Raw genomic sequence first — 71,206 nt, forward strand, 5'->3', positions numbered from 1 at the left:
TATAGTATATGTAGATTTTTAATAGCTAGTATCTTTTTTACTCCTATTATACTCTATGTTTCAAGTAAAACTAGAACCCACAACCTTTTGGTTGAATACAATACACATTTGTTACTAGGCCAAGCTACGCCTATAAAATGGTTATTGATTTATTGATGAAATCTAATATAAAGATATTGATTTATTTCTTATTTCCAACCGCGTAGCGTGTTCTTCCGGAATCTCCTCGTCTATATATTTTATGCACAAAGTAACGTGTTTAAAGTATCATGATGCAAGAAAACTAAACGTTATATAATATATCATATCACATACTTTGTTATTATATCATACATTCTCTTTCTGGTCGTGGGTTTCAACTTTCAAATATTTTATGTGAAAGTAGCGTGTGGAAAATTTTCTCATCTGAGACTAGCTTTTTGTGGCTCTAGGACTAGGAAGTTTTTGTCACGAGATTAAAAAAATAAGAAAAATAGGCAAAAGTGCCGGCAACTGTTTTATGTATACGGGGCTAAGATTATTATTTCCAAGACACTAAATTATTTATTATACTAGAACAAAATGAACAAAGCGAAATCCTTTAATGCGTTTTTTCATTAAATAGTTTATACTTTAAAGTTTCGTACTTCTTACATTTACATATAAAAAAAATAATATTTACATATAATTATACAGGTAAAAGTTAGCGTACAAATGAAATTAATGTACTAATTGTGAGAATCAAATAGAGTCTTTATGTAACTACATCATAGAGTAATTAATTACTCTATGATGTAATTACATAATTACTCTACTTGTATATGTAATTACTCTATTTGATCATCACAATTAGCATGATAATTTTATTTGTATTTGATCCAAACTCTAATTATATAAATGTGTATGCTATATGTATAAAAAATCATTAAACTTATCAAAAAACTGCTGCCTTTTTTATTTCTTTGCTTCATACGATTCCCATGCTAAAATTGATTTACTTACTTTTCTTTTTACACAAACAGATAAGATCACATATATGTTTTGGTTGTTGCACTCTGGGATACAGACGAGCCCTCTTAGAGGAGACTCTAAATTTGTTTTAAATAACCCGAGCTAAACATGAATCCTCATCCACACACATCATGATTTCTCAATATGATTTTTATATACATTTTTGCAGGATTGACACGGCAATGACTCTAACTCTCTAAGTAGCAGAAAAATAAAATATTCTGAAAATTAGCAACTTCCGGTTTACCTTCTGGTAGCTAGTGAATTCCACTTTGCAATAGAAGAATGAATTTTTTTTTTCTCTGCCACGTAGGACTGGTTATATTTATAAATAACTATTAATCATTCTCTATGATCAGCAATGTCTATTCTTGTGTCTTTGCTGTTATGCACATTATTAATATTTATGAGTGGTGGTCTGGGCTTCAGCATAAACTCATGCATTGAGAAGGAGAGGCAAGCTCTACTCGATGTTAAAGCCAGCCTAACTGACCCAAATGGAATTCTAGATGATTGGGGGAGCCAAGACGAAAAAATGGATTGTTGCAAATGGACGGGCGTCATTTGTGACAGCTTCAGCGGTCATGTAATTGAACTTGATATTGATCCTACCAAGTATTTTTACAGTTTGAAAGGTATAATTAGTCCCTCGTTACAAGTGTTAAATCGGCTAAAACATCTTGATCTGAGTAATATTGATTTTCAATCCAGTCCTTTACCCAACTTTTTGGGTTCGTTGTCGAACTTAAAATATTTGGAAATTTCTAGTGCTAATCTGAGTGGTCCTATTCCTCATCAACTTGGCAATCTCTCCAACTTGCTTGATCTTGATCTTAGCAATAATTTTTTGTGTGGGTCTATTCCCTTTTCCTTAGAATATATGACATCTCTTACCTTTTTAAACCTCGCGCAAAATCAATTAGGAGGTGTCATTCCAATATCCTTTGGGAATTCTTCATCTTTAGAGCATCTGAATTTGTCACAAAACCAACTAGGAGGTGTCATTCCGAAAGCATTCGGGAACTGTTCATCTTTAGCTTTTCTGGATTTGTCACAAAACCAACTAGTTGGTGTCATCCCAAAATCAGTTGGGAAATGTTCATCTTTAACTTATCTGGATTTGTCACAAAACCTCCTTAGTGGGTCATTCCCCAGCTTTGTCGGATGTTCCTCCTTAAGTCACATGTACCTTGATGATAATTCTTTGAACGGAAGTATGCCTGATTTGACACGATGTACATCCTTAATTACCTTAGACCTTTCTACTAATTTGTTAAGCAGAACCATATCAAACAGTGTGCTCCAGCTTTCAAATCTGGAAAATCTCTTAGTTAGTCACAAATCTTTAAATGGAAGTCTACCTAACTTCATAGGATGTCCCTCCCTTTTGATTTTATTCATGTCTGGTAATAAGTTTTTTGGTAATTGAAGAGGTAGGTCCCAGCAGAGGTGGTTAGGACCCGCAAGACTTCCTTAAAAGGAGACGTCTGCGCAGTTGAACACGCAAGACTCCTTAAACGGACGTCTGCGCAGTTGAACCCGCAGACTTCACCATAGGGACGTCTGCGCCGCGACCTACCAAACCCGCAGGACCCACCACGCTCAGAGTTGTGACGACCTCACATGCGGTACGCAAGCTGGTCCCGCAGGAAATGCCTCCCTATGGTTTCCAAGTATCCGCCTGTTCCCGCAGGTGCGGATACCCGCCATTAGGGACTGGCCACCCGCGCAGCATGGCTACACGCATAAGGCTCAAACTCGTAATAATTCAGTAGTCACCTGAAGAAGGAATGAGCAAAGCCGGGAACATTCCCGCATAAAGGCGGGAGGGGGAAAACTCCCGCCTAAATGAGCCAGTCCGTATAATAATGGAGGATCTTTTGTGTGATACCTGACGAGGTATGGACAAAAGATCTGACCAACGATACGACAGCTCACTGACAACAGCATGGCAGACAACACGCCACAGCACTGTGACCAATAGCCGCCGCCTGCTCACCAACTCCTGCCATACCACGTGCCTAGCCTGTAGTTGGTGGAAAAGGAAAAGTGAACAGCACGCCTGGTCACTGTCAGCCGCTGCCTATCCACCAATTACCAGCAGAGCACGTGTGTAGGCCACAGTTGGCAGAGTAGTAGGCCGGCTAAACCTCCTTGAAAACTCACCTTCGGCTATAAAAGACATCAAATGGTATTATCATTTCATCATCTAATATCTTGTATAATTTACCTGATAACTGCTCTAGTATTCTTAATATACTTTTATATTCAAAGAGTAATATAGACTGATTCTCACGCCGGAGGGTGGTCACAAGGAGGAACCCCCCCCCCCCCTTTCTTAGTGACGAGCTCACGGTGTCTGTTTTGCAGGTTATCGGAAGAACCATCTTGCCGGAATTAACCCCTCGTGGGAAACGTCTATCTAACCATCAGGTTACTCGTAATCTGTCGGGGTTCGACTGGTGTTTCTTCATTGGCGCCATCCGTGCATAAAGCTAGAACTTTATTTTTCTCCAGTTTTTTCAAAATTTCTGGAAATATGGTTAAGGATACTCCGGTCCCAAAACCGAGTAACCAAGAGACTCCGGTAATTATGACCCCAGCTATAAGGGGGAATACCGAGTACACAAACTTTACGAACACTACCCCAGCTACCCAAGCCGGGGCAAGTGAAGTAAATAATCAGACACTGGGATTCACCGATACCCAGTTAGAAAATCAACAGACGAGGCTCCCCTGCCAAACACTCGATGAGGTTAAAGCGTGGGCCGAAGCACGTCAAAAAGAGTTCCAAGCTGAGTTGGATGAACGTTTACGTTCACTCCAACAAGTGGAAGAATTCGAATACGACGATGATTCGGAGGAATCCGAGGAAGACGCGAACCCTCGTCATAGGGCGAAAAGGAAGCGTAAAGAAACGGATTCCCAACCGAGAAGGCGTTTTGGAGAAGCATTCAGTCCAATAAACGTGGGCAACAGCCCACGGGACTTCTCCAAAACATTCACCCCAACTGCGGCAAGGGCGGGAACGTCCAAATTCGCAAGGGACATTGCGGAAGCAATCGCCCCAAGAAGTGCCAAACAAATGTCCAACATAGGCACGTACGATGGTATTTCTGACCCTGACGATCACTTGAACAGATTCATCGCGGGGGCGACCGTCAGTAACTGGACGGAACCCACGTGGTGTTATATGTTCCAAATGACGCTGGTCGGGGCAGCTAGAGCGTGGTTCGACCGTCTGCCGGTCCACCACATCTACGATTGGGCAGACTTCCAACAGAAGTTCAGCCAACACTTTAGTCAGCAAAGAAAGTACACTGAGGAGCAGTGGACAATCCTCAAGTGCGTCCGAGAAGAGGAAGAATCTTTGCCTGACTTCATCACTCGCTTCAACTCGAAGAAGCTAAGCCTGGGCAACGTTAGCGAAGATCTCGTTCGCGCCGCTTTCATCCAGGGCGCAAACGACCCGGAACTCATCTGCACCCTGACGGGCAAAGATGGCATGCCATCCACATGGGATGCCATCATGACCGCAGCTAAACGCTTTGCGGAAACCGAGAGGCAACTGGGTAGAGATCTTCCACAGAGCACGAACCTCTACACCCAGAAGACGAGGGAAAACAACGTCCTTACCGCCCGATTAAACAAAAAGCGGAAGCTGGGCATTTGGCAGTCAAGGGTAAACTTTGACACCCCGTCCGGTTTCCAACATCGGTTGGGTGGAAGAGATAACGTGAAACCGGAGAAGAACTCCAGGTGGACGCCACTCACAAAGAGTGTGACCGAGATATTCGCCACGGAGGAGCTCCCGTGGCCAAAGGCTCCGTTTATCCGGCATCGCCACAACGCTGATCAGAGAAAGTATTGTGATTTTCACAAAACCAAAGGCCACAACACTGAAGAATGCTTAGACGTAAAGGACTTGGTCGAAGCATTTGTCAAGGATGGGACACTCGCGCACCTTGTGGCGAAGTGAGCGTCGAGCAGGCTGATGCGTGAACCCCAGCTGGGAAACGCACGAATAAAAATCGCAGCTTCAACGGAGACTACATACTGCGTAAACAACGAGATCCCGAACAAGATACATGTCGGCTCGATGGTGCTCCCATCCAAGCCACGCCTAATGGGAGCTCAATTACACAGTTTGTATGTAGATCAATTCCAAATTTGTAAAGAAAAGGCCTAGAGCCACTTCTAATGGAAACGATTCTCCTTCAAATTGAAGCTGATGATTTTACATTTATATTTTATGAACTTTGCACATGGAGATGCCGGTATCCACCGCATCAAGTGAAGAATCGTTGCGCAGGGAAGGCGGCAAAACCCGCACAAACCCAAAAGCATCAAACCTTCACGCAGGTCAGTTAAAGGGGAAAGGTTCAGCCATCCCACTATGTGAAAGTGCCGGTATATCCGCATGAATCCTGGTAGAGGAAGCTGAACACTAACCTATTAACAACCACGCGTTGAACGGTCGATTCGAACACTAATGCCGGTAGTCATCGCATCAAGAAGAGTCATTGCGTGGGGAAGGCGGCAAAACCCGCATAAACCCAAAAAACGACAGAACCTTCACGCAGGTCAGTTAAAGGGGAAAGGTTCAGCCATCCCACTGTGAAAGTGCCGGTATATCCGCATGAATCCTGGTAGAGGAAGCTGAACACTAACCTATTAACAACCACGCGTTGAACGGTCGATTCGAACACTAATGCCGGTATTCACCGCATCAAGTGAAGAATCGTTGCGTGGGGAAGGCGGCAAAACCCGCATAAACCCAGAAAATGACAAGACCTTCACGCAGGACAGTTAAAGGGAAAGAGTTTAGCCATCCTACCAAGTGCAAGTGCCGGTCCTATCCGCACACTCACAAAGGGGGAAGCAAAACTTCAACCTACTGTCAACCACATTCAAGGTTAACTTATTCTAAACACTTGGGAAATCGCTAATTTAAACTAAATATGCAAGTCATATAAGGTTTATAAAGCAATGAACCCAAAGGAAATAACAGTCTTATCCACAAAAAGATTTGTATTTCACAAAAGATATATTACAAGAATGGCCGGGTAACTACCCGTCTACAAAACAAAATCTAGTCTATCCTAGCAGCGGGAAGGGATCTTCAGAATCAAGCTTCAGGACCACTTCCACTTGGACCCGCCCCATCAGTAGAGCGTGGCGGTTCAAGGAAAGCCTTGAGGATAGCAAGTCCATCATCAGCAGCAGCGACTTCCTTCACCTTCTCCACCACCGGATGCGGGAAGGCGGCATATTGGTTCACCGCTTGGTCATATGCAGCTTCGGTGTCCACATCGAACAAAGGGAAGTTGGAAGGCGGGACGCCTTTCTCAACGAACCCTAGACCAAGCAGGAAGCCGGCCTTTTCCCCATCCTCATGAGAAGCGTTGAGGGCTGCGCTCATGGCATCATCGTAAGTAGTCTCTGAGAAGACCCGATGCACAACCTACAAAGAAAATACAAGTGTCAAACACCTTTTCTATGTACAAAGGAAAGCGTGAAGACGTAAAGCTAAACATACCTGAGACAACGCTTCTCGAAGAAGCCATTCCTTGGCAACCAGAGCTTCTTGGAGGGCGGCTTGAGCTTGGGTGCGGGCGCGTTCGGCTTCGCTTCTGTTAAGGTTGGCAAGTAGCACTTCCTTTGCAGCAGCCTCTTCAACGCCCTTAAGCTTCCGCTCGGTGTTGTCAAGCACGCCCCTCTGGTCCAGGATCTCTTGGAGCTTCTTGGCATCTTCCATCGCCAAGGCATCATGAGCACGTTGGAGAGCCTCTAATTTGGCCTTGAGCTCCTCGTTCTCCACCCGTAAAGGCTCAGCAACGGCTTCAGCCTTGGTGGCCCTCTCGGTTGCGTTCCTCGCAGTCTCCTTAGCCAGCCGAAGCTGTTCGTTAACAGCTTGGGCAGCCTTGGAGCGGGCCTCGAGTCGCGCTTGAACCTCAACCTCGAGGGCCTTGAAGGCCTTCTCCTTCTCCGCAGTAGCTGCGGCCAACTGTTGGTTCTCCTCCCGAAGAGCCCGCGCTTGAGATACTTCCTTGGCGCGAGCTGCTTTCAACTTGTCGTTTTCACGACAAAGCAGCTCGACGCGCGGCTGCATCCGGGCCTGGAGAACCCGAAGCTCATTGGTTAGCCTACCCTCCTGGTAGCTAGCCATGGCTTCCCCCAACGCACCATGGGAAGCAGCGTGGCGAGCCCATTCCACGCACTCCACAGGGGTACGAAGGGTTGTTCCTCGGCGGATGTTCCATCGCGGAACATACACTTCATTGGAATCCGACACTACAAAAGAAACAAAGCAGTTAGGAAAAGATGAAGAAAAATATAAAGGCCAAAAGAACCCTACGCACCTGTAGGGTCGATCACAGGCCGATAGCCACCGAACCCATCGCCTGAACCTAAGGGAAATCCATCCAAAAGGTCGGGCAGATGGGAAGGTGACAAAGATTGGCGAGAAGCCCTGCGCGTACCTGATGGGCCGGCCGTCGTTGCCGGTGGCGGAGGCATAGTAGCGGCCGCCGTGGTCGCCGCCGCAGAATCCGCAGCAATCGTAACCGCCGGCTTGGTGAAAGATGCTGTAAAAATCGCACTTACCACCGGCGGTGACGTCATCTCAGCTGGAACAGTCGGCTCAAGGGAGCGAGCAACTGATCCAGCGGAAGCAGGCGCAGGCGCCTGGGTCGTCGCCTCAGGTAGGCTGACCGAGCCTACCGTCATCGGCGGAGGGGTACTCCTCTGCGCTCCACCCTGGAATGCGTCAACATCCACGCCTACACAAGAAGATAAGTGTTTCAATAAATTTATAAAGTGATAAATCTACAAAGATAAGGATGTTTGTACTTACGGGTTTTCTTGAGCCTGAACGTACGGACGGGCTGGGACGAGCCCGATGGAGCCGGTCTCTTGATGCCGGTCACCGTCGTCGTCGTTGGTTCTCCGGAGGTAACAGTCGTAGCCTCCGGAGCAGTGGTCTTCTCACCACCGGGGTTCCCCGCCACCTCTTCACTATCTGACTCGGTGTCAGATAGAAGCACCGGATCAGCTGTGGAGGCCACCTTCTCCTTCCCTTTCCCGCCGGCAGCCCTCTTCTTCCGCACCAACGGAGGACCATCTGCGGATTCCTCAGAAGAAGACAGGATGTCAGGAATTCCAGCAGCGGGTACAGCATTGAGGGGTTGAGGATAGAGTATCGCCTTACCTGGCCGCCGGTGGCTTAGGATCTCGTGGCCCAGCGGATAGACCTCCACAAACCGATCCGCCATTTGTTCCAGGATGGGCAACTCGTTCTCGTCTAGAGCACGAGTACCCACCCGCACGGGACCGTCAGCTTCCCGCGGGTACAGGAGCGACTCCAAATCGTTCCCCTCTGAAAGAAAAGAAACAGTTAGAAGACAAACTCATATCAGCAAGAAAGACAAGACATACCATAAGGAATAGAGTTCAAACCGTATTCGAGAAGGATGGGAAACCGAGACGCCTCCTTCCATACCCGGCTCATCCCCAGCATCACCATCCCGGACTCCGCAAACCGGTAAACCGGAGATTGGACCCGAGATATCTTCGCGAACCATTCCGCCTCCTGGTAGTTGGAAGCGTGAAGGCTCGGAAACGCTTGCCCCTTCTTAAACTTCATGGCAATGGGGATGGCGCGGGCAGAAATGTAGAAGAACTCCCGCTTCCATGATCGGAGACTGCGCTCGGTCGCGCAAATCTTCAAACCCTTGATCCGGGTTGTCAGGGTGTACCACCCCTGGATGCACCTCCAAGTATAGAAGGTCATCAGGCGGTCCACATAGGGCTCAATGCCCAGAATTCGGCACACCCACTCGAAGTGCCGAATCTTGGCAATCGCCATCGGATGCACCTCGGTCAGGTGCACACCGTGCCTCTCCAGGACACGGTACACAAACTTTGTCAATGGGAACCTAAGGTTCCCATAAACAAAGAATGCAGCATATACCCCGATCTTGCCGCTGGGGGCATCGTACACAGTCTGCTGGGGTTCAGGAAACTCAGGCTCAAGAGACTCAAGCATGAATTTCCTGACGACGTACTGGTACAGATCGACAGGTAGAGCACACTGGCACTCGCCAGCAGTACTCCTATCGTCGGCTACAGCTTCAGCATCATGGGAAGACATATTGCAGAGGAAGAAGAAACGATTTCGGAGGAATGCTCAACTAAATAAGGGAGTATTCACCAGAAATCGCCTTAGAGATGAAGAGAAGAAGTGAAGGTGTGAATTACAAAGGACCCTCTTCCCCTTTATATAGTGATCGCAATTAATGCGATGAATTTAATGCGAAGGAGAGAGAAATTGAAGGTGCAATGAAACCGTGACATGTGGCACCAGGCAAGCTGGCAACAGCTGTTGAAAGGACGAGTGCCATTAATTTTGCGGCCACGCGCTCGAGAAATCGCGCCCACGCGCCGTAAAAAGCGTCTGAAATGACCATATAATGTCACGTCACCATAACTTCCAGCACATCCTGACACAGTCAGAAAAAACCGTCGCACGACGACTGTTCTTATCCTTTCACCAACTCTTCAAATTTCAAAGATTCAAAAAGATTCGAAAAGTAAGCGGGAAAAATCCCTTACCCTGGCTATCCAGTTGACCGTAAGACGGCTGCGGGTACAGTGTTAAGGCAAAACCCTTCACATACCTAGCACCCGCAGGGAACAGAGGCCAAGAATACCCAACTATGAAGTCGGGTGCGGGTACAGTGTTAAGGCAAAACCCTTCACATACCTAGCACCCGCAGGGCACGGAAACCGGAAAAACCCAACTATGAAGCCGGGTGCGGGTACAGTGTTAAGGCAAAACCCTTCACATACCTAGCACCCGCAGGGAACGGAAACCGGAAAAACCCAACTATGAAGTCGGGTGCGGGTACAGTGTTAAGGCAAAACCCTTCACATACCTAGCACCCGTAGGGAACGGAAACCGGAAAAACCCAATTATGAAGCCGGGTGCGGGTACAGTGTTAAGGCAAAACCCTTCACATACCTAGCACCCGCAGGGAACGGAAACCGGAAAAAACCCGACTATAAAGCCGGGTGCGGGTACAGTGTTAAGGCAAAACCCTTCACATACCTAGCACCCACAGGGAAGTGAAGCCGAGAAAATCTTGGCATTCCACCCAACTACAAAACGGGCACAGGTACAGTGCTAAGGCAAAACCCTTCACATACCTAACACCCGTAAAAAGTCATACCTCGGCACTCAATTGTAAGTCGGGCGCGGGTACAGTGTTAAGGCAAAACCCTTCACATACCTAGCGCCCGCAGGGGATTAAACGCCATGAACACCTCGGCAACCATAAGTCAGGCGCGGGTACAGTGTCAAGGCAAAACCCTTCACGCACCTAGCCCTGCAGGGATTTAACGCCAGGGATACCTTGGGAGTAAAGTAACTAATAAGACGAAGTGCGGGTACAGCGTCAAGGCAAAACCCTTCGCATACCGAGCACTCCATGGGAATTGTAACCAAGAAGGATCTTCTGGGCCATGCTTGCAGAAACGGGATTAACATCCCCGCATAGCGGGAACGTCAAGAACTAGATTGTTTGAAACTTCAGGATGGAATTGGTGGTTATAACATGATTGATCACTATGTTCAAAACCACCAAGACCTCATGGAGAATCTACACAAAAGGTTCTAAACGCTCCTGACTTGCGGGGAGGTTACAGACCTATCCGCATCATCCCAGAGATCAAGCAGAACATTGGGAAATTCTGCGTGACATTGGGAAACCCGTGGGTAAGACTTCCCGCGGAAAACCCATAAAACTAAACCCTTTTCAAAAACCCCTAGCTTAAGTCCAAAAGTTCACCTCACTTTATTAAACATTCATGAGAAGAACATTGGACTGGGGGGGCTTGAAGAGGTAGGTCCCAGCAGAGGTGGTTAGGACCCGCAAGACTTCCTTAAAAGGAGACGTCTGCGCAGTTGAACACGCAAGACTCCTTAAACGGACGTCTGCGCAGTTGAACCCGCAGACTTCACCATAGGGACGTCTGCGCCGCGACCTACCAAACCCGCAGGACCCACCACGCTCAGAGTTGTGACGACCTCACATGCGGTACGCAAGCTGGTCCCGCAGGAAATGCCTCCCTATGGTTTCCAAGTATCCGCCTGTTCCCGCAGGTGCGGATACCCGCCATTAGGGACTGGCCACCCGCGCAGCATGGCTACACGCATAAGGCTCAAACTCGTAATAATTCAGTAGTCACCTGAAGAAGGAATGAGCAAAGCCGGGAACATTCCCGCATAAAGGCGGGAGGGGGAAAACTCCCGCCTAAATGAGCCAGTCCGTATTATAATGGAGGATCTTTTGTGTGATACCTGACGAGGTATGGACAAAAGATCTGACCAACGATACGACAGCTCACTGACAGCAGCATGGCAGACAACACGCCACAGCACTGTGACCAATAGCCGCCGCCTGCTCACCAACTCCTGCCATACCACGTGCCTAGCCTGTAGTTGGTGGAAAAGGAAAAGTGAACAGCACGCCTGGTCACTGTCAGCCGCTGCCTATCCACCAATTACCAGCAGAGCACGTGTGTAGGCCACAGTTGGCAGAGTAGTAAGCCGGCTAAACCTCCTTGAAAACTCACCTTCGGCTATAAAAGACATCAAATGGTATTATCATTTCATCATCTAATATCTTGTATAATTTACCTGATAACTGCTCTAGTATTCTTAATATACTTTTATATTCAAAGAGTAATATAGACTGATTCTCACGCCGGAGGGTGGTCACAAGGAGGAACCCCCCCCCCCTTTCTTAGTGACGAGCTCACGGTGTCTGTTTTGCAGGTTATCGGAAGAACCATCTTGCCGGAATTAACCCCTCGTGGGAAACGTCTATCTAACCCTCAGGTTACTCGTAATCTGTCGGGGTTCGACTGGTGTTTCTTCAGTAATGTACCAAATAACTTTCAAATCTTAGATTTCTTGATTTTTCATCCAACTGTCTTGAAGGTGTCATCTCTGAAGTTCATTTACTAAATCTAACCCAACTAGTGTATTTGGACTTGTCACTCAATTCTGTAGCATTAGACTTAAGATTCCATGGAAAAAACCCTTTCCAATTATCTATTATAAAACTGCAATCCTGCAAGCTGGGACCTAAATTCCCAATGTGGATTAAAACTCAAAAGAATATATGGCATCTCGATATGTCAAACGCTGGAATATCAGATGACATACCTGCGTGGTTTTTTGGTCTTTCAAGTGGGTTGAATTTTTGAACCTCTCTTCAAATGAAATAAAAGGTATCCTGCCAGACATGAGCAATACTGGGTCAAGCAGATCAAAGTATAATCAATGTCCCGGAATGGATTTGAGTTACAACCATTTTGAAGGACATGTACCGTTATTGCCTCCTAGATTGGCCGCATTAAACCTCGCTGGAAACAGGTTCTCCGGAACACTTTCTTTCTTGTGTGAGATTGAGAGTTTTATTTATATTTGTTTGCCTTCATGTTATAGTATGAGAAGAGACTCAAATAGTTTAATATTTCTTCGTAAGTACTGAACGCTTTGTTCTTCTGTATGACAACTGGCTGAAAATTATGTCTCTAATTTGCTTAAACTATTTGTAAAAATGAGTGTTAGAAAATGATAAAGGGCGATTGAGATACTCTAATATCGACTTCAGGTCATGTGTAATGGACGCTTTGAGAGGGGAGAAAAAGCCCCATAGCGCCCAGAACACCGCCCCCGGGACTCTATATATGAGGGCTTTTGGGGCTTTGGGCGTTTTGGTGAAAGCGCCAGGTGAGGGGAGAGCTTACCCAATCATGATTTTTTTCTTCATATTTATATTATTTATATTAAAAAAATAGAAAAAAAAAGTAAAAAGAAGTAATATTTGTGTAATGGTTGTGACTTTATACCACTACACCATTTTTCGCATAAAGCCCTTTTTTGACGTACGTCACGTGTCGCATAACGCTCTTAGGTGTGGTTTTACCACTACACATGGTCTTAGATTGATTATTAGAAAACGACTTGGCTTTGACTTAGCTAGCCAAATGTATTAAAGAGGGTTAGGTGATGGTCTAAGTCACTCATTAATTCATATGAAAACGTGAAGAAACCTAACTCATCCATTAGTTCATTTAATTGCCTAACAAGACTTGCATTAAGTTTATTTCTAAAAGTCAAATGATGTGAAGGCAACCAATAATTTGCTTTATTTTCGTCGCAGACTGTGCTATGTGTAAGATTGAGGTGTTAATTACTAGAAACAAAAGGAACGAGAGTGATGACCAAGAAAAATCATATTTGCATATTAGGGCTACAAACTACGTTCGACAGGACGACAACTTTCATTTGAAACAAAAGGAACAAATGGATTTTTTTAAGGTTTTGCTTAAAATTTTTAAATTAATTTAAATATGTATACAAATTAATTAACAAAAAAGCGCCGAGCTTGAGCTTGAATTTGTGAAAGACTCAAGCCGAGCTCGAGCTCATGTAAGTCAAAACGAGAAGACGTCAAGCCTAGTCAAGCTTGGGCTTGACTTATTGGCTCATTTACAACATCCCAAAATGATACCTAAACAGCTAAACTGAAGTCAGTATGAAAATAAACATATAATCAAAACCCAGTTTTTTCTCAAAAGCTAATATCAATCATATGGTTGTACATTACGCATTCCGTGTTGTATTCAAGGTTAAGATAATCTTTTTTAACAGTAGTCGATCGAAACATATCCTACCCAAAAATTAATAATGGGTGTTTAAAAAGAGTGACTTGTTTTAGAAATCATCGAGATCAAACTTTAATAAGTTGAAGCGATTGGGTTTTAACTCAAACATCATCAAGCTGAAGCGATTATCATATTCATTGGTGTGTAATTGTCCAAGTTTCTTTTACACCATCTCGTTTTAGTTCTTCACATGTTAACAAACCAGATTAGGCCGAAACCCAAAAAAGTTGCCCCAAAAGATGGTTAACTGAACATAACAAATGGCAAACTGCTTAAAATACCAAAACCAAACTGTTTACAAAATCCTATAACCAAAATTTACGGTCTTGGTTAGTTAGGACCAAAAACCGACCCATACCAACCCATGCGTACACTTGTTAAAATTGTTGTGCCTCTTATCAAATTATTTATCTTTTATCTAAGTTGTTACACTTCATTTGAAGTCCTATGTTACGGTGATTGTTTATCTTAAGAGAGGATGTCAAACACAAAACTTGGTCAGATCAATTAGTAGGTTGACTTAACAATTTTTATGTCTAGCTGTAGTTTGTTACATGTCTGTTATTTGTACGCTTTTATTGTTGTTTATTTTTAAATGCTAATAACTTTTTACTCTTATTATACTCGATGTCTCAAGTGACTAAGTGAGACTATAACCTACAACCTTTTGGTTGAATACAATACACATTTGTAACTATACTAAGCTACGTACGCTTGTAAATGGTTGTTGATTTAATGATGAAATCTAATATAAAGATAATGATTTATTTCTTATTTCCAACTGCGTACCGTGTTCTTCCAGAATCTCCTCGTCTAAATATTTTATGCAAAAGTAACGTGTTTAAAGTATCATGCTGCAAGAAAATTAAACGTTTGTCTTATAAATTATTATATATCATATCACATACTTTGTTAATATATCATATATTCTCTTTCTGGTAGTGGGTTTCAAATATTTTATGTGAAAATAGCGTGTGGAAAATTCACTACTACAAAAACATCAATAAGATGCGGTGATTTTGACCAAAAGGTGCAGTTTTAGGACCGCACCAAATAGCATCGAATCTTTAGATATAGGAATCGCACCTTTTAAAAAACCGCATCATCTAACATGTATAGTCATAGCCGCATCTTTTACATTCTAAACTGAATAACCAAACCGCATCTTTTAACATATGAACTAAACTGAATAACCAAACCGCATCTTTTAACCAAACCGCATCTTTTAGCTTAAATTCTTTTTTTTAATTAGATGGAAACAATATATATACAAAACCAAATGATATATATATATATATATATAGCTGCAAATCTTCAAATATACATCTACATACACATATATACAGTATTTTATAGATGCAAAACCAAATAATATATTTTTAAAAAAATGTTTCAAAATATCCAAAATTCATGTTTCAAAGCACCACAAATGCAATCCGCATACAAAAATCATGTTTCAAATATTCAATTCACAAACTCTAACTTTCATCCTTGCAACCCAAGAGACACTGACTTCAATCTTCATACTTGCAATGCAATCCGAATCCAAAGTCTTCATACTTGCCTAACAAAACATATCCAAAGTCTTCATATATGCATTTACACTAACACAATCATATATATTTTATACTACATGTGACACGTATATATACATATAACACCAGACCTAGGTGTTTATTCGATAAAACAAAATAACTAATCAGTTTAGCTTAAGGCAGTTTACGCATCAACCATCCAATGCAAGTTGGAACTTAACCCTATAGTTGCATGCATTTGTCCACCGGAAACTAAAGTCAAAAATGATAATAAAGTTACCTAAAATATAAATATTCAGTTCACGACAAAGGGCAATTTCGCCATTAAAAAACCAGTGCCGTTTAAAACCCGAACAACACAAGTCAAAAGTTAATCAAACTCAAACCCTACTGCATACTAATATTTAAGCGAGTTTGTACTTGACACGTTAAATATAAATGAACATAAAATAGTAGAATTTGGGATAACCTTAAGACGCTTTAGAGAGTTCATGCCCGGCCCTCAAACAATCAAACTCCAAACACCTTAGTAATCCAATGAGCCATTAATTCTACGACCATAAACTCGATGTTCTTATAAGAAGTAATCTCTTTTGTATTCCACAACTGAAATAAATAAACAAGTTATCTAAGTGTATACAGATAAATAGAAAAGTTAATATTTTAAATATGTAAAACACTTACCTTTTCAATAAAATCATGTTGAATGGTCTCAACAAACTCCCGCATATGTTTAATAACCATAAAACCACATTCTTATGCTTCTTTTTGTCGTTGCACTGCAATTATAGTTCACAATTAATTATTTTAAACACTTGAAAATTAATAAGTTGATAAAAGAGTAGAGAACATACATTCACCACTACCCAAGTAAATTTTCTCCCGAAAGCATTATCAATGAAACCCGATATGGTGTAACTCTGCTTACGTTTTCCCCTTTTTAAAGAATCAACAATAAAGGCGGTTGAGATGCCCGGTTCAAATACAATATAACAAGTAAATTAGTTTGAACAGTTCATGATATATATATATATATATATATATATGAAAACAAACACATATAGTTATTACCTAAAATCTGGGATATGGTCCTTGATTGTCCCCCATGCTCGGGTCCAATAACTCGAACTCGCGGGTCTTCCGTATTTTCAGAATAGCTCTCATCCGCTATCATACTTTTCTCCACTCGTTTCTAGAAAAAATATATGCTAAAACATTCGACTATAGTAATTACAAATCAAACTAAATTCATGTTTCATATAATTATATAACATAATCATTTACCAAAGTACCGGCCTTCTCAATTGCAACATCAACAAGTGAATACAAGTTGGTCTCTTTGTTTTTTTTGCGTGACCCATTATAAACAACTTTGAACGTTCGTTTAGTATTCCTTTAAGTATTGGGTAGCTTGATTCAAGTTGAGGCCATAAAGTTTTCATCTTCCTTCTCATACCACTCCATCCATCGCGTCCTACATGAAGGTTGTGTTTTTTCTTGCAATTGCTAGCTTTAGCTTTCTCTCTTGTTTCCTTCACACAATCAATAAACTGGTATTAACTCAAAAATAATACTACTAACAATAATAAATAACTCAAACAAACCTGATATTCCTCGCTTGTCCTTTGTTTATAGAACTCCTCTCAGTCCTCAATTTCAACAAATTTATATACTTTATAAGCTTCCTCTGTATCGGGCGTTGCGTTGTATATATAGTCTCTAGCAAGCCAATGTCTAAAGTTAGTGCCAAGTCTTGTAGCCCACCTCCTCATATATGCTTTCGGGGCATCGGTATCGATTATCCAATATTTCTAAAATTTAAATAACAGCAAGTTAAAAGTATTTATTAATTTATAGGTATTCTATATTTCTTAGAAGTTAAAATATAATTCGTACCTTTACTTCTTCTTGTTTGTTATGTTCTTATCCACCTAAACCAACATTGTTTTTATTGGTTCCTATTCTTAATTTTTATTTGATAACTACTTCCCGGAAGAACAAATTCTTATATATTGGGCGATGATGGACTAAGGTATGTTTATTAGGTATGATAAATAAATGGCATATTAACAAAATAGTAGTTTCTTATTAAATCTACCCGGATGAGTGCCCTATTTTATACATTTGATTAAAGTAAAAGAGAATAGACAAATTAAAAAAGATATTTACTTGAATACAGTAGAAGTTTTGATAATATTCAAGAGCAATATATGAACTTACTCTGTGATGTGTGTTGGAGGACGATCAACTACGGTGACGGAGGACGACGGGTGAAGGCTACAGGTGCGGAGGAAGGCTGGTGAAGTCGGAGGACAGCGGGTAAGGGCTGATGACGGCCGGTGAGTGCTGAGTACGGCCGGAGACGGTGAAGGACTGCTGGAGACGATGGAGGACGGCCGGAGATGGTGGAGGCTGGCTAGGGTTACTTGGCTCTAACTTCTATATTTTGGGTGTGTGATAATTATTTTAAGTTAAATGAAGTAATTATATTTTGGGTGGGAAAGTGAAATTTTTTTGGAGGGAATGGGTAAAAACTTTTGGGAGGGAAATAGGTAAAAAATAATTTATGGTGTAAACGAGCTTAGCTCGTCTGATATTACTGAAGCTTGAGCTTAGATCGTATGTATGAAACTTACGATTATGTATATAGAAAAGTATGTATTAAAGGTATGGAAGAAAGGGTACCAGACCCTAATAATATCCGAGAATGGAGGGCACCGGACCCTAATAATATCCGAGGATGGAGGGCACCGGACCCTAATAATATCCGAGGATGGAGGGCACCGGACCCTAATAATATCCGAGGATGGAGGGCACCGGACCCTAATAATATCCGAGGATGAAGGGCACCGGACCCTAATAATATCCGATGATGGAGGGCACCGGACCCTAATAATATCCGAGGTATGTAGGGCGAATGCTCGTTATAGCGTAAGGTTAGATATGTATGTGTATGAAAGATTGATGGACATGTTAAGTATGTAATGCGTACCTACGCGCAGGTGTATGTGTATGTAAAGTAAGTTATGTGATTAACTAGAACTCACTCAGCGTAGCTGACTTTTAGTATGCACGCAAGCAAATAGGTTGAGGCAGCTAGCATGATTGAAGACACATGACATTGAATCGAAGAGATTGGCATCTCGAAGAAATGTTGTGATGTTTTAAATGACTATGTTTTGTTTTAAATGACTATGAATGTTTTATAAGACAAGATTTGAAGGTTATGTAACATATTATGGTTGAAGTTTTAATGTTCTGCAAATGTTTTAATTAACTATGATTTAGAACTGTGTCTATGAGTAAATCCAACACCAAAGTAGGGCTACCGATAACGGGGCCTTACAAATCATAGGTGAAAAGTTAGTTTGCAAGTTAAATTAAAAACATAATATGGTTAAAGATAAGGGACCAAACTTGTAAGTTGAATAGATTGTGTTTAAAAGACATATTTACCCTTACTAACACATGTACCTCATGCTTTTAAGTGTTGTAAATTACTTAAAAATTGGTGTCTTAATTTACCCTTGTTTAGTGTATTATATATAGTATAGATTAATAAGTGACGGTTGAAAAGGCGAAACTTTCAAGGCTAGGGATTGTGGGGTTAAGTTATTCTATAAATGGGGAAAAATGAGAAAAATGTGAAGAATCTAGCCACACAAAACGATCCCTAAAAAAATTTAAAAAAAAATAAATAAATCATAACTCAAAATTTAATTAAAAAACCGAAAAAAGTAAGGACACAAAAATGTTTCTACCGTCTTTCTCGTTCTCATAAAAAAAATACCACAATGGTAAGTGAAAAAAGGTGTTGTGTCTTTTTGTTTATCATTGTGTTTTGTGTTTATTTTCGTCATTGATTGTGTATTTTTTCTTTAACATTGTGTTTTTTTTTCTTTATATTGTGTTATATTACTCAACATTGTGTTATATTTTGCGATATATTGTGTCTTTTTTTAGTTATAATTATGTATTTTGTTCATTTTCGTCATTGTGTCTTTGATCACACCATTGTGTCTTTACGTCAATTTTTTTTAATTTTTTTTAACGGGAATGATGGCGGAAACATTTTTGTTTTTTAATTTTGTTTGTTTTTTATTTGTATTTTGAGTTATGATATTTTTATTATTTTTTTTTAATTTATTTTAAGGGGGTTTTTTGTGTGGTCACAAATCCTTCTCCCACTTCTCATTTTTGTCACCCTTTGTATTTTAACTTTACGCAGGGATTGTGTATGGGACAGGTATAGGTAATTGCATTCTCATGTATGATTTACAAAACATTGCATGTATTGATCCTTATGTTCAAGATAAAGTTAATCATGTTAAATTGTTTGCCAAATATGGGATATATATGCTTTGGGTTTTGATTTTTCCATCGGATTCAAGATTTTCTGTCACCATATATAAAACAAAGGATTTTGAATTGTGTATGGGACAGGTATAGGTAATTGCATTCTCATGTATGATTTACAAAACATTGCATGTATTGATCCTTATGTTCAAGATAAAGTTAATCATGTTAAATTGTTTGCCAAATATGGGATATATATGCTTTGGGTTTTGATTTTTCCATCGGATTCAAGATTTTCTGTCACCATATATAAAACAAAGGATTTTGAACTTCCACACATGTGACATGTTCAAAATCAAAACTTATTAGTTATTATATTATTGTATATACTGTTTTATATATTAAAAAATATATAATAAGAATATGGTTTGGAGGAAATTGTCCTACAACGAGCCAGGTAGGGCAGAAGATGTGATCATGTGACTTTTGAGAACGTAAACTTGAGGGCTACTATTCTATAATGATCCTAGTCATTTCTCAACTTTCTTTGTTTTAGATATGGTGACAGAAAAACTTGAATATTGTGGAAAACTCGAAACCCAAAGCATCTCGAACATGCATGACACCGGCATATGAGGTTGATAAAAAATTAAGTTCATAGGTTAGATACATATATGATATTAGCACTACAAATAAAAAACTAATTTAAGTTTTAATGGCACTTTGTTTGCTTACAATACATTTTAGTGGCACTTAGTATTATTGTCACTAATTCAAGATTTTAGTGGCACTTTGTGTATGCCACTAAAAATCTAGTGCCACACGTTTTCAATGGCATTTAGCTCTTGTGCCACTAATTTAGGTTTTTAATGGCACTTTGCGTATATCATCTTGCTCATAACATATTATTAGTGGCACTTAGTTTTAGTGCCACTAATTTATGATTTTAGTGACACTTTGCGTATGCCACTAAAAATCTAGTGTCACACGTTTTCAATGGCATTGAACTTTTGTGTCACTAATTTTGGTTTTAATGGCACTTTGTATATGTCATCTTTTCTTATAACACATTTTTAGTGGTACTTAGTTTTAGTGCCACTAATTTATTATTTTATTGGCACTTTTCGTATGCCACTAAAAATCTAGTGTCACACGTTTTCAATGACATTTAGCTTTTTATGTCATTAATTTATTTTATTATTATTTTTTTTCCTGTTTACTCATGAAGTAGAGAACATTCATGCACCGACGAGTTTACAAAATTGTGTAAACTTATAAATTACACACTTATTTTCATAGGAAATTATTATGTAGTACAAGTGACAACTTTGGTGCCGCCAGGGCCCCTATTAGGCTACTTGGCGGCACCTTAGCGGTCGACATCATTTTTCTTTTTTCTTTAGTCCCGGTACAGTATCGAACATAACGTAATCCGACCGAATGTCAATTTTATTTGTTTGTTTTTTTTAGTTTCGGTACCGTAACAAACGTGATGGAAACTGACGAAATTCGTGTAGACTCATCATATTTTGTTTTCGTTTAGATATCGTTTGATTATCCGGTTGAAGAAACACTAAGTGAACCCACGGGCAGATTATAGATAATCTGGGGGTTAAGTAATGTTTCCCACGAGGATGAGGTCCAGCAGAGAAGGTTGTTCTTCAGGGTACCTGCAAAACAGACACCGTAAGCTCGTCACTGAGAAGGGGGGGGGTTCCTCCTTGTGACCACCCTCCGGCGTGAGAATCAGACTAGATTGCTCTGAATATAAGTGTATATTAAGAGATTGCTAGATAAGATTGAGATATCAGATGATGATCTTACCATTCCAAGGTGTTGGAGTATTTATAGCCGAAGGTAGGTTTCCTAGAAGGTACATCCGGCTGAATAGTATTCCTGTTCTACCAACAGTGGACTACGCACAGGCCATGCTGGTTGGTGGATAGGCTACGGCCAACAGTAAAGGTCGGCTGTATACTGTTCCTTTACTGCCGGCTACGCACTGTTCCACCAACTGTAGGCTGCGCACGTCCCATCGTAAGGGTTGGTGAGTAGGCAGCGGCTAATAGTGACAAACAGTACTAGAGGGTGCTCCTCCTCGTATTGTTGTCGGTGAGCTGTCACCCTGTGATTGGTTCATGGGCTGCTCTGGTCAAATTGTCTGTTCCGCCCATACCTTAGTAGGTATAGTACGAAAGACCTTCCAGAAGCATACGGACTGGCTCATTTAGGCGGGAGTATTCCCGCCTTGCTCATTCCTTCATGTGACTACTGAAGTAGCGAATGCCTTGTGCGTGTAGCCTTGCTGTTAGTGCGGGTAGCCTTCCCTGATGGCTTGTATCCGCAGCTGCGGGAACAGGCGGGGTACTTCGCCATTGGGAGGCTTTCCCTGCGGGTACAGCTGGCGTACTGCGCGTAAGGTTCTCTGAGCATGGTGGGCCCTGCTGGAGCAGTTGGTTATTGCGCAGACGTCCCTATTCAAGGTGAGTCTTGCGGGTCCAACTGGGCTCTGCTGGGACCTACCTCTTCAAGTCCCCCCAATCCAATGTTCTTCTCATGAATTATTAATAAGTGAGGTGAACTTTTGGACTTAGCAAGGATTTTTTGAAAAGGGTTTGGTTTTTCGGTTTTCCGTGGTGATTCTTCCCGCGGTTTTCCTGATGTCACGCAGAAATTCCCGACTTTTCTGCTTGATCTTTGGGTGTGAAGCGGGTAGGTTTGTAACCTCCTCGTACGTCAGGAGCGTTGAGTCCCACTTGTGTGGATTCTCCTTGGGGTTTTGGTAGTTTTCAACATACTGATCAATTATGCTAAAACCACCAATCCCATCACGGAGTTTCGAACAATATAGTTCTCGACGTTCCCGTCATGCGGGGATGTTATTCCCGTTCCCGCCAGCATGGCCCAGAAGATCCTTCTTGGTTTGAATTCCCTGCAGAGTGCTAAGTATGTGAAGGGTTTTGCCTTGACACTGTACCCGCACTTGTCTTACGGTTACTTTACTTGCAAGGTATTCCTGGCGTCAATTCCCTGCGGGTGCTAAGTATGTGAAGGGTTTTGCCTTAACACTGTACCCGCATCCGTCTTACGGTTACTTGGTTGCCGAGGAATTCTTGGCTTCAATTCCTTGCAGGTGCTAAGTATGTGAAGGGTTTTGCCTTACCACTGTACCCGCACCTGTCTTACAGTTACTTGGTTGCCAAGGTAAGGGGTATTTTCCCGCTTACTTTTGAATCTTTTTGAATTTTGAATTTTGAAATTCGAAGAGTTGGTGGAAGGATAAGAACAGTCCAAACCTCTACCACGTCGTGCGACGGTTTCTTCTGACTGTGTCAGGACGTGCAGGAAGTTATGGTGACGTGACAGTACATGGTCATTCCAGACGCTTTTTCAGTGTGGAAATAAAATTGTGATGGCAAATTGTGAGTTAATTAATTATTTCATATATTATCCTCTAGTAGGCTGTAACCCTTTCAAAGCCATCGACGTGAGTGATACGAAGCGAAAATTACACACCAAATGAACATGTAATGCTGAATGAGGATTGTACCTTGCCAATGTGTAACCCATTCCCCTACTAACCCTTCCAGCATCCATATCTTCACCAAACTCACACACACACAAAGGCATTATACCTTGTAGCCCCCACCCCCCCCCCACCCTTTGATAACTGAGATAGTATTGATCGATTTGTACACTTGTATTCCACCTAGAGTTGAATTATCACGACAAATGATCCACCCAAAATGAATATCGATTCTATTAGTACCCTCGACACCTATGTACACTTGCTATAGACCTTATAAAAATCGGATAATGAACACCCTATGTTAAAAATAGATTCCCAACCAGTACTCCATAAACACAAATCTAGCAATTTTGTGGTTACCGAAATGTTTCTCGGGATTCATACTAATAAATTAGCCTAGATTTATGTCAACGAAATCACTTTTTTTAACAGCAAACGTTACTCCTATTTTACACCAGCAAATCCTAGTGTAAGACATCCCATTTATAGGTAAGTGTCTTTATATATCTATATATAGTAAAACAATATAATCATAATTCTTTTACAAACTTATTTAAAATTATTATATTCATATATAAAATAAAAAATCATAAATATAACATCATAATGGAATCATAAAAATCTCATAATGTCAATGAAAAACAAATGTTAGATTAATCATTAAAAAAAATTTAATCATTAAAGTTTGATCACACATTCATCCAAGAAAAAAAAGACCAACTTAAATTAGATTAATTTTTCGATCCACATACAAAACTACTATCGAGCCGGGAGTCTCACCGGAAGCAGCCTCTCTATCCCTATGGGGTAGAGGTAAGACTGTCTACATCTTACCCTCCTCAGACCTCACAATAGCTTTGCTATTGGTGGGATATACTGAGTACGATGATGATGATGATGATGATGATGAAGAAATTATACGGTATCGCTTCATGACTCATCATTGGTAAAGAAGTATGTGTACCCATATAGACGACGTTTTTTGTTGCTTTAGAAAACCACAGAAAGAAAATTGCCCATCCAATTAATGACATACAAAATTAAATGACATCTTTTATTTGAATCTTTTGACCAGACCGGTTGACTGGGCCGTGATCTTGTTCGGAGACGCGGAGTCATGACCAGGTCCAAACAATATTACATAATTCATTTTATTTTCCATTCTTTTTCGTTTCTGTTTTTATTTCCATACTTATTTTATTCATTTATTTCTATTTCTTTCATGGATTATATTAAATTTTAATTTAGTCATAGATATTATTTTTTATATAATTTAATTTATCTGTATTTTACTTATAATTAAGTTATGACTATTTGAAAACTTAGATATTTATTAACTCAGTTATTAAAAGTTTTAAACAATTATTAAATCACCAATATATACCTTTTATCGTTTATTTATAAATTGACAAAATCACTCTTATTGTTATTATTGTTGTATTTATTTTTATGATGTTACAGGTGTTGAAAATATCGTTTGAATTGGTTTTATTCAAAATTGTAGGTGTGAAATTCAAATCATTTATGGGTAGTTTTGGACGTTTGGTCTTGAAATAAAGAAAAAAATAGTGGGTTGTTTCTTATATATATATAAAATGTAGCAAAACCAACTATTTGTGATAAAAAAATATCTTCTTGATTACGAAATTAAGCTAACCTCTGTACACTTTCAGCCATTTTCACACGATGTGTAATATTCTTATGTCTTTGCTGCTATGCTTACTATTTATGAGTGGTGGTGTTCTTAATCAAGGGCTCAAAGAAGATGCCAACATGAGCTCCTGCATCGAGGCGGAGAGGCAAGCTCTACTGGATGTTAAAGCAAACCTAATTGACTTGCATGGAAATCTAACTGATTGGGCGAACGAAGGAGAAAATATGGATTGTTGCAAATGGGTTGGTGTTACTTGTAACAACCGTACTGGTCATGTGATTAAACTTGATCTTAAGTTTGATCCTTCTGGTTTCACAGGTAATATTAGTTTGTCGTTACAAGTGTTAAATCAACTACAATATCTTGATATGAGTAACATCGATTTTCAATTCAATCCTTTACCCGACTTTTTGGGTACCTTGTCCAACTTACAACATTTGGATATTTCACATGCAAATCTCAGTGGAACGATTCCTCATCAGCTTGCGAAACTCTCCAACTTGCTTCGTCTTGATCTTAGTCGTAATTCTCTAGGAGGATCAATTCCCCTTTCCTTTGGAGATTTGACATCTCTTACCTATTTAGACCTCTCACAAAATCAGCTAAGAGGTGACATCACAAAAACTTTAGGGAATTGTTCATCTTTGGTTCATCTAGATTTGTCACAAAACCTCCTTAATGGGTCAATGCCTGCTAGTTTCGGTCAACTTTCTAATCTTAGATTTCTTGATTTTTCGTCGAACTACCTTGAAGGCGTTATCTCTGAAGTCCATTTTCTAAATCTTACCCAACTAGATTATTTGGATTTGTCTCTAAATTCTTTAGCATTAGACGTAAGCTTCCCTGAGAGAATCCCTTTCCAGTTATCAACAATAAAGTTGAGATCTTGTAAATTGGGACCTAGATTCCCCGTGTGGATTAGAACTCAACGAGATTTCAAACATCTTGATATCTCTAGTGCTGGGATATCAGATAGCGCCCCTGCATGGTTTTGGGACCTGCCAACTGGATTGGAATTTTTGAACATCTCTTCAAATCAAATAAAAGGTATGCTACCAAATATCACGTCTTCTTTTCCAGGAAATGTTGCATTGGATTTGAGTAAAAACCATTTCGAAGGAAGGGTACCATTATTACCTTTCAGACTAGCTGCGTTAAATCTCTCTGGAAACAGGTTCTCGGGAACACTTTCTTTCTTGTGTGGCATTGAGACGTTCTTAAGTTTTCTTGACCTCTCAAACAATTTATTATCAGGCAGCCTGCCTGATTGTTTGGGAAAACTAAGCATTTTAAAGATTCTTAATTTATCAAATAATAACTTTTCCGGGGAAATCCCTTCTTCTTTGGGAGGTTTGCTTACTCTGGAGGCACTGTATTTGCGGACAAATGCCTTTGTTGGTGAACTGCCGGTGTCCTTGAGCAACTGCATAAGAATAAGATTTTTGGACCTTGGGGAAAATAAGTTATCCGGCGTCATACCAGAATGGATTGGGGAAAGTCTTTCAGAGTTATACGTTCTTGCTTTAGGGTCCAATAGATTCCATGGAAGGTTACCTTCCCAAGTGTGTTGCTTGAATAATCTTCAAGTTCTTGATCTGTCTAATAATCAATTGTTAGGTAACCTTCCTAGGTGCTTTAGTAACTTGACCGCAATGGCTAGAAGAAGCTTTGGAGATGATATGACAAACCATTCATATCTCTCTTATATTCCAACTGTCATGGCACTAGGTCCAGGAAGTGTTCGTAGTTCTGAAAGTTTGACTTCCGAGGAGGAGCATTTTCTTGACAATGCATTGGTTAAATGGAAAGGAACAAAACGATCATTCAAAGGAATTGGTTTGCAGCTACTAAAGAGCTTTGATCTTTCAAGAAACAACTTTTCTGGAGTACTTTCATATGAGATCACTAGTCTTTATGATGTGGCTTCGTTAAATCTTTCTTATAACAAACTGCATGGGGAAGTCCCAAAAGATATTGGTCAACTGAAAGCTTTGGAATCGCTTGACTTGTCAAGAAATGAGTTTTCTGGACATATTCCCTTGAGTTTGGCACAAATAAGTTCTCTAAGTTACCTTGATCTCTCAAGCAATAACTTGTCAGGAAGAATACCAACGGGGACTCAACTTCAAAGCTTCGATAATACCTCCTACACTGGCAACCCTCAACTTTGTGGACCTCCACTTACACAAACGTGTGGGTTTCCACCTGTTGTTGAAAAGAAGGAAGTTGAAGAAGATGATGATTTTTGGAAATCATATTACATAGGTATGGGTGCAGGGTTTGCGGTTGGATTTTTGGGAATTTGTGGTGCTTTAGTTTTAAGCCTTCGATGCAGATATTTCTTTTTTGCTTCGTTGAGTCGAATGAAGGATTGGATATATGTAATTGTGGTTGTGCATTTTGGCAAACTTGAAAGAAAGTTTAGAAGGTGAGGCCTGTGCAACTACTTTCTATTTGTTATGTGGAACAAGTATGAATTGATAAAAACCGTGGTTTCCTTGGTTAGTTATTGCATATATAGACCTCCTGCAACCCTATCAAAGCCATCTACCTCTTGTTCACCATTGTTAAGACGAAACACTGTTTTAATTAAATTGAATGTATTGTTTTGATTTTAGAGTACGTTTTCATTTGGTTAATTAGAATGTGCTTTAGTTTGGATTAACATATACAAGTAAAATTTCATGCATAAAATGCATATTGTTAATCGAAATCAATACTCATTATTCTTGTGAGTTGTGAGTAGTATTTATGACACTCATTTTCCAGTTGAATCATCACCCAAAGTCAACTCCTTATTAAGTTCCAACATTAGAATGCGCTTCAGTTGATTTGTATATTATCACAGTTAGGTGAAAAATGTGACGTGTTCAAAGGTTGAACTGCCCCGAACCAACAAATTTACCAAGAACTCGAACACAAAATGATTTCAAAAATAATGTAAGACACAGTAAACCGAACACGACACAAGTTTTCGCTAGTTGACATGAACACAACTAGTTTAACATGAAATTCTGTATTTTTTTTAACATATTAATACTTTAAAACTATAAATTTAAAACAAAAATTACAAAGACACATAAAATTCTTCGGTTCGTTTGCACGCCTAGGCTCATTCAAGTAACCAATACAAAACTGGCTCCACTTATATCTAGTCGAAAGGCAGGACTGAGAAACATGTCAGGCTAGGCAGGTTCGAGTCACGGGTCAGAACGAGTTAGGGTTGAACTGGACCGATTAAAAAAAAAGGTTAATTTGGTTTGGGTCAAAGAGGATCGAGTTAAAACGGGTTTCGGGTTAAAATAGGGTTGGGTTGGAATGGGTTTATGGTCAAAACAAATGGGTTTAAAAAATTGTTTGTTTGAAATTATTATACATTTCACCGTTGCCTATAGTTTCATAGTTTTCGGCACAAGCTAGCTACGCGTGCGCGTAGGCTACATGTGCTTAAGTGCTTGTTACGTGCATTCTAGTGCCGCCCATGCGTGCAGAGTTGGTTACGCGTACGAAGGCTAACAAATGTGCGTCCAGCACCACGAGTAATCCATGTTGGTTAGGTGCACGAAGTTGGTTACCATTGTTTAATATTGGTTGCACATTAAGACGCCAGGTATGCGTGCGGCGTTGGTCACTCGTGTTAAAATGCCGGTGACACGGGCAGAGCATCATGTGTATCAGACTGGGAAACGCGCATGCGGCGCCACGCAATGCACGTAACCGGCCCTGGTACGCGCTTAACTTAGCACCTGGCATGTGACAAGCTCTGTGCTAGTAACCAGCGCGGATGACACGCGATGTCGCTACACGTGTTTAATTTTGGTTACGCACATATTGATGCTGGTTACAAGTATTCAGGCGTTGGTTTCGCGTGACAATTGCTATGCGTGTTTATTGCCGCTTACGCACATTCCAAAACCAATTACGCGTCCATTCGGCAATATCCTCACACCATGAAAAACAAAGAAACGAGACACAAAATCAAAATTTACAAAAAATAATATCAAATTTCAGTTGTAACTTTCAATCAATAACCAGAAACCAAAATTGAATACGAATTAATTTTTATAGGAAAATTGGATTTTAATAATTCCAACTTAATGCATTTGCCCGATAATAATCCCAATTTTGAAAATAGCTGTCATTGATCCCAACTTTCACACTATTTGTTTTTGTTGGACCTCCGTCAATAACAATTTAACGACGTTAAGAATTTTTCCAAATTTCAAATTGATGTTTTAGGGCTTTTGATCGGAATGAGAATACGAATCGATTGAAATTTGGAATATTTTTTAAATAGAGACTTTTTGCAATATTTTGTAAATGGGGACTTTTGCATTTGATGATGGTTTCGGTTTGTGGGTAAAAGGTTAGATTTTTTTTGTTTATGGTTGTTCCGTAAATGCCATTTACAGAAGTGTCTAACGCCGCGACACATGCCAGAATGTTAGCCAAGATTCGTAAACTTTATTCATGAAAGTAGGTTACTCTAGTGTTGTTTTAACCGGCGTTAGTAAGTTTTAACAGAGAACTGCACTTGGCCTAACATTTGTTAAAAAGTTTAATATAATCCCCTTCGTCACATCACCAACACCACAACCCCACCTGCCGTCCATTGTTGGTCCACGCACGAATAAAACCATCAACCAACTAATTATATCATATCATTTAATATTTCCACATCAAGCTTTTAATATATTTGAAAATCATTGATTTCTTTTTTCAATCCATTATATCGTTATATTTACTGTTGCATCACATTCATGAAAATTATATATATATTTTTCCCGTAATTTCATAATATGTTTGGGATCATTAGAATTGCATCCATATTTTAAAAATCTAGCATTTTCTCCATTCTCTCTTATTGCTCGGGTTATATTTGAGATCAAATTCTTTCAAGATCATGAAGTCTTTCATGATTACGACACAATTATATTAAACGTCAACGTCAATCTTAATGTAAGTAATTTATATGTATTTTTTTAAAATATATTTTTTTGGTCGAAAACACTTCTCTATCATGTTCAGGCGTCAAATTTCCTTTCATTTTTAAAGAAACTTGTCTTATACGTGTTCAATGTTCTTACTAGTTTATAATTCTTAGTTTTATGATCTTGATGTTTTATATAATATGATTTGGCCATTTGGGTGTCTACAGAAATGATGTGTTTATTTTGTGTTCACGTAAGTTTTATTTTAATTAATGGCTGATTAAATCAGTATACTATATATTTTTACTTGCATTTTAAACTTTTTTTAGTACATATTTAATCAGCAAAGTAACTAGGTTAGGATCCTTGCAAGGCAATGTCTTTGTATTTAAGATCTTCCAAAAGCTTTAATGGATTCAATAATTTATGACTCTATTATATATATATATACTCGTTCGGTATATAGATAATATTTAGACCATCTCTAATCTTTATAGACATTTATTGCTATAAAGACTTGGCACGCATATGTCCTCAACTCAATTTGTGGATGGCATTCGTTCCATTACTTTCATTTACCTTACAATTATGAATATATAAAACCACTGTCTGTCCTATTATTTTCATGTAGTTCCAAAAATGAAACGACACAAGCCAAATTTCTTTCCATCTTCCTCTCATCTCGCTTTTCGTCTTTTTAGCCTTGTTATATTTCTAATTACAACTCCCACCTCTGCTTCCTATGGAGGAAATGAGACTGATCATTTGGCATTGTTGTCATTCAAGTCAATGATCACCCATGATCCGTACGGAGCTCTAGACTCATGGAACACTTCTTTTCATTTCTGTGAGTGGAATGGTGTTTTATGTGGGAAGAAGCACAAGCGAGTGACTCATTTGAGACTGTATTCCCAAGGTCTAGCAGGCTATTTGTCTCCTCATGTGGGGAATCTTAGCTTCCTTCGTGCACTTGTAATATTCAACAACAGCTTTCAAGGAACCATCCCTCAGGAACTCGGTCGTTTATCTAGGATGAGCTTGCTCAACCTTGACCGTAACAAATTTGAGGGAGTTATTCCAACTAACTTGTCTGGTTGTTATAACCTTGACACGCTTGTCATTTCTGAAAACAGGTTAGTTGGAAGCATACCCAAGGAGATTGGTTTCCTCTCAAAACTTGTTTTAATCGTTATTCATCGAAATAACTTAACTGGTGGAATCCCGTCTTTCTTGGGCAATCTTACATTAGTCGAATCGTTCTCAGCCTCGAGAATCCCATGGGGTGGGAACATTCCAGACAACTTAGGCAATTGGAAACGTTTAAAAGTACTTTACTTGGGTGTATGCAACTTAAATGGAACCATACCTGATTCCATTTATAACCTTTCGCTCTTAACGGATCTCTCATTGCCTGATAATCAACTTGCCGGTAGCCTTCCCTCAACCATAGTTACAACGCTTCCAAATCTCGTTAGCCTTCAGTTAAGCGGTAACAAACTCACTGGACTTCTACCACTCTCCATATCTAATTGTTCAAAATTAGGACTCCTTGAAATGGCTGACAATAAATTTAATGGGGAGTTGGCAGTCGACTTTGCAAAACTTACAAATTTATATCAAATAACCTTAGGTGGAAATTTTTTGGGAAGCGGTGAAGCTGATGAAATGAAGTTTCTCGATTCTTTGAAAAACTGTAGCAAGTTACAAATATTGGATATTCCTTACAACAATTTTCGAGCGGTGCTCCCCGGATCAGTCGGTAATCTTTCCTATCAACTATATTATCTATCTTTTGGTGAAAATCAGTTATATGGAAACCTCCCCTCAAGTATAGGTAATCTAGTTGGCTTGACCAATTTGCATTTAGGTGGTAATCGATTCACCGGAAAAATCCCCTCTGCTATTGGTAAGCTTCAAAATCTAGGAGTTGTTACTATGTATGGAAACCAATTTGAAGGTTTGATTCCAGATGCAATAGGAAACTTATCATCCTTGAATAAACTTGCTTTAAACTCTAATAGATTGGAAGGGCGTATTCCATTAAGCGTAGGAAGTTGTCAAAAACTACTAGGGTTGTTCCTCAGTGACAATAAACTCAGTGATAGAATACCTAAAGAGATTCTTCAACTTTCATCTCTATCCATCATACTAAATCTTTCTCACAACAACCTGTTTGGTTCACTTCCAATAGAGGTTGGAGACCTTAAGATGTTAACTTATCTAGATCTATCGCATAATAATTTATCAGGTAACATTCCTGGTAGCCTTGATGGTTGCACTAGCCTTTTATTTTTATCACTCAAAGGAAACTTATTTCAAGGAATCATACCACCATCATTAAGTTCCATGAGAGGAATGGAAAGACTAGATCTTTCTTATAATAATTTATCCGGCCAAATTCCTCGATTCTTGGAACATTTTTCTTTACAATATCTGGACTTATCTTTTAATGATTTTGAGGGTGAAGTACCAGTTGCAGGAGTGTTTTCCAAAGCAAACGCCTTCTCGGTTTCAGGTAATAGTAGGCTTTGTGGTGGCTTAGCTGAACTCGGGTTACCAAAATGCAAGGTGATGAAGAAACGCAAAAAAAGGTTTCCTTTATTAATCGTGCTAGCTGTTTTAATTGGATTCATACTTTTCTCTGTATTATTATTTGTATACGTTTGGTCCAAGAAGAAACCCAAGGTCCGACAGTCTCAATCATCGGCGAGCGAACCACTCTCGAACATAACATATAGTCAACTTCTTGAGGCTACCAATGGGTTCTCTGAAGAAAATTTGATTGGAGAAGGGGGATTCAGCTCTGTCTATAAAGGAATCCTTCATGGTGGATATGTTGCTGTCAAAGTTGTACATCTCCAAATTCGAGGAGCTGATAGAAGCTTTCTTGCAGAGTGTAAAGTATGGCGGAGTATCCGACACCGAAATTTATTGAAGATAATAACTTCATGTTCAAGTATTGACTTCAAAGGCAATGATTTCAAAGCTTTGGTTTACGAGTTCATGCCTAATGGGAGTTTACATGACTGGTTGCACTCAAGTGCAAGATAATCTATACTTGACATTATTGCAAGAATACATATTCTCATAGATGTCGCGTGTGCACTTGATTATCTTCATAATCATTGTGTAACTACCATTGTTCACGGTGACTTAAAGCCTAGCAACATTTTACTTGATAGTGATATGGCGGCTCATGTTGGAGACTTTGGTTTGGCACGATTTCTTGGAAATCATGATTCAAACAAAAACAACTCTGTAGCTATTAAAGGAACCATTGGGTATGCAGCTCCAGGTAAATATTCATGCATACACAAATGCTCGTTTTTTTCTTACACCTTTTTTTTCTAATAAATGCTTACACTTTGTAGAGTATGGTCTCGGGAGTGGGATGACAAGTAGCGGGGATGTCTACAGTTTTGGAATATTATTGTTGGAGGGGATGACAGGGAAAAGGCCGATAGACGACATCTTCAACGATGGTCTCAACCTCCATAAATTTGCGACCATGGCCTTGCAAGATGACCATGTAACTGATGTTATTGATGGTGACCTTTTAAATTATCATCAAGATGATGAAAGTGATTGTGGCGTTCTAAATTGTGATCAAGAAGATGAAATTGATATGAATAGTAAGACCCCAAACACAACGAAAATAGAGCATTGTGTGACTTCACTTTTGAAGATTGGAGTATTATGCTCACTGGATTCCCCCGCACAACGGATGAATATAAAAAATGTTGTCTACGAGTTGCAGAGTACTTTGGATACACTTTGAAACGCTTGAGGTGCCTTATTTTTACTTCCTTTTATTTGAGTATAAATGGCAATATACAACTAGTCTTATTTATGTTAGTTTGACTTCATGTTATAGTCATGAGAAGAGACTCAAATAGTTTAATGATTTCTAGTTCGTAAGTACTGAGAGCTTTGTTCTTTTGTGTGACAACCGGCTTAAAACCATGTCTCTTATTTGCTTAAACTGTGTAAAAATGAGTGTTAGAAAACGATAAAGGGCGATTGAGATACTCTAACATTGACTTTAGACTATGTGTAATAGGCGCTTTGGGAGGGGAGAAAAAGCCCATAGCGCACATAACACCGACCCCGGGAAGCTATGAGGGCTTTTTGGGCTTTGGGCGTTTTGGTGAAGGCGCCGGGTGAGGGGAGAGCTTACCCAATCATGATTTTTCCTTCATATTTATATTAAAAAGTTAGAAAAAAATAAAAAAGGTAATATTTGTGTAATGATTATGAGACTTTATAAGAAGAATTTTCACAACTGGTGTTTATGTAAAATTTGATTAAAAAATGGTATGGTTTTGTGGCTTGTTACAAAAATGGTGTAACCGGGGTTTGAAACCACAGTTTGACTTTTTTCTTTATGAACATGTCAGATAGGTATTTTAGAAAATAATACTTTTGATTAAAATAAAGCAAGCCGTGGTTTGAAACCATGGATTGCATCAAAAAGTGAAACCTAATACCACTTTCAATTGTGTGGTGGTTTTTCGTGTCAAACCGTGGTTTGAAATCACGTTTTAACCTTTTTCTTTTATTTTTTAAATGCTGATAAGCATAAATCAACCCGTGGTTTCGAACCAAGTTTCGATTGTTCATAAAGGATCACATGTGAACATGCTAAATTTAAGTGGAGAATGAAGAAAAAAACCAAACTTTAGTTCGAATTCAAGGGTTGATTAAAAAAAGTGAACATATATACTTATCGGCATTTAATTAATAAAAGTAAATGGTCAAACCGTGGTTTCAAACTACGGCTTAACTAGCATAACCACCACACACTTGGAAGTGGTATTAGGTTTTACTTTTTGATGCAATCCGTGGTTTCAAACCACGGCTTGCCCTATTTTAATCAAAAGTATTTTTTTTTTGAAACACATTTGACACGTATATAAAGAAAATAGCCAAACTGTGGTTTCAAACCATGGTTACACTATTTTTGTAAACCCCCTTAAAACTAGGGGTGTGCACGGTTCGGTTCGGTTCGGTTATTAGCATTAACCCAACCTAACCGATCGGTTATCGGTTCAGTTCGGTTAATTTCGGTTAATAACCGGTATTAAATTTGGGCTAAAATTTTGCTTAAAACTACATGAAATGAATGTTTAAATACATGAAATGAATGCATAACTACATGAAATGAATGTATAAATATATAAAATTGAGATATTAGAACATGAAATGGAGATATAAATAGATGAAAATAATAGCGTTAAACTATTAATATATATATAATACATGAAACAGAGGAAAAAATGCTTGAAAATATTAAAAAATGAAGATTTCGGTTAATTCGGTTTTCGGTCATATCGGTTCGGTTTCGTCGGTTTTCGGTTCGGTTTCGGTTACCGATTCGGTTATTGCTCACCCATACTTAAAACTATACCATTTATTTAGCTAACTTTTTCATAAACACCATTTGTGAAAAATTTTCGACTTTATACCACTACACCATTCTTCGCATAAACCCTTTTATGACGTACGTCACGTGTCGCATAACGCCCATAGGTGTGACTTTACCATTAGTCTTAGATTATATAGATTACAATTTCAAGGGTGGGTGGTGCTCTTTTTGTGCATTATAGTTGTACACTTTGCTTCAATTGTTGTAAGTCATCATCTCTTTTGAATCCACCGCCATCAACACAACACTAACACCATCCTCCACCACCGCCATGGTCTCTCTCTACCACCGGTTACAAACAACACCAGTCTCCACCTTCGGCCTCTGCTGTCGCTTTGTTGTTGAGCGGCTTTCCGACTGTCTCTGTGTCTTTAGCGTTGGCTGAAACCCTAGGTGTTGTTAGATTGTTGGATTCACCTTTTACTTCCCACTCTCATCTTCATATTTTTCCATCGCCTTTCACTAACCACCTCACGTCTTCACTCATCATCACTATTGCCGGGTTCGATTTCCGAACTTCTGGTGGTGGTGGTGGTGTTGGCGGACGGTGGCGATGGTTACGTCGCCAGTGTTTGATGGTGGTCGGAGATGGCTATGATGGTCCCTGTTTCGTTGATTTTGGTTGGGGTCGGTAGTAATTTTTTTTTCTGCATGTTCTCTTCTATCATCACTTGCAGGTATGATTCTTTTACAAGAAGGTTCTCAATTATAAAATCTTAATATGATTAATTTGAGCCCTGACGAAAATGTAATTATATAAATCTCCATGATGTGGTAAGTGTTTTTGATAAAGACTCCAAATTGTCTATAAGACTATGGGGGATGTGATGGTTGTCTCTTGATGGAAGTGGTCTGATTGTGGACTTTTCCTGCTATTTGAATCCAGGAACACTAGGCGAAACTCGATTTCCCAATGACTTTTGGTGGAGGAACACTAGGCGACACTCGATTTCCCAATTGACGTTTGGTGGAGGTGGCAGGGTCTATGATGGGTGCCCGATTGCGATGTTCGTTGCATTGCTCTCTATGGTTTATGGTTGTGATGATGTTCTGGTTTCTGGTGCGGAAACCTATGTTGCAGCTGTGTAGTGGATCTGAGCCTCGCTTAATACCCCGCGTCAAGTTTTTAAGTTTGTGTTGGATGTTCGTTTTAGAGTCAAGATTTCACAAGGTTTAGTGTACATTTGATTTGGTTTTGACTCTTCTTTGTGTCTTGTTGGTTGATTTAGTGATATATGATTTGGTTTGTCTCTACTTTGTGTGTTGTCGGTTGATGTTTTTTTTGTACGTATGCAGCCATGTGAATCTGAAAGACGAACTTCAATAAAATTTTAGTTTTGAGTTTGTTTATTTTTATTAACAAGATTGTGATTTGGTAAATAATTTGGTTGCAGGTCATCACTTGGAGCAGACCGTAAAACATTGCTATTGTTTTATGTCGACTGTCCTAATCATTTTCAAAGAAATCATTCATGTGTCCGTGTTATTTGCAGTCTACAGAAAGTATTTGGTGTTCATATAGATAAATAAAGGTAAACTACTAAACTGTTTCACATAAAGTATATTATTTGCATTTTGTTATGTAGTAGTTGTTTAATATTTGTTATATTGTTTATCAAATCTGATTATGTAAGGAATTAGTTGATATAACCACCATATTATGTTCATCAGGTTCAAAGGCTCATATTGACAGCAACTGGTGGTTTTATGGGAAGGACTATAAGTTTTATTGGCATTTATGCTAAACTTTGCTTAGAGATCACTGCTAATGTCTTCATTGGCATTTACCTTTCGTAGAACGCGGTCTAACTGGCGTCCTAGATCAAGACGTGCCTGAAATGGGCCCACTAACGGGTCGATTAATAATAACAGCTGGTTCATATGCTTTCATGTTTTGAGACCTTTACAGGTGTATTTTATGTAGCTTACTTATATTGATGTCAGAACACATAGAAACTTTGAAGCGTCACTTAGGGTCAACTTTTTTTCTTTTGTTTCACACTAATCGACTGCCATCACCCCCGCAACGCGGGGGTTAAACTACTAGTTGATTATTTGAAAACGACTTGGCTTTGACTTAGCCAAATGTATTAAAGAAGGTTAGGTGATGGTCTAAGTTACTCGTTAATTCATATGAAAACGTAAACAAACCTAACTCGTCCATTATAGTTCATTTAATTGCCTAACTGGCGTATATTATTTGGTTCATATGATTTGGTTTGTCTCTACTTTGTGTGTTGTCGGTTGATGTTTTTTTTGTACGTATGCAGCCATGTGAATCTGAAAGACGAACTTCAATAAAATTTTAGTTTTGAGTTTGTTTATTTTTATTAACAAGATTGTGATTTGGTAAATAATTTGGTTGCAGGTCATCACTTGGAGCAGACCGTAAAACATTGCTATTGTTTTATGTCGACTGTCCTAATCATTTTCAAAGAAATCATTCATGTGTCCGTGTTATTTGCAGTCTACAGAAAGTATTTGGTGTTCATATAGATAAATAAAGGTAAACTACTAAACTGTTTCACATAAAGTATATTATTTGCATTTTGTTATGTAGTAGTTGTTTAATATTTGTTATATTGTTTATCAAATCTGATTATGTAAGGAATTAGTTGATATAACCACCATATTATGTTCATCAGGTTCAAAGGCTCATATTGACAGCAACTGGTGGTTTTATGGGAAGGACTATAAGTTTTATTGGCATTTATGCTAAACGTTGCTTAGAGATCACTGCTAATGTCTTCATTGGCATTTACCTTTCGTAGAACGCGGTCTAACTGGCGTCCTAGATCAAGACGTGCCTGAAATGGGCCCACTAACGGGTCGATTAATAATAACAGCTGGTTCATATGCTTTCATGTTTTGAGACCTTTACAGGTGTATTTTATGTAGCTTACTTATATTGATGTCAGAACACATAGAAACTTTGAAGCGTCACTTAGGGTCAACTTTTTTTCTTTTGTTTCACACTAATCGACTGCCATCACCCCCGCAACGCGGGGGTTAAACTACTAGTTGATTATTTGAAAACGACTTGGCTTTGACTTAGCCAAATGTATTAAAGAAGGTTAGGTGATGGTCTAAGTTACTCGTTAATTCATATGAAAACGTAAACAAACCTAACTCGTCCATTATAGTTCATTTAATTGCCTAACAAGAATTGCATTAAGTTTATTTCCAAAAGTCAAATGATTTGAAGGCAACCAATAATTTGCTTTATTTTCCTCGCAGGCCCTGTGCTATGTGTAAGCTTGATGTGTTAATTACTAGAAACAAAAGGAACGAGAGTGATGAAAAAGAAAAATCATATTTGCATATTGGGGCTACAAACTGCGTTCGACAGGACGACAGCTTTCATTTTGAAACAAAAGGAACAAATTGAATTTTTTAAATACTTTTTTATTTATCTATACTCTATAGTTACCTATCAAAAGATCCTATGCTTCGCATTAATTCCATGCCTAACGGTTTTACTGGTGGCAAATTACTAACATACTATGCTATCTTTAATTTAGAAAGACATGTCTGATTTAGTTTTTTTTTTATCTTAATGCTCTATGATAGAAACTTGGGTTAATTGTTGTTCATTTAAAATTTAAATGAACATTTCATGAACATAAACAAATATTACTGAACAAAGGTAAACAAACATAAATGAACAAACGTGAATGAACACAAACAAACGTAAACGAATATAAATAAACACACTTAGATGAACACAAACGGACAAATATAAAACATTAAGTAGAAGATTTATTCAATATTTCATCCAAAATGAACATAAAACAAACATAACCAAACATAAATGAATCAAAATAGATCAAAATATATTATAAACTTTCTTATAATAAATTAAATATAAATCCAGAAAAATATATATTTACAATATTAGTAACGAAATATATAAAAAGACCTATGCAACTAAAAACTAGTAGTTAAAAATTAGTATTCACAATATATTCACATATTCACAATATAGATAGATTATACGGACTTGTACATTATCTTTCTTTCTAATTTTAAATTATTTTGAATATAATAATTGTAGAATGACAAAATGTGTAATGTTTTAATTTTAATATTATTAATTTCAATAATTTTACTAACCAGTACTTTTACCCCCGCGTTGTGGGGGAGTAAACCGTTTCGAGTTTGTTAGCAGATGTTTCGATGGACATGCTTAGGTTGCCTTAAGATGACTATGGAGACTAACTGATCATCAAATTTGTTGCCAAACTGGGTTTAGAAAGTTATTAAAATTGGATATACAATTGTCAAAAAAAGCACTTGGGTAGAAAGGTCAAAACATGGTACCAACAAAAATACGCAATGTACAAATCAAGGTGCCACCATATTCTTCATGATGAAGGTTCCTTTTGTAGCAATAATGTTTGCATATGACATCCCATTGCGTCAATGGGAAGATATTAATGGAAATGTGATCAGTTCACTCATCCATCAAAGCTGTGTAGGTGCAAACATAAACCTTACTCGTTCAATAGTTTCACACTCCTCCGGTGTGATTGTTGCCGTCTATGGGATCCATGCTGCCAACTTTTTGAATGGATTCCAAATATTTAAAGACCGGTGTATATAAAGAGGTGGAGAATGTGAAACGTAAACAACACTCGATAATATAGGGCGGTTCGGTTACGATCTCATGGGGTGGCTTGGTGGAGATCTAAGATAATAATAAATTGATTATTATCATTATCCTTTTATTTAAAAGTTTGATTTATCTTTTACTATATAATCAGTTTTAGAATTCGTATTGTAGTCAAATAAAGTGTTTAAGTTGGAGTAGGAAACTATTTGTAAGGGTTATAAAAGCCCATTAGTATTGGTTATTCTCTGTACGTTTTTGTTTTCTCAATTAATAAGAAGAAAGAGTCGCAGGCAGTTCTGCATCTTTGGTGTTTGATTTCTTTTGTTACCCACTTGTCAAGTTTAACAAGAAAAGTCACGATCAGTTGTGTAAAAATACTTGGTTTACGTACAGGTCAAACTGAGTTATGTCAGGTTATCACTTGTCCTTCATGAAGTGGTCATTTTTATGAGCATCTATTGTCAAAAATGATTACTAAAATTATGTTATTTCAATAATAACACACTTCTTGTTATATTCGAGCCACTGGACACAAAAAAAATTCAAACTGACCCATTAATAAGTAATGCATAGGCATTAATGCAGTGTTACATAAAAGCATACTCTCCTCCTTCAACGGGTACAAATTAAGTGAAGGAAGAGTGTACACGCACATAAACATATATACACATGAAAGGTTGTTCAATACCTGCAAGAACTATGGATTAGGTCACACCATTGCACAAAAATCTTGAAACCGTTGGTTGTTGCGCAGGAAATCCAAGTTGTCAGCAGCACCGCATGTGCATTCCCACCTATGCCAGGAGGCCGTGCCCCTAAATAAACAATTATATCATTTAAGGAATTCAAATTTATTAAAGAACATGAAAACATGATTAACGAACAGTTGACTCCCATTTCGTCCGGCTGGCGGAGCTTCTGCTACTGTTCGTGTGGGTTGAACTGAAGCACAGACAGAGCACTCGCTGTTGGAAGAAGATCAGCTGATTCTAGTATGCCCTAACGTTGCATATAATATGGTCACATGTTATATTTCATATTCAGATTCAAAAAACTAAAAAGATGATAAAGATTAAAGGTTTACCGTACAAAGATACTCAACAACTCTTTCTGGATTTTATTGTTATGTAACACAACAGTTCATTAGTCATATATTGTTCCAGTTTAGCCTCAAATCATACTTGTACGCAGGCCCGGCCCATGGGGAGGGCAGGGAGGGCTCAAGTGTAAGGCCCCGAACCCGGTAGCCCTACTTTAACGTCGGATTTACTCATAAACACAGTTCTTACAAATCAGAGTTCATTAAAACTTTCGCGGAATATAAAAACTTTCATGAAACGTTACAACAATCCAAAACTTGCCTTATTTAAACATTCTTGTCTTTCAAAATAAACGTCAATTACATTAAAACATCTTAAGTCTTCAAATGCCAGTCTCCTAATCGCCCACCATGTGCCCGCTCAAGCTAGCTGTCTCATTCTACTCACCTGCGTGCATACTAAAAGTCAGCTACGCTGAGTGAGTTCTAGTTAATCGGACGCCATACAATACATATACATACATACATATCCGAAGATATGTATCCATACTTAACTAGTTACCCTTCTGTTCTACATACATACTTACTACCATACATACATTCATATCTACAATCACTAACCTCAGTCTACCGAGAGTACGTTCATAGTCCGCCATCTATACCTGTACTCAAGGTCGTGAACACGTAAAAGGTCCGCAGTCCTTACCTATGTTCACCATTCATGGTACGTGCAAGGTCCGCAGTCCTTCCCTATACCATCCTACATCCACAACACGTACAAGGTCCGCAGTCCTTCCCTATGTTGCAACCTAATTCATAGCACGTACGAGGTCCACAGTCCTCCCCTATGCTACCACAATACAAATACATAGCACGTACGAGGTCCGCAGTCCTCCCCTATGCTACCACAATACAAATACATAGCACGTACGAGGTCCGCAGTCCTCCCCTATGCTACCCCAATACAAATACATGGCACGTACGAGGGATTTGCCATCCTAACTTACTATGTCGAACGTAGAACTCACATACCATTCGTGTACCTGTATACACATACTTCACATATACAATAATTACATTATAGCATAAGAACACTCTAGGCGTTCTTTACATCATTCATTTAACAACCATACCTCTTGTCGATACGTGCAATATCCGAAGATCGTTCACGCCCCGACAAGTATTCATTTGTAATGTTCATACATCTTCGATATATAATATTCGTATCTTTATTTTTAACCTGACAGTACGCGCAATATCCGAAGATCGTTCGCGTACCGACAAGCAATCATTCATATCCATCACATATATCACATATGGCATACACTTATCACTTAGGATAAATGTATTAACAACACATCGAGTATGCACACAGCCCCGAAAACATAACAAGGAATGGGGCTAGAAACTCACCTGAACTCTGCTTCTTCCTCCGATAGTTGTAAATCCCTTCTTTAACTGAGCTCGGCTGACTGTATAAGTTACACGTATCAATACTCGCCTGATTTAATCTGGTGGCCTAGTATTAGATTACTTTTACTTATCGTTTTAATTTATTTTCTAATCGAACTTGACTCTAGGCGAACTTAGCTTTAGGCGAAGTTGTCATCAGGCGAACTTAGCTTTTAGGCGAAGTTGTCATCAGGCGAACTTAGCTTTTAGGCGAAGTTGTCATCAGGCGAACTTAGCTTTTAGGCGAAGTTGTCATCAGGCGAACTTAGCTTGCAGGCGAAGTTCATCAGGCGAACTTAGCTTGCAGGCGAAGTTGTCGGCTGCAGCTACTGTTCGTCCTTAATCGTCTTCGTTTCTTAACCAAATAACTCGATTTAGGTATCCACGGAATCGTCTGACCAGCGCCTACAAACCCCAACCATCAAATCGGCCTAACATCGATGTTTAAGGGGTGCGATTTAGGCATATAGGTTACGGGTTCTTTTATCAATCGATTAACCCATCAAATCTTAACCATTTTCAGTAAGTTTAGCTTTGTAGGATTCGTTTTTACCATACAAACACCGATCTATCATTTCTATACTAATCCAAACCTAAACGAACATGTTCTCGATATAAACGTACCGTAAATGAGTCGAACTACGAACACGAGCTGGTCTTGTTGCTTTGGTTCGTCACGACGACCTAGCACCAACGAGCTCGGGTCCTGGCCTTTGGATCTTGGTTCGGGTTGTGTGTTTTGGAGTGTGTAGAGATTAGGATGGATAAATGGATGGAATGGAAATGATTGGGGTTTAAGGGGGTATTTATACTCCCTTAAGCCCATGGACCGAAGGCCCATATTTCCTTTTGGTCCATATCTAATCCCATCTAATTATCCTACTAAGTCTTCATATTTTGCTATTATTATTATCGTTCCACTAACTCGTTTATTTCACCCGACAAAATAATATATTAAATATTACTTTAGAAATTTCGGGATGTTACATCAAGACCCAGGCCCACTCCTCTATGAGGCCCATTGAATTTTAAAAATTTTGTATGTTTATTTTCGCCTATTTATATAATTCTTTTCAGCAATTAACTAAATTATAGGTTTGGTTTGGTGGTTTAATGTGAGATTTTAAGTCTTGGAATGGAACGCTTGTTGCTGAGTTCTAAACCCATTGGAAGAACGTGTAATATTTTTTATTAGCTCATCTTGTTTGTTCTTTGATTAGTTACCCCTGCATTTTTCTAAAGTATGTTTTCCTTTTTTATTTTAAATTTGATAACTTAACAAAGTTACTTTTTATGTTTACTTCCGATACTAATAATGAACATATCTAATACCAATCGAATTCAAGTCAACTCATCACCGCAACGTTCTGTGTTTTTTTTTTTGTTTTCCTTTTATTTTTTATATTAGCTCATCTTATCTTTATGTATGTTGTTTGTTCTTTTATTAGTTATTCCTGCGTTTTTTAGTATCTTTTCCTTTTTTTTTTATGATAACTTAACGACATGTCTAACACCAATCGAATTCACATCAACTCAGCGCCGCAACATATGTGTTTTTTTATTTATAAATATGTTATGTTGACGAAATTAGTTTTTGCATTTAGTTTTGATACTATAATACTAATAAACTTATATTTTACCGACCGAATACACTTCGTTTTTAATATGTTATATATTTTCATATCATATTATAATTTTTGAATTTATATTTTAAGGCCTTTTGTTTTTTATGTCCCGGCCCTTCTTTTTTCTTTTCTTCTCGGAGACGGCCTGCTTGTACACAGTAAACAACATACAAAAGCCAATGAAAAAATAAAGCTGAGCAAATGTTATCTACCTGCTTAATTTGAGGTTTTCCTATATTCGATTTAGCAAAGAAGATCTTTGCATTGCACGCTGTTATCCTGCCATCACCATCTACACCAAAATAGCGTATGCTTAGGATCAGTAAGTAAGTGGTTATACCAAATAATGATAATTCGATAAAATCTTTACCAAATTTATACATTCACCTGAGTACGTGAGTGTAAAATGATGAGATTGAGAGTATTTGTATGAAAATAGAATCTGAATCGAGACGTAGTTGAACCATTGTTGGTAGATCTATTAATGAGCCAACGTCCGTTCGGTTTCCGACCGTCGTCTTATAATCTGATTTAAACCAATCAATAGTTGACGAAAAACCGACCCAACGTGTGGCTTGAGAATCACCGATCTGCATAGATCTGAGACATGAAAGCTGTCGTGGGTGGCTACGCCGGAACCTTAGATCTCCGAACGCCTTGCTTAGTCCATAACACTCAAGAACATTGTAACCGTGCCGGCACAGGTGTCGCCGTCGCCGATACACACTTTCTACGACCGCCGTCGTCTGACAAAATGAAACCGTCTCCATTCTGTCTCCCCCACCGTTAGTGAAGAAGCTGCAGATTAGAAGTAAGAAAAGACATATAAGAAAAGCACATGTAAGAATTATAGAGAAGAGTGCGAGAATGGAAGAGGAGAACAACACGTGTTTGTTGCAATGACGTGTAAAAAAAACAAACCAGCTCATTTGAAGTACAAACCAAACTGCAGGGAGTGCAACTGGTTATGTCTACCGACCTTCAAAATTGTAAATATATAAATATGTATTAGGAGGGGCAAGACAGTTCGGTTTTTACGGTTTGAACCATTTTCAAAAGTAAAACTAATAAAACTTTTTCATAAATTAATATATACTCTTAAGTGTTTATTCAATAAATCAAAAATAAAATAAAATAAGGTTACGACTGGTTCCAAGTTTAAAATAGCACTGAACCGAAATGTTAAACTCTTAACCGAAACAAGTTATAAACATGCTTAGGCACGTTTAAGGTTTTGCTTAAACTATTTAAATTAATTTAGAAATGTATACAAATTAATTAACAAAAAAGCGATGAGCTTGAGCTTGAACTTGTGAAAAGACTCAAGCCGAGCTCGAGCTCATGTAAGTCAAAACGAGAAGACGTCGAGTCTAGTCAAGCTTGGGCTTGACTTATTGGCTCATTTACAACATCTCAAAATGACACCTAAACTGAAGCCAGTATGAAAAAAAGCCATATAATCAAAACCCGTTTTTTTTTCTCAAAAGCTAATATCCATAATATGGTTGTACATTATGCATTCTGTGTTGTATTCAAGGTTAAGATAATCTTTTTTAACAGTAATAATGTCGATCAAAACATATCCTACCCAAAAATTAATAATGGGTTTAAAAAGAGTGACTTGTTTTTGAAATCATCGAGATCAAACTTTAATAAGTTGAAGCGATTGGGTTTTAACTCAAACATCATCAAGTTGAAGCGATTATCATATTCATTGGTGTGTAATTGTCCAAGTTTCTTTTACACCAGCTCGTTTTACTTCTTCACATGTGAAGAAACCCGATTAGGCCGAAACCCAAAAGTTGCCCCAATAGATAGTTAACCGAACAGAACAAATGACAAACTGGTTAAAAATACCAAAACCAAACTGTTTACAAAATCCTATAACCAAAATTTACGATCTTGGTTATAAGTTAGGACCAAAAACTGACCCATACCAACCAATACGTACACTTGTTAAAATTGTTGTTCCTCTGATCAAATTATTTATCTTTTATTTAATTTGTTACACTTCATTTGAAGTCTTTTGTTGCTGTGATTGTTTAGCTTAAGAGAGGATGTCAAATACAAAACTTGGTCAGATCAGTTAGTTGGTTGACTAACAATTTTATGTTTAGTTGTTACATTTATGTTATTTGTACGCTTTTATTTATTTGTTTATTTTTAACGGCTAATATCTTTATTTACTCATATTATACTCAATGTCTCAAGTGAGATCAGAACTCACAACCTTTGATTGAATACAATACACATTTGTTACTAGACTAAGCTACACTTGTAAATGGTTGTTGATAATGATGAAATCTAATATAAAGATAATGATTTATTTCTTATTTCCAACCGTGTACCGTGTTCTTTCAGAATCTCCTCATCAAAATATTTTATGCAAAAGTAACGTGTTTAAAGTATCATGCTACAAGAAAATTAAATGTTATATCTTACAATACTAATAAACAAAAATAATGATGCCTAGGTGTCCTAATCACATTCATTCCTAGATTAATATTCCATACTAATCTTCTAATCTCTCTTCTTCTTAATCCATGCTATCCATGGGTCATTGGTGAAAATGGTTTGACCCATGAGTTACATCTCAAGATATAATGCATATATTAATGACTATTTACAATAATATAAAACTTAAAACATAATTTTGCTCAATGTATACATTACTTTTTATTAAAGATGTCAAAACATGTTTTAACAATAAGGACTCATGAATTCAGTTTGAATTATACGAGACTTCTCACTTCATATATATAAATTTTTAATTATGCTATTTAATTTATATTTCCAATTAATGCGATTATTAATTTTGTATATTTAATTTAAAATTATAAACGTAGTCATTCTGAAAAAAAACTTTTAAGCATTGAAACAATTACCAGTTATACCTAAAGAAATTTGGAGTCCTGTAATTTATATTTTTTCTAAAAAGTTATAAAACCGAATTCTTTGTTTTTTGGAAACTGTAAAATTTTGTTTTTTTTTTATTTCATAAACATTTATTACATAATCAATTTGAACAAGACAAATCTTATTTTACTCTACTATTAAAACAAAGTGTTGATGCTTAGATGTCAAGCCTACATTCACTCATAGCCTAATTTTTCATCATAATTCCTAATATCTCATCTCATTTATCCTAACTATCCATTAGTCAAAACCATTTTATCAATTGGGTTATAGAATCATTAGATGGATTTTATTAACTATTTAAAGGTGTATAAATGTCACGTTTATAATCACGATTCAAGAAGAATTGATGCTAAATATAATCAATTTATTAGGTTGGCTGTGGTTTTTCAACATTGCATAAAATATATATTTAGATGTGCATATATGTAATCTGATGACATTATACTATAGATTATTGTCTATATGCACATTGATCATCTTTTAAACATTGTTAAACGAAAAATTACATTAAGTTCATGTTATCCACCATGTGTAGTACATATAATGAAACATGAAGAAGATACATTTTATAAGTCGTGAAACGTGAAAAAATTATAATTCATAAATTGTTTGCTTTGTCTAATACATTTATTTACATGGTAAATGAGACCTTAAAATGATGTTTACAAATTTGAAAAATACTTCTTTGTATACAAAATTTGTATCACATGTTGTGCTTAATGTGAAGACACCTTTTGGACATGCAATCCTATTACCCAATTGAGTTTGTCGCATTTCGGACTACAATTGTATCACATGTTTCGTTCTGATCTAACATAAGACAATCATCAGATACGTATGGATCATTTTTAAAAAATGATGACTTTAGTTCATTTCAAAACAATTTTAATAAAAACTAGTATAGCCTTAAAGGCCTGTGTAGGCACTTGCATTTATAGTAACTCGGTTTATCATTATCACTGAATCTTTTAGATTTATTATATAGGATGCTAAGCTATACGCAATTTCAATTATGAAAAATATTTTAAGAATCACAATTAAAATATCATACATGATCTTTTAATTTATTTTTACCTTTCATTTTGTTTATTTTTTTTAAATAACATAACTTATTTATTTTTATCATTTGATAAATCCCGTATAATGTACGGGTTCAAAAGCTAGTACATTATAATATAACCCCACACATACTTTGCTAATATATCATATATTATCTTTCTGGTAGTGGGTTTTAAATATTTTTGTGAAAGTAGCGTATGTGGAAATTTTTTCATCTGTGACTAGCTTTTTGTGGCACTAGGACTAGGAAGTTTTGGTCTTGAGATACAAAGTTGTGAAAGAAGGGCAAAAGTGTCGGCAACTGTTTTATGTATATGGAGCTAACATTATTATTTCAATACACTAAATTATTTTATTATACTAGAACAAAATGAACAAAGCGAAATCCTTTAATGCGTTTTTTCATTAAATAAGTTTTGTACTTCTTACATTTACATATAAATAAATACTATTTACATATAATTATATAAATGTGTAGGCTATATGTATAAAAAACCATTAAACTTATCAAAATGCTGCTGCCTTTTTCTTTCTTTGCTTCATACGATTCCCACGCTAAAATTGATTTACTAATTACTTTTCTTTTTACACAAACATATAAGATCATATATCGTACCTGGGATACAGACGAGGCCTCTTAGGGGAGACTCTAAATTTGTTTTAAATGACCCGAGTTAAACATGAATTCTCTTCCACAAACGTCAACGTTTAATTTGCTTGTTTTTATAGCAATATTACAAGAAGGCACGGCACGGCTGAAGTTCTTGTTAAAGCTTGTTTGAATCAGTTTATCTTTGTATTCACTTATAGTTTTTGTATACGGTATTATATTAGTATATTTCGCACGAATAATGAAAGTATCATTATCATTATTTTGTTAATTATTATTAATAAAACTGACACTTTTCTACAATTTTAATAAATAACGAGGTAGCACACCCGCGGCCGATTTGCGGTGACATTCACAACGCGAATTTGATTGGTATCAGTTATAGTTCGTTACGCCATCGGATTGACACGGCAATGACCACTGAAATACCGGAAAAGAATTAATATGAAAAGCATTATTATTATTTTTTTACCAGCAACTTCCTGTTACGTTCTGGTAGTGAATTCCACTTTGCAATAGAAGAAAAAAATTTTCTGCCACTTTTTTCTATAAATAGTTATTAATAATTCTCCGACAGATATATCCTCAGATTCCCATTTAATAAACACACACTATATGATCAGCTAGCAATGTCTATTCTTGTGTCTTTGCTGGTATGCATATTAATATTCATGAGTGGTGGTGTGAGCTCCTGCATTGAGGTGGAGAGGCAAGCTCTACTCGATGTTAAAGCCAACCTAACTGACCCGAATGGAAATCTAGACGGTTGGGGGAGCAAAGGAGAAATAACGGATTGTTGCGAATGGTGGTTGGTCACGTGTGACGACCACACTGGTCATGTAATCAGCCTTTTGCTTTCTTCGCTAGGTTCAGGTAATATTAGTCCCTCATTGCAAGTGTTAAGTCAGCTACAAGATCTTTATCTAAGTTACAATGATTTTCAATCCAGTCCTTTACCCTCCTTTTTGGGTTCCTTGTCCAACTTACAACATTTGGATATTTCTGGTGCTAATTTGAGTGGACCTATTCCTCATCAACTTGGCAATCTCTACAACTTGCATGAACTTGATCTTAGCGATAATTCTTTGAAGGGGTCTATTCCCTTTTCCTTTGTAGATCTGACTTCTCTTACCGACTTAGACCTCTCACGAAATCAATTAGGAGGTGTCATCCCAAAATCCTTTGGCAACTGTTCATCTTTAGCTTATCTGGATTTGTCACAAAATCAATTAGGAGGTGTCATTCCAAAATATTTTGGGAATTTTTCATCTTTAGTTTACCTAGATTTGTCACAAAACCTCCTTAATGGGTCAATGCCTGATAGTGTCGGTCAACTTTTAAATCTGGAAAAACTTGATGTTAGTCATAATTCTTTGAATGGAAGAATTCCTGACTTCAAAGGGTATCCTTCCCTCTCACATTTAGACTTGTCTAGTAATCAGTTTTCCGGTAATGTGCCAACAGTTTGGGTCAGGTTTCAAAGCTTTCACTTCTTGATTTTTCGTCCAACTCCCTTGAAGGTGTTATCTCGGATATTCATTTTCTCAATCTCACACAACTAGATTATTTGGACTTGTCTTTCAATTCTTTAGCAGTCGACTTACGCTTACACGACAAAGTCCCTTTCCAATTATCAACAATAAAATTGCAATCCTGAAGGTTGGGACCTGGATTCCCATCGTGGATCAAAACTCAACATTTTTTTGTGCATATTGATATTTCAAATGCTGGAATATCAGATAGCGTCCCCGATTGGTTTTGGGACCTACCAAGTCAATTGAAGTTTCTGAGCCTCTCTTCAAATCAAATGAAAGGTATGCTTCCAAACATGGAGGTGTTATTTGATGGCTCTCCTGGAATAGATTTGAGTAACAACCATTTCGAAGGAAGGGTACCGATATTGCCTTCTAAACTGGCTGCATTAAATCTCTCGGGAAATAAGTTCTCAGGAACACTTTCATTCTTGTGTAACTTTGATACGGGTTTAACTTTTATTGACCTCTCCAACAACAAATTTTCAGGGCGCCTACCTGATTGTTGGATGAAATTTCAAGAAGAGCTAATCGTTCTAAGTTTTTCAAATAACAATCTGTCCAGCGAAATTCCTTCTTCGTTGGGAATCTTGTCTAACCTTGAGGCATTGTATTTGCGAAGAAATGCATTTGTGGGTGAATTGCCAATGACCTTGAAAAACTGCACAAGACTTAGGTTCATAGATCTAGGGGAAAATAAGTTATCCGGTGTTATACCAGAATGGATAGGGGAAGAACTTTCAGAGTTATACGTTCTTGTTTTAGGATCCAATAGATTCTATGGGAGGTTACCTTCTCGGTTATGCTGGCTGCGTAATCTTCATGTCCTTGACCTGTCTAATAATGGGTTGTCAGACTGTGTTCCTAGGTGCTTTGATAACTTCACAGCAATGGCTAGAAAAAGTATTGGAGATTATATGATCACTAGCCATACTTATGTATCAACTATATCAGCTCCATGCAGAACGGTTATTGGAGTCTCGTGTACTCTTCCTAATGAAGAGGCACAATTTTTAGACAATGCATGGGTTACATGGAAAGGAACCAGACGTTCTTTTGGAAGAAGTGGACTGCGTCTACTCAAGAGCATTGACCTTCAAGAAACAACTTGTCTGGAACACTACCACATGAAATCACTAGTCTTTTTGAATTGGTTTCATTAAATCTTTCTGTCAACAAACTGAATGGGGATGTCCCACAAGATATGGGTCGACTGAATTCTCTTGAATCTCTTGACTTGTCAAGTAATAATTTTTCAGGACGTATTCCGTGGAGTTTGTCACAACTGAATTTTCTAAGTTATCTTGACCTCTCAAATAATAATCTGTCAGGACAAATACCGGTTGGGTCTCAACTTCAACGCTTCAATTATACCTCCTATAGTGGTAATCCTCGGCTTTGTGGACCTCCGCTTACACCAAGCTGTAGGGTTTCACCTGTTGTTGAAAAGAAAGATGTTGAAGAAGATGAAGACGGCTTTTGGAAATCGTATTACACGGGTATGGGTGTTGGATTTGCGGTTGGATTTTTGGGAATTTGTGGTGCTTTAGTTTTAAACCTCCGTTGCAGATATTTCTTTTTCGTTTTGTTGAGTCACATCAAGGATTGGATATATGAACTGTGGTTGTGCATTTTGGCAAACTTGAAAGAAAGTTTCGAAGGTGAGCATTTTACAAACGTTGTGAAGAATCTTATCGCTCCCATAATCAACTCAGTTCAAAATATCAAGAAATGAGGATGTATTATTGGTATAAAGTAGATTAAGAGTGTTACATTTGTAGTTCACCAATTATAAATATAAAAATAAATAAGTGAGCTTAATTACAATCTGTTAGGTGTAGGTTCAAGTAAGCATGGAACAAACAACATGTTAACCACCCGACCGACGAATTTATAACAAGGTTTGGAACTACCTTAAATACCCGAGTGAATGTTTCTGAAAATGTTCAGTTTATAAATTAAATGTTTTTTAAACAAACCTAACGTTTTTTTTTAAATAAAATATGTTATGTAAAAGCAATTAAAGAAAATGAGAAATCATTAAAAATATATAAAAAGAACTTTAAAAAGTATGTATAATTAATGTATAACTAATAGTAGAGAGAGAAAAAAACTAAGAATACATAAGAAAATAACATGTGTCCAGGGAAAACTTTTAATTATTATATGGTATACGTAGATTTTTAACAGCTAGTATCTTTTTTACTCCTATTATACTCTATGTTTCAAGTAAAACTAGAACCCACAACCTTTTGGTTGAATACAATACACATTTGTTACTAGGCCAAGCTACGCCTATAAAATGGTTATTGATTTATTGATGAAATCTAATATAAAGATATTGATTATTTCTTATTTCCAACCGCGTAGCGTGTTCTTCCGGAATCTCCTCGTCTATATATTTTATGCACAAAGTAACGTGTTTAAAGTATCATGATGCAAGAAAACTAAACGTTATATAATATATCATATCACATACTTTGTTATTATATCATACATTCTCTTTCTGGTCGTGGGTTTCAACTTTCAAATATTTTATGTGAAAGTAGCGTGTGGAAAATTTTCTCATCTGAGACTAGCTTTTTGTGGCTCTAGGACTAGGAAGTTTTTGTCACGAGATTAAAAAAATAAGAAAAATAGGCAAAAGTGCCGGCAACTGTTTTATGTATACGGGGCTAAGATTATTATTTCCAAGACACTAAATTATTTATTATACTAGAACAAAATGAACAAAGCGAAATCCTTTAATGCGTTTTTTCATTAAATAGTTTATACTTTAAAGTTTCGTACTTCTTACATTTACATATAAAAAAAATAATATTTACATATAATTATACAGGTAAAAGTTAGCGTACAAATGAAATTAATATACTAATTGTGAGAATCAAATAGAGTCTTTATGTAACTACATCATAGAGTAATTAATTACTCTATGATGTAATTACATAATTACTCTACTTGTATATGTAATTACTCTATTTGATCATCACAATTAGCATGATAATTTTATTTGTATTTGATCCAAACCCTAATTATATAAATGTGTATGCTATATGTATAAAAAATCATTAAACTTATCAAAAAACTACTGCCTTTTTTATTTCTTTGCTTCATACGATTCCCATGCTAAAATTGATTTACTTACTTTTCTTTTTACACAAACAGATAAGATCACATATATGTTTTGGTTGTTGCACTCTGGGATACAGACAAGCCCTCTTAGAGGAGACTCTAAATTTGTTTTAAATAACCCGCGCTAAACATGAATCCTCATCCACACACATCATGATTTCTCAATATGATTTTTATATACATTTTTGCAGGATTGACACGGCAATGACTCTAACTCTCTAAGTAGCAGAAAAATAAAATATTCTGAAAATTAGCAACTTCCGGTTTACCTTCTGGTAGCTAGTGAATTCCACTTTGCAATAGAAGAATGAATTTTTTTTTCTCTGCCACGTAGGACTGGTTATATTTATAAATAACTATTAGTCATTCTCTACGATCAGCAATGTCTATTCTTGTGTCTTTGCTGTTATGCACATTCTTAATATTTATGAGTGGTGGTCTTGGCTTCAGCATAAACTCATGCATTGAGAAGGAGAGGCAAGCTCTACTCGATGTTAAAGCCAGCCTAACTGACCCAAATGGAATTCTAGATGATTGGGGGAGCCAAGACGAAAAAATGGATTGTTGCAAATGGACGGGCGTCATTTGTGACAGCTTCAGCGGTCATGTAATTGAACTTGATATTGATCCTACCAAATATTTTTACAGTTTGAAAGGTATAATTAGTCCCTCATTACAAGTGTTAAATCGGCTAAAACATCTTGATCTGAGTAATATTGATTTTCAATCCAGTCCTTTACCCAACTTTTTGGGTTCGTTGTCGAACTTAAAATATTTGGAAATTTCTAGTGCTAATCTGAGTGGTCCTATTCCTCATCAACTTGGCAATCTCTCCAACTTGCTTGATCTTGATCTTAGCAATAATTTTTTGTGTGGGTCTATTCCCTTTTCCTTAGAATATATGACATCTCTTACCTTTTTAAACCTCGCGCAAAATCAATTAGGAGGTGTCATTCCAATATCCTTTGGGAATTCTTCATCTTTAGAGCATCTGAATTTGTCACAAAACCAACTAGGAGGTGTCATTCCGAAAGCATTCGGGAACTGTTCATCTTTAGCTTTTCTAGATTTGTCACAAAACCAACTAGTTGGTGTCATCCCAAAATCAGTTGGGAAATGTTCATCTTTTACTTATCTGGATTTGTCACAAAACCTCCTTAGTGGGTCATTCCCCAGCTTTGTCGGATGTTCCTCCTTAAGTCACATGTACCTTGATGATAATTCTTTGAACGGAAGCATGCCTGATTTGACACGATGTACATCCTTAATTACCTTAGACCTTTCTACTAATTTGTTAAGCAGAACCATATCAAACAGTGTGCTCCAGCTTTCAAATCTGGAAAATCTCTTAGTTAGTCACAAATCTTTAAATGGAAGTCTACCTAACTTCATAGGATGTCCCTCCCTTTTGATTTTATTCATGTCTGGTAATAAGTTTTTTGGTAATGTACCAAATAACTTTCAAATCTTAGATTTCTTGATTTTTCATCCAACTGTCTTGAAGGTGTCATCTCTGAAGTTCATTTACTAAATCTAACCCAACTAGTGTATTTGGACTTGTCACTCAATTCTGTAGCATTAGACTTAAGATTCCATGGAAAAAACCCTTTCCAGTTATCTATTATAAAACTGCAATCCTGCAAGCTGGGACCTAAATTCCCAATGTGGATTAAAACTCAAAAGAATATATGGCATCTCGATATGTCAAACGCTGGAATATCAGATGACATACCTGCGTGGTTTTTTGGTCTTTCAAGTGGGTTGAATTTTTGAACCTCTCCTCAAATGAAATAAAAGGTATCCTGCCAGACATGAGCAATACTGGGTCAAGCAGATCAAAGTATAATCAATGTCCCGGAATGGATTTGAGTTACAACCATTTTGAAGGACATGTACCGTTATTGCCTCCTAGATTGGCCGCATTAAACCTCGCTGGAAACAGGTTCTCCGGAACACTTTCTTTCTTGTGTGAGATTGAAGAGTTTTATTTATATTTGTTTGCCTTCATGTTATAGTATGAGAAGAGACTCAAATAGTTTAATATTTCTTCGTAAGTACTGAACGCTTTGTTCTTCTGTATGACAACTGGCTGAAAATTATGTCTCTAATTTGCTTAAACTATTTGTAAAAATGAGTGTTAGAAAATGATAAAGGGTGATTGAGATACTCTAATATCGACTTCAGGTCATGTGTAATGGACGCTTTGAGAGGGGAGAAAAAGCCCCATAGCGCCCAGAACACCGCCCCCGGGACGCTATATATGAGGGCTTTTGGGGCTTTGGGCGTTTTGGTGAAAGCGCCAGGTGAGGGGAGAGCTTACCCAATCATGATTTTTTTCTTCATATTTATATTATTTATATTAAAAAATAGAAAAAAAAGTAAAAAGAAGTAATATTTGTGTAATGGTTGTGACTTTAAACCACTACACCATTTTTCGCATAAAGCCCTTTTTTGACGTACGTCACGTGTCGCATAACGCTCTTAGGTGTGGTTTTACCACTACACATGGTCTTAGATTGATTATTAGAAAACGACTTGGCTTTGAGTTAGCTAGCCAAATGTATTAAAGAGGGTTAGGTGATGGTCTAAGTCACTCATTAATTCATATGAAAACGTGAAGAAACCTAACTCATCCATTAGTTCATTTAATTGCCTAACAAGACTTGCATTAAGTTTATTTCTAAAAGTCAAATGATGTGAAGGCAACCAGTAATTTGCTTTATTTTCGTCGCAGACTGTGCTATGTGTAAGATTGAGGTGTTAATTACTAGATACAAAAGGAACGAGAGTGATGACCAAGAAAAATCATATTTGCATATTAGGGCTACAAACTGCGTTCGACAGGACGACAACTTTCATTTGAAACAAAAGGAACAAATGGATTTTTTTAAGGTTTTGCTTAAAATTTTTAAATTAATTTAAATATGTATACAAATTAATTAACAAAAAAGCGCCGAGCTTGAGCTTGAATTTGTGAAAGACTCAAGCCGAGCTCGAGCTCATGTAAGTCAAAACGAGAAGACGTCAAGCCTAGTCAAGCTTGGGCTTGACTTATTGGCTCATTTACAACATCCCAAAATGATACCTAAACAGCTAAACTGAAGTCAGTATGAAAATAAACATATAATCAAAACCCAGTTTTTTCTCAAAAGCTAATATCAATCATGTGGTTGTACATTACGCATTCCGTGTTGTATTCAAGGTTAAGATAATCTTTTTTAACAGTAGTCGATCGAAACATATCCTACCCAAAAATTAATAATGGGTGTTTAAAAAGAGTGACTTGTTTTAGAAATCATCGAGATCAAACTTTAATAAGTTGAAGCGATTGGGTTTTAACTCAAACATCATCAAGCTGAAGCGATTATCGTATTCATTGGTGTGTAATTGTCCAAGTTTCTTTTACACCATCTCGTTTTAGTTCTTCACATGTTAACAAACCAGATTAGGCCGAAACCCAAAAAAGTTGCCCCAAAAGATGGTTAACTGAACATAACAAATGGCAAACTGCTTAAAATACCAAAACCAAACTGTTAACAAAATCCTATAACCAAAATTTACGGTCTTGGTTAGTTAGGACCAAAAACCGACCCATACCAACCCATACGTACACTTGTTAAAATTGTTGTGCCTCTTATCAAATTATTTATCTTTTATTTAAGTTGTTACACTTCATTTGAAGTCCTATGTTACGGTGATTGTTTATCTTAAGAGAGGATGTCAAACACAAAACTTGGTCAGATCAATTAGTAGGTTGACTTAACAATTTTTATGTTTAGCTGTAGTTTGTTACATGTCTGTTATTTGTACGCTTTTATTGTTGTTTATTTTTAAATGCTAATAATTTTTTACTCTTATTATACTCGATGTCTCAAGTGACTAAGTGAGACTATAACCTACAACCTTTTGGTTGAATACAATACACATTTGTAACTATACTAAGCTACGTACGCTTGTAAATGGTTGTTGATTTAATGATGAAATCTAATATAAAGATAATGATTTATTTCTTATTTCCAACTGCGTACCGTGTTCTTCCAGAATCTCCTCGTCTAAATATTTTATGCAAAAGTAACGTGTTTAAAGTATCATGCTGCAAGAAAATTAAACGTTTGTCTTATAAATTATTATATATCATATCACATACTTTGTTAATATATCATATATTCTCTTTCTGGTAGTGGGTTTCAAATATTTTATGTGAAAATAGCGTGTGGAAAATTCACTACTACAAAAACAGAAATAAGATGCGGTGATTTTGACCAAAAGGTGCAGTTTTAGGACCGCACCAAATAGCATCGAATCTTTAGATATAGGAACCGCACCTTTTAAAAAACCGCATCATCTAACATGTATAGTCATAGCCGCATCTTTTACATTCTAAACTGAATAACCAAACCGCATCTTTTAACATATGAACTAAACCGAACAACCAAACCGCATCTTTTAACCAAACCGCATCTTTTAGCTTAAATTCTTTTTTTTAATTAGATGGAAACAATATATATACAAAACCAAATGATATATATATATATATATAGCTGCAAATCTTCAAATATACATCTACATACACATATATACAGTATTTTATAGATGCAAAACCAAATAATATATTTAAAAAAAATGTTTCAAAATATCCAAAATTCATGTTTCAAAGCACCACAAATGCAATCCGCATACAAAAATCATGTTTCAAATATTCAATTCACAAACTCTAACTTTCATCCTTGCAACCCAAGAGACACTGACTTCAATCTTCATACTTGCAATGCAATCCGAATCCAAAGTCTTCATACTTGCCTAACAAAACATATCCATAGTCTTCATATATGCATTTACACTAACACAATCATATATATTTTATACTACATGTGACACGTATATATACATATAACACCAGACCTAGGTGTTTATTCGATAAAACAAAATAACCAATCAGTTTAGCTTAAGGCAGTTTACGCATCAACCATCCAATGCAAGTTGGAACTTAACCCTATAGTTGCATGCATTTGTCCACCGGAAACTAAAGTCAAAAATGATAATAAAGTTACCTAAAATATAAATATTCAGTTCACGACAAAGGGCAATTTCGCCATTAAAAAACCAGTGCCGTTTAAAACCCGAACAACACAAGTCAAAAGTTAATCAAACTCAAACTCTACTGCATACTAATATTTAAGCGAGTTTGTACTTGACACGTTAAATATAAATGAACATAAAATAGTAGAATTTGGGATAACCTTAAGACGCTTTAGAGAGTTCATGCCCGGCCCTCAAACAATCAAACTCCAAACACCTTAGTAATCCAATGAGCCATTAATTCTACGACCATAAACTCGATGTTCTTATAAGAAGTAATCTCTTTTGTATTCCACAACTGAAATAAATAAACAAGTTATCTAAGTGTATACAGATAAATAGAAAAGTTAATATTTTAAATATGTAAAACACTTACCTTTTCAATAAAATCATGTTGAATGGTCTCAACAAACTCCCGCATATGTTTAATAACCATAAAACCACATTCTTATGCTTCTTTTTGTCGTTGCACTGCAATTATAGTTCACAATTAATTATTTTAAACACTTGAAAATTAATAAGTTGATAAAAGAGTAGAGAACATACATTCACCACTACCCAAGTAAATTTTCTCCCGAAAGCATTATCAATGAAACCCGATATGGTGTAACTCTCCTTACGTTTTCCCCTTTTTAAAGAATCAACAATAAAGGCGGTTGAGATGCCCGGTTCAAATACAATATAACAAGTAAATTAGTTTGAACAGTTCATGATATATATATATATATATGAAAACAAACACATATAGTTATTACCTAAAATCTGGGATATGGTCCTTGATCGTCCCCCATGCTTGGGTCCAATAACTCGAACTCGCGGGTCTTCCGTATTTTCAGAATAGCTCTCATCCGCTATCATACTTTTCTCCACTCGTTTCTAGAAAAAATATATGCTAAAACATTCGACTATAGTAATTACAAATCAAACTAAATTCATGTTTCATATAATTATATAACATAATCATTTACCAAAGTACCGGCCTTCTCAATTGCAACATCAACAAGTGAATACAAGTTGGTCTCTTTGTTTTTTTTGCGTGACCCATTATAAACAACTTTGAACGTTCGTTTAGTATTCCTTTAAGTATTGGGTAGCTTGATTCAAGTTGAGGCCATAAAGTTTTCATCTTCCTTCTCATACCACTCCATCCATCGCGTCCTACATGAAGGTTGTGTTTTTTCTTGCGATTGCTAGCTTTAGCTTTCTCTCTTGTTTCCTTCACACAATCAATAAACTGGTATTAACTCAAAAATAATACTACTAACAATAATAAATAACTCAAACAAACCTGATATTCCTCGCTTGTCCTTTGTTTATAGAACTCCTCTCAGTCCTCAATTTCAACAAATTTATATACTTTATAAGCTTCCTCTGTATCGGGCGTTGCGTTGTATATATAGTCTCTAGCAAGCCAATGTCTAAAGTTAGTGCCAAGTCTTGTAGCCCACCTCCTCATATATGCTTTCGGGGCATCGGTATCGATTATCCAATATTTCTAAAATTTAAATAACAGCAAGTTAAAAGTATTTATTAATTTATAGGTATTCTATATTTCTTAGAAGTTAAAATATAATTCGTAACTTTACTTCTTCTTGTTTGTTATGTTCTTATCCACCTAAACCAACATTGTTTTTATTGGTTCCTATTCTTAATTTTTATTTGATAACTACTTCCCGGAAGAACAAATTCTTATATATTGGGCGATGATGGACTAAGGTATGTTTATTAGGTATGATAAATAAATGGCATATTAACAAAATAGTAGTTTCTTATTAAATCTACCCGGATGAGTGCCCTATTTTATACATTTGATTAAAGTAAAAGAGAATAGACAGATTAAAAAAGATATTTACTTGAATACAGTAGAAGTTTTGATAATATTCAAGAGCAATATATGAACTTACTCTGTGATGTGTGTTGGTGGACGATCAACTACGGTGACGGAGGACGACGGGTGAAGGCTACAGGTGCGGAGGAAGGCTGGTGAAGTCGGAGGACAGCGGGTAAGGGCTGATGACGGCCGGTGAGTGCTGAGTACGGACGGAGACGGTGAAGGACTGCTGGAGACGATGGAGGACGGCCGGAGACAGCGGATGACGGCCGGAGATGGTGGAGGCTGGCTAGGGTTACTTGGCTCTAACTTCTATATTTTGGGTGTGTGATAATTATTTTAAGTTAAATGAAGTAATTATATTTTGGGTGGGAAAGTGAAATTTTTTTGGAGGGAATGGGTAAAAACTTTTGGGAGGGAAATAGGTAAAAAAGAATTTATGGTGTAAACGAGCTTAGCTCGTCTGATATTACTGAAGCTTGAACTTTGGCTCGAATAGAAAGTTCAAAGATTGAGCTTGGCTTAAATAAGTTGGAGGAGTTAATTAGTTTGATACAAGCTTGACTGAAGTTCATTTTCAATTGAAGTCAATAATATTTAAACATAGAATTAATAAACTCACTACGATAAATAAAAGGTTTAAATGAAATAATACAAACAATCGACAATGTCTCATTAACACGCATAATCAAACACGCCATTTTTCATCTTCATCATTCTTGTTTATTCTGCATAAAAAATTAATAAACTGGTTGTTATATTAAAAAATAAGAATAAATTATATTAATAAATTGATTATATCAAACCTTCATCAATGTAAACCCCATTGATGTCATCACGTAAGTTTGTGGTGTGCACAAAGTTGTCGTAATTAACCGGTTCGATATCGACCGAAAATGGTGGAAGATCATCAAAGTGGTCGTATTCATCCTCGTTAACGACATTATTAACACCAAGAATGCGTCGTTTACCTTGCAGTACAATGTGGTATCTTGGTTTGCTCGGGTCCTTGACATAGAAAACTTGTGACACATGTCTTGCCATAACGAATGTTTCAGATTTATAGCCGTGAGGTGTTATTACCGTAACTCCACTATTCTGTACTGCACTTTTTTTTTCTTGATCACTGGTGTAAAATGTATAACCATTAATGTCGTACCCTTGATAAGTATCAACTATAAAATCTGGACCTTGCCCTAACCTTTTTACGGTTTCATCAACGTCAGTTTCTTTTACCTTCCTTTTCATCCACTTTGATAACTCTTTGTTTTGAGTTTCTATGTACCATATAGCATCCTTACCCGGGTGTGTCAACCGTAACATTTGCATGTGTTCATTAACATATGGAGCAAGACATGTCATGTGTTTCAGGTACACTAAATGTGCATCATGTAAATCTTCGTGACCTGGCGAGAATGTTTTGAAACCTACTCCAGCATGACCATCAAGTCGTCCTGAGTGACGAGTTTTAGGAATACCAACACTGTCAAAACCCTCCACATAGCCTGTGGAAAAAAAAATAAGTTATTATATATATTGTAATTTAACACTATTACATGTAATTTAGTATTGATAGCATTACATTGGCAGAACCCAATCACCTCTTCATAAGTATACCCTTCAATAATATTGCCCTCTGGTCGATGGTGATTTCTTACATAACATTCTAAGACACTCATATATCTTTCAAAAGGGTACATGTAGCGTAGGAACACAAGACCACAAGCCTTAATCACTTGTACGATATGAGATATTAAGTGAACCATTATATCAAAAAAATGATTGTGAAAAATACATCTGTAGTTCACAAAGGGTAACAGTTTTTTATCTTCCTGTTTAAATTATATTAGAAAATGTTTTTCTATTAACTCCTCTCCTTTTTTGGATAAGTACTATGTGTCTATGTTAACTTATATATATAAATATAAAAATATATATATATAAGTTTAATCCGTGAAACCAAACCAGAACCAAACCGTCGGTATCGGTTCGGTTCGGTTCGGTTTGGTTATAAATTTTAACGGTTCGGTTTCGGTTTTTAATAATAAAAACCCTAACTAATGGTTTGGTTTACGGCTTGACCTAAAACCTGGCTAAACCAGACCGTGAACACCCCTAATACAAATAACAAAATATATGCACATACTTATAAACAAATCAACAATGGATGCAATAAAATTAAAATTTTCCGTACCTTAATTAAGTTTCTTGGTATTTGAATGATATATCTTGATCACTAGACAAATCGAACTATATATCTGCATACATCAAAATATATTTAATAATACGTAAAAATATAAGTTAAATTACATATTTATAAAAATAAATGATGCGTAAAAATTGTTATGTACCGGGTTATGGATATAACAAAAGTTAGAATAAACTGGTATAAATGGATGCATGACCTTTTTATGTATTAACTAACACAAAGTTTATTTTATTTAGTCACAGTGATGTATTATTGAAGCAAGAAAATACACTAGCATAAAGCTAGAAACAAGATCAATAAAAGATACAACACAACTACTGCTTAAAGACAATTAAATTTACCCTAATAATTTCATTCTAAACAATTATTCTTTTACTTACTTTTCATCTACAAGAATCGCAACTATTTTTATAGTTTTATGTGTTTAAAACTAATAATATATTAGAAGAAAATTGGCCTTTTGATGTTACGTACCAATTGAAGCATGTTGGTTAAGTTCCATTGGAAGAAAAAAAGGAGACAAATTAGAATATATAAGATATTATTTTGAAAATATAAAAGATTAGTTTGAAAGTTGAAATTATATCCATTTGGATTGGTTAATCTCCATGTGAACCCCACCTCTTTTATTATCCACTATCAAAAGGTGCGGTTGATGTATGATCACATCTTTGTATCTTTGTGAACCGTACCTTATGTGCTAATTTAATTTAAAAACCCTTTTTATGTCAAAAGGTGCGGTTGAATGGCTGAATCGCATCTTTTGCGTTTTGCCTATCATATCTTATGCCTGTTTTTGTAGTAGCGATTTTTCATCTGTGACTAGCTTTTGTGGCACTAGGACTAGGAAGTTTTGGTCTTGAGATAAAAAATTATGAAAGAAAGGCAAAAGTGTCGGCAACTTATTTATGTATATGGGGCTAAGATAATATTTCAAGACACTAAATTATTTTATTATACTAGAGCAAAATGAACAAAGCGAATCCTTTAATGCGTTTTTTCATTAAGTAGTTTATAAAGTTTTGTACTTCTTACATTTACATATAATTAAATAAATACTATTTACATATAACTAGTAGATTATCTGGTTGCGCCAGGACTGATCAGATATGCTTATATACCTCTCACGTTACCCTTAAATCCTAAGACGCAAGCATTAAAACAAACATAATATTTAAAACGACGTTTATTTGGACATAAAAACCTGAAAGTTGGTAAACCCAAGCATCATCGGTATTTGGCGTTGTGGCGGTGAGTCGACACGAATTTGGTCGATTTTAGTTACATTTATTACGGTACATTATAAACAATGTTGGCAAAACCTAAGCGTTAAACCCCCCCCCCACAAAAAAAGTTCGTCAAATTAACGTATAGAAAATATAATGTCTAAAATGATGTTTATTTGGTCGAAAAAACCTGGACGTTAGTAAAATTCGAGTGTTGTCGGTCCCAACGTTACGGCGGTGAGTCGACATCAATTTGGTCGGTTTCGGTTACGTTCTTATGGTCCCGGAATTACTAAAACAAAAATGTCCGGAAGATCCAGTCGTTGGTGAATCCCGTGTGTTGTTTGTTCCAAGCGTTGTATTGGTGATCAACGCGAATAACCATTAAATCATCAAACTTAAAACAACAACCAAAAAACAAAAAGGAAAAAACAAAATATATATATATATAATACTTGACCCAATCAGGCGCCGTCAAACGGACCAACATAGTCTAGCGACGCCAAATTTTTCTTTTATTACATATAATAATTATATAAATGTGTATGCTATATGTATAAAAAAACATTAAACTTCTTAAAATGCTACTGCCTTTTTTCTTTCTTTGCTTCATACGATTCCCACGCTAAAATTGATTTACTTACTTTTCTTTTTACACAAACAGATAAGACCATATATATGTTTTGGTTGTTGTACCTTGGGATACAGACGAGCTCTTTTAGGGGAGACTCTAAATTTGTTTTAAATGACCCGAGTTAAACATGAATTCTCATCCACACACGTCAACACTTAATTTGCTTGTTTTTATAGCAATATTACAAGAAGGCAAGGCACAACTAAAGTTCTTGTCGAAGCTTGGTTTGAATCTATTTATCTTTGAATTCACTTAGTTTTTGTATACGGTATTATATTAGTATATTTCGCACAAATAATGAAAGTATCATTATCATTATTTTGGTAATTATTATTAATTAATAAAACTGACACACTTTTCTACAATCTTAATACATAACGAGGAAACACACCTGCGGCCGCATTGCGGCAACGTCACAACGTGAATTTGATTGGTATCGGTTATAGGTTCATTAGACCATCGAATTTACACAACAATGACCACTGAAGTACCGGAACAGAATTAGTCTGAAAAGCAATATATGTTTTGGTTGTTGTACCCTCGGATACAGACGAGCCCTCTTAGGGGATACTCTAAATTTGTTTTGTCACAATTGAATTTTCTAAGTTATCTTGACCTCTCAAATAATAATCCGTCCGGTGAAATACCGGTTGGGTCTCAACTTCAACGCTTCAATTATACCTCCTACAGTGGTAATCCTCGGCTTTCTGGACCTCCGCTTACACCAAGTTGTAAACCTGTTGTTGAAAAGAAAGATGTTGAAGAAGATGAAGACGACTTTTGGAAATCATATTACACAGGTATGGGTGTTGGATTTGCGGTTGGATTTTTGGGAATTTGTGGAGCTTTAGTTTTAAACCTCCGTTGCAGATATTTCTTTTTCGTTTCGTTGAGTCACATCAAGGATTGGATATATGTAATTGTGGTTGTGCATTTTGGCAAACTTGAAAGAAAGTTTCGAAGGTGAGCAATTTACAAAACCAGGCAACGTTGTGAAGAATCTTATCGCTCCCATAATCAACTCAGTTCAAAATATCAAGAAATAAAGATGTATTATTGGTGTAAAGTAGATTAAGACCGTTACATTTGTAGTTCACCAATTATAAATATAAAAATAATATAAGTGAACTTAATTACAGTTTGTTAGGTGTAGGTTCAAGTAAACATGGTACAAACAACATGTTAACCACCCGACCGACGAATTTATAACAACGTTAAGTACCTTAAATACCCGAGTGTATGTTTATGATACGGGATGTCAACCATCCATCCATATTGATTTGACGCCCCATGCCTTATTCACTTACGAATACTATCAAGGAAGAAACCCACCACTGTGGAAAAAACCCTCCTTAGACTAGATTTCGAATATGAGACCACAACATCTCAAATCTTAACCATCATCCCTATATCATTTGATCAAAAGACCACTTACCAATGAAACTTTTTTTTTTCTAAACGGCTAAACCCAAAGAAGGGTTAGAACTTAGAAGACTCTGTGTCTTCCCTTTCCTAAGTCAAAGTTTACGGAACGAAAAGGGTTATGAACTTGGCCCACACATGTGTAATGTTTCTAGCTTTAATTTTAATATATAAATATATAATTTTTGTATGTATGCATATTTGCATAATTGTTGTATGTATTCTATCATGTTTTTGGTTTTTGTAATAGTTAACTGTTTTCACTTTGCACTTGAATAATTTTTTATTCTTGTTTTTTCACAATTTTAAGAGTAAGGTTTCTATCGGAAATTGCATTCTCATACCTGATTTACAAAACATTGTTTTGTTTACTGTGTGTTTATATTGTAAGTTATGATCTGTATGTAAGTATGTTGAAGATAAAGTTAATCATGTTAACTTATTTGCAAAATGGAGTACTCTATGAGCCGATAAAAAAGAATATAGAAATAAAAAAATATTTTTGGGTATGGCTTGTGTTCGAGTAATTGAACCAGATATCACCAAAAACCATATATGTATCCAAGCTCACAAATTTTCTTATTAACCTCACGGCGGTCTCATGCCCGTCCGGAATGCTTTGGGTTTTGAGTTTTCCATCATATATATTCAAGTGTTTCTGTCACCATATCTAAAATAAATGATTTTGATCTTCGATGCATGCCGTTCAAAATCATTACTTTTTGTTAGTGATTATGGTATATACAATAAAAAATAGAAATAAAAATTTTTTTGGGTATGGCTTGTGTTCGAGTAATTGAACCAGATGTCACCTAAAACCATATATGTATCCAAGCTCACAAATTTCTTATTAACCTCATGTCGGTCTCATGCCCGTCCGGAGCTTTGGGTTTTGAGTTTTCCATCATATTCAAGTTTTTCTGTCACCATATATATCTAAAATAAATGATTTTGATCTTCGATTGTTCAAAATCATTTCTTTTTGTTAGTGATTATGGTATATACAATTATTTTTATATATCAAAAAAGTGTAATACGAATATGGTTAGGAGGAAACATGTCCTACAATGATTCAGGTAGGGCAGAAAATGTGAAAATGTGAATTTGAGAATGTAAATTAGAAGCCTACTTTTGTATAATGTTGCTTGTCATCTTTAGACTTCCTTCTAGATATGGTGGCATAAGAACTTGATCCGATGGAAAACTCGAAACCCAGAGCTTCTCGGACGGGTATGAAACTAACATGAGGTTGACAAAAAAGGTTTATGGGTTTGGATACAGAAATTTCGTGAGACGTATGCCCTAAAAAGAATGGGATTCGAAGGAAATACAACTAAGTTGGATATGTTATGGTGGAAGTGAAAGGTGAAATGTAAATGTAGGGTGACAAGAGGATAAATAAATGTGTTAATAATTTATTGAGATTTATAAAAAAAAAACTAAAAAATCATAAAATTTGCCCACACGCCCAAGTGAAGCTGCTTGCGTTACAAAAGGCAAGTGCCTTTTACAGTTTGAGGTGAGTTGTTGTTAGCTTCAAAGCCATGGGCGGACTTACTAGTAAAGTTGGGGGGCAACCGCCCTCCTTAATTCTTTTTAAGTCTTATACATATACCAAAAAAACCTTATTGCTTCCCATAAAGTTTTGATTAAACCCCTATCTCCCCCACGGAAAAAAAAATCTAGGCCCCCCCAGCTGTTCAAAGCTTGTCCTACGTTGAATGTTGCGTCTGTGAGCTTGGTCTCGTAGGCCACAACACATAGGCTAAATTCGAAAGTAGAATTAAGTTGGATGTCTAAGTAGACGTATATTTAATGTCATGTCAAATATCATGTATCTTATCGATAAAAAGTTCTAGTTTGTATAGCTTTTTAAAAGAGTTAAATCTTTTAATAAAAACATTATTTTATATAGATTCATTCGTTAACTTTAATTAATTTCTAATTATTTATCGCTTATGTTTCTATTTAACGAAACCGATACTATAAAAAAGAAAAAAAATATTCGAATATAAACATGATCTTAATTCAATATGATTAATTATTTAGATGGGAATTTCGGGATTTACACGGCAATGAACGACAAGAAATTTCACTTTTTTGTGAATTCCACTTTGCAACAGTAGCTTGTGGAAAAATAACTTTCAGCCGTAGAATAACGCTCTTTCAGCCACGTAGGACTGGTTTTTCTATAAATAATCATTAATCAGTCTTTAACAGATATATCTTCAGATTCCCATTTAATAAACACACACTATATGATCAGCAATGTCTATTCTTGTGTCTTTGCTGGTATGCATATTATTATTTATGACTGGTGGTGTGAGCTCCTTCCTGCATTGAGGTGGAGAGGCAAGCTCTACTCGATTTTAAAGCCAACCTAACTGACACGAATGGATATCTCGATGATTGGGGGAGCGGAGATTGTTGCAACTGGAGCGGTGTCACTTGTGACATATCCAACCACACTGGTCATGTGGTTGAACTTGATCTTGTTGGTGATTTTCCAGACGAAATCTATTTCAAAGGTAACATTAGTTCGTCGATACAAGTGTTAAATTGGCTACAATATCTTGATCTGAGAAATATTAATTTTCAATTCAGTCCTTTACCAAACTTTTTGGGTTCCTTTCTAAACTTAGAAATTTTGTATATTTCTAATGCTAATCTGAGTGGACCTATTCCTCATCAACTTGCCAATCTCTCCAACTTGCTTCAACTCGATCTTCACAATAATTATTTGAGGGGGTCTATTCCCTTTTCCTTAGAAGATTTGACTTCTCTTACCTATTTAAACCTCGCACAAAATCAGCTAGGAGTTGTCATTCCAAAATCCTTTGGGAATTCTTCATCTTTAGTTGCACTGGATTTATCACAAAACCTCCTTAATGGGTCGTTACCCAGCTTTGCGGGATGTTCTTCCTTGATTTCATTGTCTGTTGCTCACAACTTTTTGAATGGAAGCATGCCTGACTTCACAGGATGTACATCCTTAGACAACTTAGACCTCTCTAGTAACATATTAATCGGGAATATACCCAACAGTGTGCTCCAACTTTCAAATCTGGCAAATCTCGATGTTAGTCACAATTCTTTAAATGGAAGTCTACCTAACTTCACGGGATGTCCTTACCTTTCGTATTTAGACATATCTGGTAATCAGTTTTCTGGTAATGTACCAACTAGCTTGGGTCAACTTTCAAATCTTGAACATCTTGATTTTTCATCCAACTCCCTTGAAGGTGTCATCTCAGAAGTTCATTTTGTAAATCTCACCCAACTACTTTATTTGGACTTGTCACACAATTCCTTAGCATTAGACTTAAGATTTCATGGAGAAATCCCTTTCCAACTAGATACAATAAAATTGCAATCCTGCAAGTTGGGACCTAAATTCCCAATGTGGATTGAAACTCAAAAGAATATGCGGCATCTGGATATTTCCAATGCTGGAATATCAGATGACATACCTGCGTGGTTTTTGGGTCTTTCAAGTGGATTGTATTTTATGAACCTCTCTTCAAATGAAATAAAAGGTATCATGAGCAATATTGAGTCAAGTGACTCAAATAATGAATATCCCGGCATGGATTTGAGTTACAACCATTTTGAAGGACAGGTTTGGTTAGAGAACCACTTTTTAAGATTTAACTTTTAACCAAATACATGTTAAACCTTAAACAATCAAAAACACCAAACACAATTTACATAAAATGTTTATGCAACTCTTTTTATTAATAACTAGTGATTTAACAGCACGTTGCGTGGTAAAACTGGTCGGTAAGACCCAAGTGTTGCAGCGGCGAGTCAACGCGAATTCAGTCACTATTAGCTACGTTCATTACTGTACTAGAATTAAAACAACATGAAAACAAAAAAATAAAAATAGAAATTGAGGTGAGCCAATGAGGAGACGTCGGTTGGTCCCGGATGGCAGTGACAGGCCAACGTGAATTTAGTCGGTCGTGAACCTGGGCATTGGTAAAACCAGACCGTTGCAGTGGCGAGTCGACTCATATTCGGGCGTTAGGGGCATTGATAAAACCCGAGCATGCTGGTAGTGGATCAACGTGAAGTTTGTCGATTGCGTTTACATTTGTTACAGTACCGTAACTAAAAAGGAAGTTCAGTAAACCCGAGCGTTGTCGGTACAAGAAGTTGTGCGGTGAATCGATAAACCCGAGCATTGTCAGTCCCAGGTGTTATGACGTTGAGTCAACGCATATTCGGTAAAACAGAAACCATGTTCGTTATAAATTTGGAATTAAAAAACAAAAACAAAAAAAAATTCAGCCAATAAAACAAAAAAAATCAATTAAAAAAATTTGTGGGGCCAATGAGGTGGTGCCGCTTGGCCCAATCATGGCCTTGCGGCACCAGCCATCAACTTTACTTACATATATATAATAAACAAGAACGGAATTACATACTATTACCTACAAATAAAACTTTTGATGAATTTATATAACATATAATTCTAATTTTACTCAATCTATGAAACATAATCAAAGTAAACTTCGAATTTATATAATAATAAATAAAAGATAACTATGACATCAAGTTATTCAACTTGGTCCTTTAACTTTGTATTTTCACTAAACCGCCCCTTGAGATATTCTGTGCCTACCTTATACTTTTTGTATTAACCATCCAGGTCCTTCAAGTTGGTATTGTTCCAAGTTTGCCAATACATTAAATCCTTAAAGCGCTTTAAACCAAGTACAGAATATTATCAAAGGTGATTACCTGTGGTTTCCTGATAACACTGCTTGTTAGGGAAAAATACGATCGCTTTTAATTAGCCGTTTTGTACTAGTGTTGTTAACTATCCACCCAACCTATGAACTGATTATCTTTTTTTTAATCGCGTTTGAAACCACCCCGGCCATATATTCGAGTGAAGTTTCCTAAGACGGAATATCACGTTTATACTGATTTTAACGCTCAAGGTTAGATTCTCCCAGAATCACCATAAAGGAGGAAACCCGCCACTGTGAGAAAACCTATCGAGTCTGGTTTTAAACCTGAAACCATTACATCCCAAATCATAACCATCACCACGTTTCATTAGATTAGTATACCAATTAGCCATGAACAAATTATCTAAACGGCTAATAAAGCCATTAAAAGAAGGGTTTGAAGACTTGGGGTCTTCCCTTTCCTAAGTCAAAAGTCTACGAAACGAAAAGGGTAATGGACCTTGGCCCCCACACGTGTAATGTTTCTTTTTAATAATTGTTGCATGTAGCATAATTGCATATCATGCATGCTTACAAGTTACATCGTTTTCTATCATGTGTGAATGAATATATTGTCTATCATGTTTTTGGTTTTTTGTAAATATACAACGTAAATTAACTGTTTAGTCTGTTTTCACTTTGCACTTTAATAATTTTTTATTCTTGCTTTTGCACAATTTTAAGAATTATTTTGATGAGCTTACTGAGTTTGGAATTTGTTTATTTATTATAATACACTAAACGGGTGCCCGCGCGATGCAGCGGGTGTTTGAATCTACTAATCACGTACAAATATAAGTGTTTATGGTTTGGTTAAAACCTTGAAATTGTTTAAACCGATCATTGGTTTGACTTCTTTTTTCTTTTTCTTTTTTACTTTGGGTTTGTTGGTTGGTTTCAAAATTTTTCAAAATGTAGTGAACGGTTTGTTCGCGGTTTATATCGGCAACCGGCCATATGAAACCAGAAAATACTGTAAAGTAACCTA

At 36.9% G+C, this 71,206-nt stretch overlaps 1 protein-coding gene, 2 long non-coding RNA genes and 2 pseudogenes across 10 annotated transcripts; 3 read left to right on the forward strand and 2 right to left on the reverse strand.

The window, feature by feature from the left end:
* Positions 1–15,656: 15,656 nt before the first annotated feature.
* Positions 15,657–17,826, reverse strand: LOC143611885 (uncharacterized). Of its 4 annotated transcripts, none has more exons than XR_013149854.1 (4): positions 16,868–17,826; positions 16,335–16,795; positions 15,948–16,042; positions 15,658–15,869 (listed from the first exon to the last, which is right to left on the reverse strand). It is a non-coding gene; the product is annotated as an uncharacterized LOC143611885 (long non-coding RNA). The 4 variants fall into 4 exon arrangements; XR_013149855.1 differs by having other exon boundaries at positions 15,660–15,869; positions 16,335–16,982; positions 17,484–17,826; XR_013149853.1 differs by having other exon boundaries at positions 15,660–15,869; positions 16,335–17,074; positions 17,484–17,826.
* A 6,941-nt stretch (positions 17,827–24,767) lies between these two features.
* LOC143611884 (receptor-like protein EIX1) lies at positions 24,768–27,291 on the forward strand. The gene has a single exon (XM_077085999.1). It carries the CDS (start codon positions 24,775–24,777, stop codon positions 27,172–27,174), a length of 2,400 nt encoding a protein of 799 aa, XP_076942114.1. The 5' UTR covers positions 24,768–24,774; the 3' UTR covers positions 27,175–27,291.
* Positions 27,292–30,264: 2,973 nt separating this feature from the next.
* LOC143611886 (LRR receptor-like serine/threonine-protein kinase EFR) lies at positions 30,265–33,624 on the forward strand (annotated as a pseudogene).
* A 15,053-nt stretch (positions 33,625–48,677) lies between these two features.
* Positions 48,678–51,681, forward strand: LOC143611892 (receptor-like protein EIX1; annotated as a pseudogene).
* A 6,641-nt stretch (positions 51,682–58,322) lies between these two features.
* On the reverse strand, positions 58,323–61,096 carry LOC143611882 (uncharacterized). 5 transcript variants are annotated; one of them, XR_013149849.1, is made up of 6 exons: positions 60,062–61,096; positions 59,446–59,652; positions 58,913–59,373; positions 58,704–58,785; positions 58,534–58,628; positions 58,323–58,455 (listed from the first exon to the last, which is right to left on the reverse strand). It is a non-coding gene; the product is annotated as an uncharacterized LOC143611882 (long non-coding RNA). The 5 variants fall into 5 exon arrangements; XR_013149848.1 differs by having other exon boundaries at positions 58,913–59,033; positions 59,126–59,652; XR_013149851.1 differs by having other exon boundaries at positions 58,716–58,785; positions 58,913–59,652.
* Positions 61,097–71,206: the final 10,110 nt, after the last annotated feature.

Source organism: Bidens hawaiensis, unplaced genomic scaffold (assembly GCF_021521415.1).
Source record: "Bidens hawaiensis isolate Kalapana, Puna unplaced genomic scaffold, B.hawaiensis_p1.1 tig00032467_1, whole genome shotgun sequence".
NCBI lineage: Eukaryota > Viridiplantae > Streptophyta > Magnoliopsida > Asterales > Asteraceae > Bidens > Bidens hawaiensis.

Excerpts from the sequence above, each read along its gene's own strand:
- LOC143611884 (XM_077085999.1), top strand. The coding sequence starts at position 24,775 with ATGTGTAATATTCTTATGTCTTTGCTGCTATGCTTACTATTTATGAGT.